This window comes from Cucurbita pepo, chromosome 10 (genome assembly GCF_057944985.1).
Source record: "Cucurbita pepo subsp. pepo isolate OVF chromosome 10, ASM5794498v1, whole genome shotgun sequence".
In the NCBI taxonomy this organism is placed as follows: domain Eukaryota; kingdom Viridiplantae; phylum Streptophyta; class Magnoliopsida; order Cucurbitales; family Cucurbitaceae; genus Cucurbita; species Cucurbita pepo.
In genome coordinates, this window is record NC_141807.1 from 18,132,454 (window position 1) to 18,186,122 (window position 53,669).

The window sequence follows — 53,669 nt, forward strand, 5'->3', positions numbered from 1 at the left end:
GAGTTAGAGTAAGTTAGTCAATTAAAATATGCTCAAGATATTTTTTCTCAGGTTCAGTTGCTCTATAGAAAACCAGTCCACACCCGATGGTTGTTTCTCAACACCTGATTGTTGATGGTTCTCATTTCTCTCCTCCTACTCTCTATCAATCTCTTGTTGGTGCCCTTCAGTGTTTGACCATTATGCATATCGATATTGCTCATTCTGTCAATTTTTGCATGCCCCTACTGCACATCACTTTGTTGCTGTCAAGTGTATGTTTAGCTATGTCAAGGGAATACTCCACTTTGGACTTAACTTTCGTTTATCCATTTTTTCTAGTGCGCGAGTGACTTATTCGGATGCTGACTGAGTTATCTGTCTCGATACTCGTGAACATACTCAAATTTAGTGAAGATCCAATAGTTGAAATTGAAGATACGAAGGATTTTCATAAGAATTTTCATAAGAATTTTCATAAGAATTTTCATATTTGTCTTACTTACATTCTTTTCTTTCATTCACATTGGGATGTTTCATTTACATTTGAAAAGAAATGAATCATTCACATTTGAAAAGAAGGGTAAAGATTTCCAAATCATTCAATATTTGAAATAAAATTTGACCCAAATATCGCGTTCACAAATATAAAATTAAGAATATAATTCGATATGAAAAGAAATATTAACTCAGATTAAAAAAAAAAAAAAAAAAAAGACAAAAAAATGTAACATTTTATAAAACAAACGGTAACTGATAAAAGCAAAGAACACTAAAAAGAAAATAGAAAATAATGATTTGATTTTGAGGTTTAAAAGGGCATCTCCACTAAAGCAATACTCAATCTTTTCCTCTCTCTTTCTCACTTGGTTTCTCTGTGTTCTTCACCCAATCCCAAACCACTAAAACAATATGCCTAACTTCACTTCCCTTTGCTTTCTATTCTTTTCCTCGTGTCTTTTCTCCAACTTCTTGTTTGATTCAGTTTTTATATATTCAAATGCATCGACATTGTTCCCACTTCAACAAGAAGCCGATGCTCTTCTCAAAACTGGTTGGTGGGTCAATCAAAATATCTCACTTCGTTGTACATGGAACGACATAATTTGTAATGGTTTTGGAAGTATTATACAAATTCATGTAAGTATGTCATTGCCTAAAGGGTCTACTCTACAAAACTTTAATTTCTCATCTTTACCTAACTTAAGCTTTCTTGATCTCTCTCATTCTGGTCTCCAAGGGCGCATTCCTCTTGAAATATCTCATCTCTCCAAACTCACCTCTTTATATTTATCTTTTAATAATCTTACGGGTAGGCTTCCTTTGGAATTAGGAAATTTGACAAATTTATTTTACCTTGATCTTAGTAACAATATGTTCACAGGTACAATCCCTTCAACCATAGGTCATTTGACTACTTTAAACATTCTAGATCTTTCCTACAATCAAATAGGTGGATTTATTCCACCTGAAGTAGAGAATATGAAGAGCTTGACGAAGTTGTATTTATACAATAACATGATCATTGGAACAATTTCACCCACGATTGGAAATTTAAGTAATCTATCTCATCTCTCGATGAGTTGTAACAAGCTTAATGGCCCAATTCCTTCCACCTTTTCGTATTTAACTCTGTTGACTTGGTTAGATCTTTCGTACAACTACTTTAATGATTCAATTTTTCCACAAATCCAAAATTTAAAAGGTTTGAAAATTCTTGAACTACAAAACAATGCATTCACTGGCCAAATCTTTTTCTTTGTTGCCCATCTTAAAAGTTTAACCAGCATAGATCTATCATCAAATAGATTCAATGGGTCCATCCCCACACAACTAGGACATTTAGAGAATTTGGTTCGTTTTAACGTTAGTTACAACATGCTTAGTGGCCCAATTCCTCGGACTTTTGTGGATCTACTCCATATTAATCATTATAGCACCGAGAATTTCATCGTACAAAATTATGGAATTACATTGGATATTGACTTTAGTCATAACTTCCTTGATGGTGAATTTACCCATTTGTCACTTGATCATATTAGACCTACAAGCATCAACTTTAGCTACAATAGTCTCATAGGCAAAATTCCAGATTTCTTAGTTTTATTTAAGAATATCAATTTATCGTACAACAAGCTTGAAGGCAAGGTTTCTGACCAAATTCTGCATCGTTTTGATGTAAGTGCTGTTTTGGGTAATCAAAACCTTTGTGGTAGTATTCTCCCGCTTCACCCTTGTGATTCACAAAATCATGGAATATTCAAAACGCTAATCATTCTGCTTCCCTCAATTTTCTTGTTCCTTCTCTGTTTTTCTTGCTTCACTCTTGTTCGTTCTCGAACAAAGAACAAGGTCACCCATGAGACAAAGTCAAATAAGCATGGAAATGTGTTCTGCATATGGGATTATGATGGCAAGATTGCGTATGACGATATTATAGAGGCAACAGAAGACTTCGATATTAAATATTGCATTGGCACTGGTGGGTATGGAAGTGTTTATAGAGCAAGGCTTCCAAACGGTAAGGTCATAGCTCTAAAGAAACTTCATACCCGTGAAGCCCAAGAGACAACTCTTTTCAAAAGTTTCCAAAATGAAGTTGATATGCTCAAAGAGATAAGGCACAAGAACGTCATTAGACTCCATGGATATTGCCTCCATAAACGTTGCATGTTTCTCATTTATGAATACATGGAGAGGGGAAGCCTATTTTGGGTGTTGAGTAACGACAAAGAAGCAGAGGAATTGGATTGGAAGAAAAGACTGAACGTCATTCGAGGAGTTTCACATGCTTTGTCATACATACATCATGATTGCATTACTCCAATCATTCATCGGGACGTCACAACCAGTAATATACTTTTGGACTCAAATTTAAATGCTTTTTTATCTGATTTTGGTATCTCGAGATTACTTGATCTTGAGTCATCTTATCATACCACTATTGGCGGCACTTGTGGATATATAGCTCCAGGTGAGCACATATTATAGTAATGATCAATGAATTCTTAATTTATTATCTTAAAATATTATTTTTAATTCTTTTTCTTTTCTAATTCAGAATTAGCATACACCATGGTTATAACAGAAAAATGTGACGTCTACAGTTTTGGAGTGGTGGCATTGGAAGTAATAATGGGAAAGCATCCTGGAGAATTATTGACTTATTTGTGGTCTAAATCTACTCCGCATATTTTCATCAATCATTTGTTAGACCCACGACTCAAATCTCCTTTACACCAAATTGGAGTGGCACAAAGTATACTTCTCACATTAACATTGGTCTTTGCATGTCTCCACCCAGATCCAAAAGCCCGGCCTACAATGCAACATTTGACTCGAGAATTCAATATTCAGAGGCCCTATCAGGTTGAACTCATATTTAACAAGATTACAATTGACCAACTTGTAAGGCAAGAGATATTCTATGTACATAAGATTTAGAAATTATTAATTTAGACTATGCAATTTCTCTTCATTTATGTGTATGTGTTGTTGTAACTTTGAAACTATTCGTTGAGATATAATATTTAGAGAATATATTATTTATGGAATATATTTTAGATATTATATTTTAATATTCTTTCCTTTGTGATTTGATTTATAGTATATTTTATGTGAGAATACACCCCTTCCATTCCAATTCTATTTTTATTTCTATTTCTATTTCTATTTCTATTTCTATTTCTATTTCTATTTCTTAACATGGTATCAGAGCACTGATGTTGGTATTCTTAAATATCAAAATTTTCTCTTGAGTTAGGGTTTGGTATCCGAGCCAAAGCCAAACCCTAACTCAATCAGTGAAACCTTTACAGCCGCTGATTATCCAATATCAAGAATACGTTATCAGCATCTTTGAATTTCTCACCAAGCTCAAAGGTGACATATTTAAGATGTTCGTATTTTCTTTTTGTTCGTATCTTCATATTCAAGATGTTCATATTTTCTTTCACAACCTCTTAAGTGATCTAGAGCACCGATGTTGGTGTTATTATCCAACTTCAAAACTTCGGATGTTTATTTAACAGATCCTTATTATACTCATCACTCTAATCAACAGGATATGGAACAAATTTCTAATCCTGTAGTAAATCATTTATGCATAAATTAAGAAAGCAACTCTTTAAGTTTTGAGATAAATCAAAGGCCATCTATTTCTGAGTTTTGCATCTTTTTAAGAAATTCAATAATTTATTGAGAAGCCTAAAAATGCAAACCAATCAAAGGCCGTCTATTTATGAGTTTTGCATCTTTTTAGGAAATGCAATAATTTCTTGAGAAGTCTAAAAATGCAAAGGGGTCTATTTTCTGGTTTTGCATCTTTGTTCGAAATTCAATAATTTCTTGAAAGTCTAAAAAGCAAACCAATGTGTCCAGATCATAGTAAATACTTGTTTAGAGTTAACTTGACGAATATTTTCACTACTGGGAAGACAAAAAGTGTTATGGACCTACACTCTCTTCTCAAAGACAAGTTGAGTGTTATTGACCTGCACTTTATATTTTCACTACTGAGAAGAAAAAAGTGTTATTGACCTACACTCTCTTCTCAAAGACAACTTGGGTGTTATTGACCTACACTCGTAAAGACAAGTTGGATGTGAATAACATACACTCTCCAACTTGAGGGGCAGTGTTGAGATATAGTATTTGGAGAATATATTTTTTATGGAATATATCTTAGATATTTTATTTTAATATTCTTTCTTTATGATTTGATTTATAGTATATTTTATTTTGAGAACACACACCTTCTATTCCAATTCTATTTTTATTTCTCATTCTTAACACTATTGTAAAGTAACTTGCTGGATTAAATTTTCACAACATTTCAAATACTAAACCTTGACAGACTATATCGTTTCGGGTAGAATTTGTGGGAAAGTGTCGAAATCATATCTATGGTCCATTTTCCTTCAAATTGAGAATTCGTTTAGCTTTAGAGGAACATGTTGAGTAACTTTGATGAAAGAATCGAGAGCTAAAACATGGGTTATCTTAAAGCTTCGCAAAAAATTATATTTTAAATTATATTTGTTTTACTTCGCAAAAAAAATTTCCGTCTTTGTCATGAAATAGCAACCTGATTGCTTAAAAATCAAGTACTAACTTTTGAGTGAGGTAGCCTTCTAATTACTTAAAAACCGGTTATCTTAAACCTCATCCTGAGGTAGCATCTTGATTGCTTAAAAATCAAGGATGAACCCCAAGAATAACATAAACTAATAACACACCTCTTTCATGGTACTTAATAACCTTTACGGTCTTAAAAGGATTCAATCGAGTGCATAATTCTTGATGTTATTTGATAGGAGCATTCTAGTCCATTTGTGTATATCATGATCATTTCATAATAATATGCATAGTATCATAAAGTTTTAACGTATCTCTTAAAGATTTTAGAAGGATCTTGAATTTTGATTAAGGGTCATTTGGGGTAACGTAGTCTTTTCCCATAATTCTTTAACTTGTACCCTTAACATGTTCTATAACCTTTGTGAGATCTGGTATAGTCCTTCACTAGGTCATCGTAGTTAAGTCTCTTATAACCTTAAGAAATCCTTAGAGTCTTGAAAACTTTTGAAGGTCCTTATTAGAGGCATTTTAGTCTTTTACCACATTTCTTGGTTTAGGTTCTTAAACTCTTCCAAACACAATGAAACTTGGTGTAAACCTTTATGTTTTTATAAATAGGCCTTCTTTTGGAGGGGGTCCGAGTATTGAAATATCTTAAAAATATCTAGGAGAATTTAAGTCATTAAAAACTTTTAGTTCATGGTTTAGAGTATAAACATTCTCCAATGACTTTAAAACTTTACATAATCTTTAAAGACTAATTTAGAGATCATTTGGGTCATGAACCGGAGGTAGTTTACCATAGGGTCATCATGGTTATTTTGCTTCGTTACTTAGTTTGGCTATTTATCCTTATCCAATGACCACAAATTTCATATATCACCTTAACATATTATATTATGCCTAGTATTAAAATTTCATAGACAACGAAGTTCATTTTGTAGATTATTTTAATGCTACTTGATTCCTAAGCAAAACGTTTGGTTTAGGGCCTAACTCATGGTCCTTGGGTCATTTCTTCTCCATTCATATTGAATTTCAAGCAATTACTACATGTATTTCTAAAGAATAATCTAAGATGACTACTTACCTCATCGTTGACATTCGAGTCCTCGATTCTCAAGATTTCGACATAGCATTTTCATCAAAATATAAATTCATCAAAATTCATCAAAATATGGCATAGCAAAATATGCATATGAATCTAGTTTCTGTAAGTATCTCGATGCACATAAAACACATAAATTCATCAAAATATGCATATGAGTCGTGTATGCATAATACTAGCCATGACTTTCATCATATATCGTCATCAGTATAGTATATATCTATAACATGTCATAGAAAAATATACATAGCATTTCATAACATACATAGCATCGCATATTAGGACTCTACATAACATACATAACATAGCATCATAGGTAACACACAACGTACATAGCATAACATAACATTCCTAGTTATGACACATGCACGAGGCATGTGTCATCATACATCACACAATTCTTCCAACCAACCAACAATAGTCACTTACTTGTTTTGCTTTGGTCCGAGTCTCTAAATATTCTTAAAGTTGGTCGACCGTCTAAATATTCTTAAAGTTGGTCTGTGACTGTACTTCAACATCCAATTTAACCTATATGAACCCACGATGTATGATACATTTACAAACTTGGTTTAGCAAAAAGAATACTCCCAACTCTTAGCTAAAAGTATTGAATACCCTCTTCTTCAAAAGATCGTTTTTGGATCTTTGTTCTATGTGTTGAAGGGGTGAAGCGAAGGATTTAATAGGGGAGGTTGTGTTAGGAATCACGACTCTCCACAATGGTATGATATTGTCCACTTTGAGCATAAGCTCTCGTGACTTTGCTTTGGGCTTCCCTAGAAGGTCTCATACCAATGGAGATAGTATTCCTCACTTATAAACCCACGATCTTTCACTAAATTAACCAATATGGGACTCACTCTCAATCATCCTCAACAATCCTCCCCTCGAACAAAGTACACTATAAGCCTCCCATGAGGCTTATGGAGCTCTCTAATAGCCACCCCGTAATCGAGGCTCGGCTCCTTTCTCTGGAGCCCTCAAACAAAGTACATCATTTGTTCAACACTTTAGTCACCTCGACTCCTTTCTCTGGAGCCTTCGAACAAAGTACACCCTTTGTTCAACACTTTAGTCACTTTTAACTACAACTTCGAGGCTCACAATACTTTGTTCGATATTTGAGGATTCTGTTGACATGGTTAAGTTTAGGGCATGGCTCTGATACCAATTGTTGAACACAACTATCTGTGGGGAAACACTAGCACTCTTTATTAAGACCAATCAAGAAGAGAATACAATAGAATACTACTCCTTTTTATTGTTTTTGGATTTCTCTGATCATTAACCTACATAGGGTGGAGGGGTATTTATACCACAGCCTAATCAATTTAAACCTAACAAATCTAAATCTTTTTCCTAAAATATTTAGATCTCTCTATGATATCTAGATCTCTTTCCTAAAATCTCTACTAAAATAAATATACTGGGCTCGTACAATTATTGCGCTGGACTCTCTTGGGCTAGTGATGATATTTCATCAGGTTGGTGGTGGTTTTCCTTGGCGTGATCTCTGATGGATCGCGATTTGCCGCGATTTGAAAACTTTTTTTTTCTTCCTTAAATAACTCCGGATACAAAATGAATTATGTTTATTTAAATGAAAAAATTTACTTCCTATTTTACTTTGTCTTTTTTATTTTCAAGTCACTTGCAACTTGTAAAAATCAGGTCGTAACAATAGATGACGACAAAGATAAATAGATCAAAGTCTTAATCGAGATAGAGGTCATTTACCCATCTGAATGTGGACTTGTAGATCTTCAATATAGGGTTAAAAAGTTATAATATATAAATAAATTTATAAAAGGAAAAGTAGGTGTAGATAAGAAAAGAGAGACCTTTAAAATAAGACTCATAAAAGTAAAATGTGAGTTTTTGCCTAATATGAAATATGTGAAATTAATATTTTAAATTCTTTTCTAAAAAAACAAAATCTTAAACAAAGTGTCCCCATAAACTGTCAAAAGCAAAATAATTGTAAAAGAAGCAAAAGTTCATTTGTTAAATAAATGTATGAAAAATCACTTGATATTTCTTTTAAAGAGGTTTCCAGAAATCTTGGTCTTGTGTTCGAATCATGGTGAACAAAACTTTATGGAAAAGATAACTATGGGAAGAGTTGGAGTAAGTAAATTAAAGACTCACCAAAGCTTTTTCTATAGGTTTCGATGTAAGTTTGCTCGACTTTAATTTTGTTTAATGCTAAATAAAATCAAAATTGATTTCAATGTTTATGTTGTGTGGATCATATGTGCACTACCAACATGTTTTAATCCATATATTGACAAATAATGTTCATCCATGTATATGTTAGTCAATTAAAATATGCTCGAGATATTTTTACTCGTGTTCAGTTTCTCCATAGAAAACCAGTCCACACCCGATGGTTGTTTCTCAACACTTGATTGTTGATGGATCTCCTTTCTTTGATCTTACTCTCCGATATCTTGTTGGTGCCCTTCAATACTTGACAATTACACGAATTGATATTGTCCATTCTGTCAATTTTTGCATGCCCCTACTGTAGATCATTTTCTTGGTTTCAAGCGTATTCTTCGCTATGTCAAGGGAATACTCTACTTTGGCGAAATACTCTACTTTGGCATTACCTTTCGTTCATCCATTGTTCCTAGTGCGCGAGTGGCTTATTCGGATGCTAACTGGGCTATCTGTCTTGATACTCATGAACATACTCAAATTTAGTGAAGATCCAATAGTTGAAATTGAAGATACGAAGGATTTTCTCATCACGGTCACTACTTTAGATTAGATTTTTTGATCCATGGTATTTAATTATCCCGAAGTTCAAGGGTATTATACGATTTTTCAAATATTTTATTTTTATTTTTCTAAACTTTTTCTAAATTTTTTTTATCCTTTGCTAGGTAATTTTCCAGTTCTTGAACACCTTGAAATTCCTTCGAGATAAAAAATTAAAAATTCAGAAAATTTCTTAAAAATTGGAACTACAACATTTTGGTCCCATGTTTTTCCAAAGGCCTTCAAATCCCTAAAATTATTTTTGGGTTATAGAGATAGTTGTTTATTTATAGATTAATGAATATATATATATATATATATATATATATAAAATAAAACTGTATATGGTAAGTGGTAAATTGTCATATAAAGAATGTATAGAGTAGATGCGATATATGGTAAAATAATATAGGGTAGATAATTATATGGAATAGATTGTTTTATCGGGTAAAGCTGTATAATAAACTGAACCATATATATACAGTGCTCTAAACATATATTTTTTGCATTCTTTGTATTCTCTCTAGAAATGCTTGAAGTCATCAATATAAACGTTTAGCCAATATTTCTACTTGATTTTTCTCCCTCATATTCTTTGTGTTTATCTCGATCAAGTGTGTGTTCCTGTGCGATCCTAACAATATTAGTTAAGGCATTGAAATGACTTGTTTAAGATTTTTGTCCTTACTTCAATGCCTTAATTCTTTTCTTTACGTTCTTTGCGCCATACAACATGATTAGTGGCCCAATTCCTAGGACTTTTGAGATCTACTCCATGCTAATCATTCTTGGGACTATGCCTTCCTACAAAGATATGGAATTACGTTGGAGATTGACTTTAGTTATAAATACATCATGCTTTGTCATATATACATTGAATGAGCGAGCAAGAAGCATGAGGATTCATTCTGGACTACTAAAGACATTCTGGGCTGATGCTGTGAACACAACAGCATATTTGATTAATAGAGGGTCGTCCGTACCCTTGAAGTTCAAATTGCCAGAAGAAGTATGGACAGAAAAAGAACTCAAGTACTCTCAGTTGAGAACTTTTGGTTGTACTGCGTATGTTCACGTTGATCCAGAGAAGAGAGACAAGCTTGGTGCTAAGACTGTGAAATGCTACTTCATAGGCTATGGCTCTAACATGTTCGGGTACAGGTTTTGGGATGGCAAGAATAGGAAATTTCTAAGACATTGCGATGTGACCTTTGACGAAAATGTCTTGTACAAGAACAAAAAGAAGATAAACTCTAAGACTACGAAGCAAGTGGGTGTTGAGCTTGAGTTGCAGGAAAACTCACCCAGTGATATTACAGCAAAAGCTCAAGAAACTCCTGATTCTGTTGCTGAAGAACCAGACGTGGAGCAAGTGACACCTGAGCAGGTGTTGAGAAGATCATCCAGAACTATCAGAGCACCATATAGATACTAACCCTCATTACATTATCTATTGCTGATTGACGAAGGAGAACCAGAGTCCTTTGATGAGGCCCTACAAGTGGAAGATTCAACCAAGTGGGAGCAAGCCATGGATGATGAGATGAGCTCACTTGAAAAGAATAATACGTGGGTGCTGACTGAGTTATCTACAAGAAAGAGAGCTGTGTTGAACAAATGAGTGTTCAAAATCAAGGTTGAACTAGATGGCAGAAGGAGGTTAGGGCTCGGTTAGAAGTTAAAGAATATTCACAACGAAAAGGCATTAATTATGCTGAGATCTTTTCTCTTGTTGTGAAATTAACTACTATCTGAATTCTGCTGAGTATTGTTGCATCGAAGAATTTTCACCTTGAGAAAATGGATGTAACAACGACATTTTTACATGGAGATTTAGATGAGGAGATCTATATGCAACAACCAGAAGGATTTGCAGCTCTAGGGAAGGAGCACATGGTGTGTAAGCTCAATAAGAGCTTGTATATGTGGATGGTACAAGAAGTTTGACTCCTTCATGTGCAAGAGTGGTTTCCACAGGAGTGAAAATGATCTGTGTTGTTACCTCAAGAAATACGCTGATTCTTATGTGTTTCTACTCCTATATGTGGATGATATACTGATTGCTGGATCAAGTATGAGGGAGATAAACCACATGAAGGCAAGCTTGCCTTCAGTATTTGAGAGGAAGGATTTGGGTGCAGTGAAGCAGATTCTTGGGATGAGGATTTCTCAAGATAGATCTGCTGGCACATTAAATCTATCCCAAGAGCAGTACGTTGAGAAGGTGTTGTCAAAATTCAAGATGAATGATGTGAAACCCATGACTACCCCCTTGACAAATCGTATTAAATTGTCAAAGTGGCAATCTCCCAAGATAGTCGAGGAACGTGAGCACATTTAGTTCCTTACGCTTCTGCAGTTGGGAGTTTGATGTATGCTATGGTCTGCACTAGACTTGATATAACACATGTAGTGGGAGTTGTTAGCAAGTACATGACAAATTTAGGGAAAGAACATTGGGAAGCTGTGAAGTGGCTTCTGAGATATCTGAGAGGTACATCCAATACTTCACTTTGTTATGGTAATGGCAAAGTAGTTTTGCAAGCTCTTGTGGATGCTGATCGGAGTGGAGATGTAGACTCTAGAAAGAGCACATCTAGATATATATACACTATAGATGGAACATTAGTGAGTTGGATGTCCAAGCTTCAAAAATGCGTCGCTCTTTCATCTATTGAGGTTGAGTACGTGGCAATAGCTGAAACTGGAAAGAAGATGATATGGATGACAGACTATCCAGAAGAATTAGGTAGAAAGCACTGCAAGAAGATTCTTTATACAGATAGTTAGAGTGCCATACAGTTGGTGAAAAATTCAGTCTATCATTCAAGGACAAAACAACATTAGAAGGTGATACCATTTCACTCGCAGGTTAGTGAAAGAAGGTGATATGTGTTTGGAGAAGATAGAGGGTGCAAAGAATCCGGCAGACATGTTGACAAAATGTGTTGATGTTGGAAAATTGAGGTCATGCAAAGCCTTAATTGGTATAATGCAGTGAAGATGTTGATGATTGTTTAAGAATGAAATTCTTGGTTGACTAAGATCCGTCTCCAAGTGGGAGAATTGTTAGGTTATGGAGCCTGCTATTTATTTATAGCCTAGTCAACGATTATACATAATAAAACTATATCCGGTAAAGCAATATATGGTAAATAGCTATATATATATATATAATAGATGGTTAAATCTGGTAAAACTAAATATAATAAACTGAACCATATATATATCCTAGCTTTGAAAATGTACTCTTCTCTCTCTCGTACATACTCAAAAATTTAAATCCTTTAGCTAGAGTTCTCCTTGCATTCTCTCTCTCCTATTTCTTTGTGTTCATCTAGATCGAGTGTGTGCGTTGTTGTGTGATCCTAGCAATTTCCTCTTTTATTCTCTATTTAAATGGGATTTTATCTCGAACTTGTTAGCTATTAAGGTCTTTTCACTCTCTCCCATCTTTAGCTTATTCTTCCTCTCTCTCCCATCAAGGTATTTTCACACTTTTATTGTGTTGTTTGGAAGACGTCTCCACAAGTTAAATGTTGATTTTTAATAAACACGAGAGACATAGTCCAATCTATATTTCTTTCATAAAAAATTTACAATGGTCCCACTTGTTCTCACATTTTAGTGATCTAAATTTGAAAGGACCAAAAATAAAAATAAAAACCCCAAATTGACCCCTCGAGAAAATTAAATTAATTAAGGGCACTTCACATTTCTTCCCGACCCTCTATAGTAAAAATAATTTTCCCAAACTCTATTAATCCGAGGTCGAATATTATAGCAATTTGGATGATCTGCCAAAACCTTCAAATTGGACAATGGAATCAAACTATTATCCCAATTCATAACCTTCAGATTTCGAAAATAAGAAGCTTTTTGGAATCCTTCGCCTGCGAAATGCCCACTCCCCATTTCTGTCGCCGTGTGAAATCCCCACGCCCTCGAATTCACTACCTCTCCGGCAAACTGTATCGTCGTTGCGTGGCTTTGAAGGTGAGTGAACAAAAACGCCGGCCAGTACTCGACCATCACACTCGACCCGAATTCCAACCACCAATTCCCATTCTTCGGATCCTTTGAACAACCACAGACAACAACCCCCAATTAAAATTGGACTCACAATCTTCAAGAAAAGACATGAAATTGAAATGGGTTACCTTCCAAACGAGTAAACTGATATCGAATTGGGCACCATTGTAGGAGGAAGTTGGAGCAATTGCAGCTCCAATGGCGATTCTACGGTTGGTTTGAACGAAGCCTAGACAGAGTAAATTGTAGCAGCCTGTTGCTTGATATGCGTCGGACTGTTCATCCAAAAAGTTACCGTCATTTCATTTTCAATCTGATTTTGTTGCTAATTTTTATGTTCAAATATTCTTACTGTCCAATAAGTGAACAATCTTGGATTGTTGTCTCCATAAAGCTCTTGGTTAACCTGTAGAGAAAAGGTAGGCATATAATTGAAATTTGTATGGACTAGAAGATTGATTCGGTTTAGAAAGTTGCCTGCCACCCTGCTTCAATGGTGTTGAGATCATGTGGGAAAGAGTTTGGAAAGAGTTCGTGGAAGATTGTGAAGGGTGCCATGGTTGTTGCACGTGGCACAAAATCTAGAACCTTATACTGTAACGACTTGCACACGCCTTTTATTACCTCAGACAAAAATGATTACAACGGAAAAAAGAGAAAACATTATTGAAATAAAGAAAAAGTAACAAAACCCAAAATGAATGTTTTATTCTACCCTACGGTTTATTATGCAAATACATTTCATCCTATACTAACCTATACTAATGATGCAACCAAATTCAGCCTAGACTACGAAATGGAAAAAACAAACAACTACCCTATGCATGTGCCACGGTCCTGGGGTGTACGAACGCGTCATCGTTGTCACATGGGTGCCTTGCCCTTATCTGCATAAGTAAAGTAGCACGAGGCTTGAGTATTTCTAGAATACTCAGTAAGTGACCCCCTATCGGGGTTATGCGACAAACACATGCAATGAAATGATGAGACCTATCGTTTCGTTTTTCCTACAGTGTAATCCTAACAGATAATTGTGGTAGTGTACCATATACTCTACACGCAGCCCATACGTGCGAGTATGGGCTCACCAGCTAGTTCGCACACCGCTGGGCCACTGTCCCTAGCCGGTGGGCATGCTCTAGGAGCCCTTATATCGGGACTCATTAAAACTAGAACCGTCACGGCAGTGCTATGCAGGGCATAACGATCGTTGTCTTGCCATTGGATGTACGCGTCCGTACCCTCGTGATGGGATAGGTGTATCCCCCGAAATGCATGAACACACAATATGCATGAGGTCTAACTAGTCCTACAGTTATCATTAATGAACATAACCCTGTGTCACGTTGTCATGCTTACATGTCATTCTCATTCTCATTTCGTTACATATCATACATATTCCTAGGGGGTTATGTTTCATGCAATTTACCGTATTTCATGTCATACAATTCATACAGTTACATTCAAATACTCATACAAACAAGCCATAATCACACAAGGGCCACACACCGTCACATGCATAACATATCACATCAACTAAGCAGCATACATAACATACATTCACGTTCACATGATTTCGTACTTAAGCACATTAAGCTAACATACAATTTAATGACACGTGCATATCCACGGGCACGTGCCAACATACAGCAATTAACGTGTAACCTACGACGGGTGAGCCACTTACTTGGTAGGCCTTAGCCGAAGTACTCCCTAGAATATAACGTAAGCTCCTAGCTCATCGTGGACGTTCTACGCTTTCGTTGGTGGTTGGTTCCTATTGGTTCATTAGTCATTTTCGTTAGTATTTCACAAATAATAATAAATTACCAACTGGAATTTGTGAAATACGACCTTAAAATGTTCCATTTTACCTTAAACAGGGCCGAAACTAGATCTGGGAGGGTCAGAACGGTGTCAAACGGGCTGGAAACAGGTTTCCCGAGCTGAATAAGCCGCTGGAGTCGAGGAGCCACCGTCGAGCCGATTAAGCTGCCAGAGCCGAGAGGAGACGCGCTGCAGATGTGCCACGTGGCACAATCATAGAGCGACACGTGTGCAGGAGTCTCGGGTCAAGGCGTGGGTTAACGGATCGCTGGCAGGTCTCAGGCCGAACACGGGTGACGGGTCGTTCGCCGGTGACTGGCCGTGCGCGGTGATGGGCCGGTTCGCGGGTGAAGGGCCAGGGTGTTTGGGCCACGGGAAACATCGGTTCTGGGCCGACCAAAGGAATGGGGTTCGGTTTGGGTTGCCGGATCTGGCTCATGGGTCGGACTTCGTCCTCTTCGCCCGACAGCCTGAGTGATTTTCCGGCGACCTCTCTCTCTCCTCGACAACGTCGTTCCGACGTCCTTTTTCCCTCTTTTTTTCCTCCGTTCCCGAGTTTATTCTTCACCCTAACCCTATTTTTGGTAAAGATTTCGTTGGTAAGGACCTCACACTCCAGGATCTGGAGAAGCTCGGAAGTCCGCCGTTCCGTCTTCCTTGCCGACGGTGTTCAACGTACGGGATTCGTCTAAAACCTACTCCTGATGTGTGTAAAGAGTTCTGGGATTACTTTTGTGGTGTAAAATGGGGGTTTTGACGTCGATTCGTATGGTTTGGCTTCGCCGGAGTTCCGTCGGTTTTCTGTTCCTTCTCCTTTTTCTTCACTATTTTCGTTTCTTTGTAGGTTCTTTCAGGGTGGCTGAAGGTCGGGGACGCGATTTGTGGCATCCCAGCCCTCGGCCGCCCTTTGTGGGTCGTGTGCGAGCGAAAACTCCAGCGTTTGCTGGAGTTTTTTGCTCTACCGACGACCCTCATTTATTTATTTATTATTATTTTTTTATTTTTTTTTTGTTTGGTTTCGTTACATTACCCTACCCTTAAAAAGAATTTTCGTCCTCGAAAGTCTCGAACTCGTGGATCAACTCGGGATATTTCCTTTATTTCCTCCTCTCGTTCCCACGTAACTTCCTCGACTTGGTGGTTACACCACAATACCTTAACGAAACATATACTCCTATTATGTAAGGCTTTCACCTCTCGGACTAGAATTTTAATCGGTTTCTCCTGGTAACTTAAATTTTCCTCGATTTCGAGAGGTTTGTAGTCTATTACGTGCGTCGGGTCTGCAATATATTTCCTTAACATGGACACAAGAAATACATCGTGTACGCTTGAAAGTGAAGGTGGCAATGCTAGTTTGTAAGCTACCGGACCTACTCTTTATAAAATTTCAAATGGTCCAATGAATCGGGGGTTGAGCTTCCCCTTGCGTCCGAATCTTAGAATACCTTTCATGGGAGCTACTTTTAGGAACACTGGGTCCCCCTCTTCGAACTCTAAATTCCTACGCCTAACGTCGGCGTAGCTCTTTTGCCTACTCTGTGCGGTACGCATTCTTACTCTAATTTTTTGTATTGTCTCGTTGGTGACTCGGACCAGCTCGGGTCCTACCAGTTCTCATTCTCCTACTTCGTCCCAGCACAATGGGGATTCTACATCGTTTTCCATACAACGCTTCAAAGGGTGCCATCCCGATGGTTGCTTGGAAGCTGTTATTGTAAGAGAATTCCATTAAGTGCAGTTTGGTGTCCCAACTCCCTGTGAAATCCATAGCGCATGCCCGAAGCATGTCTTCCAGAATTTGGTTTAATCATTCTGTTTAGCCATCCGTTTGTGGGTGGAAGGCGGTGCTAAAGTCGAGGTGGGTACCCATCGCTTTTTGGAGTCCGCACCAAAAGGCCGACGTAAAACGCGGGTCCCGATCTGACACAATTGACACCGGTACTCCATGCAACCTCACAATTTCTTTAACATACAGTTGGGCCCAATTGTCTACTGTATATGTTGCCTTACCCGGTAGAAAGTGAGCCGACTTCGTCAGACGGTCCACAACCACCAAGATTACCGTATAGCCCTTTAATGTTTTGGGTAGGCCTACTATGAAATCCATGGCAATGTTTTCCAATTTCTATTCTGGTATACTTAGAGGTTGTAGTAGCCCGGCGGTTTTCTGCCTGGGGGCTTTTACTTGTTGGCACACCAAACACTTACTCACGTACTCCGCGATATCCTTTTTCATACTTCGCCACCAGAAGTGTTGTTTCAAGTCTTGATACATCTTTGTTCCACTTGGATGTATCGAGAAGGTTGAATTGTGTGCCTCAGTTAGGATTTCATTCTTTATTTCACTCATGGGTGGGACACATAAATGCCCTTGGCATAATAATCCGTCATCTGTTGACTTAGAGAATCTGTCCACTGGGCCTACTTCCAATTGGTCTGGGATTTTACTTAGGCTTGGATCCCCACGTTATGAGTCTATGATCCTTTGTCTGAGCGTGGGGCGCACTGTCAGTCGGGCTATTTGGGCTACAACTTCTTTGGTACTACCGCTATATCAGCTCGTTCGAAATCAGTTCGCACTCATGGCTCCCTGGTGATGAGGGCCGACGAGTGTACTGCTTTTCGACTTAGTGCATCAGTGACTACGTTTGCTTTTCCAGGGTGGTACTGGATGTCTATGTCGTGATCTTTTACTTGCTCTAATCATGTATGTTGCCTCATGTTCAATTCTTTTTATGTGAACAAATATTTTAGGCTTTTATGGTCCGTGTAGATTTGGGTCTTTTCGCCATACAGGTAGTGTCGCCAAATTTTTAACACGAACACTACTGCTGCCAGCTCCAAATCATGTGTAGGATAGTTTTTCTCGTAATCTTTTAGTTGGCGTGACGCATACGCAACCACCTTGCCATGTTGCATCAGTACACAATCTAATCCCTTTTTGGACGCATCACTGTAAATCACATATCCCACAGAACTTTGTGGAACTATGAGCACTGGGGCGGATACTAGTCTTTGTTTTAGTTCTTGAAAGCTGGCCTCACAAGTATCGTCCCAAACAAAAGGTACACCTTTTTTTTGTCAATTGGGTGAGAGGCATGGCTATTCTAGCGAAATCCTGGACAAACCTTCGATAGTAACCCACCAATCCCAAGAAACTTCATATCTCGGTGACCGTTGTTGGGCGTTTTTATTTTGTGACCGCTTCTATCTTATTGGGATCTATGAAGATTCTGTCTTTAGACACTACGTGCCCCAGAAACGAAACCTATCGTAGCCAAAATTCACACTTGGTGAATTTGGCATACAGCTTGTTCTCCCTTAGGATAGTTAAGGCTTTGCGAAGGTGCTCTTGGTGTTCTAGGTCCGTTTTCGAGTATATCAGGATATTGTCTATGAACACGATCACAAATGAGTTTAAGCACTCCTTAAATACTCGGTTCATTAGTTCCATAAATATCGCTGGGGCATTGGTGAGACCAAAAGACATCACCACAAACTCGTAGTGGCCATATCTGGTTCGAAAGGCTGTTTTCGGTATGTCTTCATTTTTAATCTTAATTTGATGGTATCCTGATCGAAGATCTATTTTAGAAAACACGATCACCCAACGTAGTTGGTCAAATAGGTCGTCGATACGGGGTAACGGGTATTTGTTCTTTACCGTCATCTTGTTTAATTCCCTATAATCAATGCATAAACGCATTGAGCCGTCTTTCTTTTTAACAAACAACACTGGCGCACCCCAAGGGGACACGCTAGGTCGAATGAAGCCCTTATCTAGCAGGTCTTGCAGTTGTGTTTTAAGCTCTTTTAGTTCTGCTGGTGCCATGCGGTACGGGGCCTTAGAGATGGGTCCTGTTCCTAGTTCCAGATCTATTCCAAAGTCTACCTCTCGCGATGGAGGAATTCCCGGGAGGTCCTCCGGGAAGACATCCATAAATTCGTTTACTACGGGTACTGTATATATGAGTTTTTCCTTTCCTTTTGTATTTACTGCATAGGCTAGAAATACCCACCCCCCTTGTTGTATCAGGCGTCTCGCTTTCATCATCGATATTATTTTTGGGGTGGTACCTGTGGAGGTTCCTTTAAACTTAAAGGTAAGTCCGTTGGGAGGTGTGAATATCACCTCCTTCTTATGCCAGTCTATGCTAGCAAAGTTTTCTGCTAACCAGTCCATTCCTAGTATGACGTCAAAATCCGTCATATCCACTACTTTAAGTCTAGGTGGATGGTTTGTCCAGCTATTACCACTTGTCCGTCCTTTACTCTATTTTTTGTAACTAAGTCTACCCCTGCTGGGGTACCTACCGACAATGCATGCCCTTAAGGGTTCTACTACGAACCCTACTTGTTTAACAAGTGGTAAAACAAGAAAGGAATGGGTAGAACCATAATCAAACAATGTCAACACAAAGTGTCCTAGTATAGAAAGCGTACTGTCACCACGGTGCCAGATATTCCCGCCTCTTTACTGGTCGTTACATATGCCCTAGTCTATGGACGGGTATGTAAGGTGGGCTCTCGGATCACCGGTCCTCTAAGGGGTTCCCTTGGATTTTCCGGGCTCTTTGTAGGGCAAGTTCTGGCCACATGACCTGCATGACCACAGATATAACACATATCTGAGCCCGCCAAACATCTCCCAACATGTTTTTTCCACAGTTACGGCACAAGGGCTTCTCCATTGCTAGGTTTCGGCCTATTAGGGGTGGAGCAGGTGGCCTACTCTGATATCGAGGTCTCTGGGACGGTGGTTGGAATTTTGTGGTATCGACCTCGACAGGGCGTTTCCTCCTTGTGACGACAGTTGGCTCCATTTTCTTTTCCTCTGGGGGTTCCTCAAGGGCCTTGACCGTCCTTAGGGCCTCTTAATAGGTTTTTGGGTTAAAGGCCTCTAACATGCGGCGGGTTTTCGGATTCAATCCTAACATGAATTTTTTCTGTCTGTTTCTCTTCAGTGTCAACTAAAGACAGTGCAAACCTTCTCAATCTCATGAAGTCCTGATTGTACTGATCTACCGTGCGATCACCTTGGGTTAAGTGGTTAAACTCTTGCTGTTTCTTTATACGGATTTCCTTTGGATAATAGTATTTTAGAAAGGCTTCCTTAAAGGTCTCCCAAGTTGTAATTCCCCCGCCCGGGTTGATGCTCTGTTTATTATCCGACCACCACACTTCTGCATCTTTTTGTAACACGTATGTCGCACATGCTACCTTATGTTCATCAGGGCATCTCATTGATTCAAAGGTCATTTCCATGTTTGCGATCCACATCTGAGCCCCTGTGGGATCTTTCTTTGAACCGACAAAAGAACGGGGGTTATACCGCCTGAAATCCTTTAACCAACTCGCGTCCCTATCCGGGTGCGGGTTGTTCACCGGTTGGATAGCTACCGCATCCCCCGATTGCGGGGCCGCTGCGTTGGCTGGTTGCGTGGCCATCGCGTTGGCCGGTTGCGTGGCCATTGCCGCGACTTGTTGCGTAGCCAACAACGTGGCCTGTTGTGTGTCTAGCATAGTTTGCATTATTTTTTGGAGGGATTCCAACACTAACCTTGTGGCGGGGTCTAACCCGGCCTGTGGTGCAACTTGAGGGGGCGGTGCGTATTTAGGAGGGGGTACAGCTTGTGGGGGAGGTGTATATTCAGGGGGTGGTACGGTTTGTGGGGGAGGTGAGTATTCAAGAGGTGGTACAAACGCATATAGGCCGGTAGTCGATCCGTTTTGGTAAGAACTTCTATCGGCGTCTCCTCTTCCTCCTCTCCTAATGGGAGGTCGTCCTCTCCCTCTCCTACCTCTTCTACGTCCTCTGTGCGGCATGGTTCTAGAAACCAAGAAAAAGATTCTAGCTAAGTTTATGATTTACAACATTCCCTATATCCTACCATATAATTCATATGTATGTATGTATATATATATATATATATATATATATATAAAACATAAATAACATAACGAAAGACATGCATTACATCAGATCACATCAACACTAGATAACATCAACACCTTTTCATACAGTATCATGTCATGCATCATTTAAAACCAACCACATTAAATATATCACACATGTCATACATTCCTCATTTTACATAAGGTGTACCTGGCAACGACGGGGCATCGGTAATTGGACCGTGGAACATGCCAAGCCTACTCTGTAGGCTAGTCTACAAGATCTATAACCTAAAGCTCTAATACCAACTGTAACGACCCTAATATTTTACATATTTAATCTAAGGTCATTATTAAACATTGAAATGCGGAATAACATTAAATGGGCCCTATTCATAAATGCGACTTGCACGCGCGTTTTATTACCTCAGACAAAAATGATTACAACGGAAAAAAGATAAAACATTATTGAAACAAAGGAAAAGTAACAAAACTCAAAATGAATGTTTTATTCACCTTATGGTTTATTATGCAAATACATTTCATCCTATACTAACATATACTAATGATGCAACCAAATTCAGCCTAGACTATGAAATGGAAAAAAACAAACAACTACCCTATGCATGGGACACGGTCCCGGGGTGTACGATGCCGCCATCGTTGTCACATGGGTGCCTTGCCCTTATCTGCAAAAGTAAAGTAGCACGAGGCTTGAGTATTTCTAGAATACTCAGTAAGTGACCCCCTATCGGGGTTATGCGACAAACACATGCAATGAAATGATGGAACCTATCGTTTCGTTTCGTTTCGTTTTCCCTACGGTGTAATCCTAACAGGTAATCGTGGACGTGTACCATATACTCTACACACAGCCCATACGTGCGAGTATGGGCTCACCAGCTAGTTCGCACACCGCTGGGCCACTGTCCCTAGCCGGTGGGCATGTTCTGGGAGACCTTATACCGAGACTCGTTAAAACTAGAACCGTCATGGCAGCACTATGCAGGGCATAACGATCATTGTCCTGCCATTGGATGTACGCGTCCGTACCCTCGTGATGGGATAGGGGTATCCCCCCAAATGCATGAACACACAATATGCATGAGGTCCAACTAGTCCTACAGTTATCATTAATGAACATAACCCCGTGTCACGTTTTCATGCTTACATATCATTCTCATTCTCATTTCGTTACATATCATACATATTCCTAGCGGGGTTATGTTTCATGCAATTTACCGTATTTCATGTCATACAATTCATACAGTTACATTCAAATACTCATACAAACAAGCCATAAACGTACAAGGGCCGCACACCGTCACATGCATAACATATCACATCAACTAAGCAGCATACATAACATACATTCACGTTCACATGATTTCGTACTTAAGCACATTAAGCTAACATACAATTTAATGACACGTATATATCCACGGGCACGTGCCAACATACAGCAATTAACGTGTAACCTACGACGGGTGAGCCACTTATTTGGTAGGCTTTAGCCGAAGTACTCCCTGGAATATAATGTAAGCTCCTAGCTCCTCGTGGACGTTCTACGCTACCGTTGGTGGTTGGTTCCTATTGGTTCATTAGTCACTTTCGTTAGTATTTCACAAATAATAATAAATTCCCAACTAGAATTTGTGAAATACAACCTTAAAATGTTCCATTTTACCTTAAACAGGACCGAAACCAGGTCTGGGAGGGTCGGAACGGTGTCAAACGGGCTGAAAACCCCAAATTGACCCCTCAAGAAAATTAAATTAATTAAGGGCACTTCACATTTCTTCCCGGCCCTCCGTAGTAAAAATAATTTCTCCTAACTCTATTAATACGAGGTTGAATATTATAGCAATTTGGATGATCTGCCAAAACCTTCAAATTGGACAATGGAATCAAACTATTATCCAAATTCATAACCTTCAGATTTCGAAAATAAGAAGCTTTTTGGAATCCTTCGCTTGCGAAATGCCCACTCCCCATTTCTGTCGCCGTGTGAAATCCCCACGCCCTCGAATTCACCACCTCTCCGCCAAACTGTATCGTCGTTGCGTGGCTTTGAAGGTGAGTGAACAAAAACACCGGCCAGTACCCGACCATCACACCCGACCCGAATTCTAACCACCAATTCCCATTCTTCGGATCCTTTGAACAACCACAGACAACAACCCCCAATTAAAATTGGACTCACAATCTTCAAGAAAAGGCATGAAATTGAAATGGGTTACCTTCCGAACCAGTAAACTGATATCGAATTGGGCACCATTGTAGGAGGAAGTTGGAGCAATTGCAGCTCCAATGGCGATTCTACGTTTGGTTTGAACGAAGCCTGGATAAAGTAAATTGTAGCAGCCTGTTGCTTGATATGCATCGGACTATTCATCCAAAAAGTTACCGTCATTTCATTTTCAATCTGATTTTCTTGCTAATTTTTATGTTCTAACATTCTTACTGTCCAATAAGTGAACAATCTTGGATTGTTGTCTCCATTCACCTCTGGGTTAACCTGTAGAGAAAAGTTAGGCATATAATTGAAATTTGTATGGACTAGAAGATTGATTCCGTTTAGAAAGTTGGGTTAACCTGTAGAGAAAAGTTAGGCATATAATTAAAATTTGTATGGACTAGAAGATTGATTCCGTTTAGAAAGTTGCCTGTCACCCAGCTTCAATGGTGTTGAGATCAAGTGTGAATGAACCGGAGACGAGCCACATTTGTGAGAGGCTGAACTCATAACGATAGCTGACCCGCGGCTTCAGTACGTTCATGCTTGCCTGGGCTCTGTAGTACTGTCCTCCACTTACCAACCCCACTGCATACTGGCACCAACAAAATTTACATTCATTTCCATCTTGGTTTCTCCAAAATCTTAAAATTTATAAGGGATGGCACAGATTTTGGAGAAAAAGACATGAGATCCCACATCTGCTAGGTAGGAGTACATCGGTTAGGGAGAAGAACGAAACACCTTTAGGGGTAGAACGAAACACCTCTAACAAGATTGTGGAAACCTCTTACAAGCTGAGACTTTTTTAAAATGTTGAGAGAAACCCGAAAGGTTAAAGCCCAAAGAGGATAATATCGGCTAGCAGTGGGCTTGGGCTGTTTGGTATCAAAGCCAGAAACCGGGCGATGTGCTAGCAAGAAGATTGGGAGCCAAAGTGGGTGGACAAAGGCGGTGTGTCAATAAGGACGCGGGGCCCCGGAGGGAGTAGATTGGGAGGTCCCACTTTGATTGGAGAAGGAAATTATTGCAAGAGTGTGGATTGTGAGATACCACATTCGTTGGGATGAAAACGAAACACTCTTTATCAAGGTGTGGAAGCCTCTCACTAATAGACTTGCACCCGAAAGGGAAAAGCCAAAAGAGAACAGGCCCGAGAGGGTGGATTGTGAGATCTCCACATTGGTTGAGAGAAGAACGAAACACCCTTTTTATAAGAGTGTTAAACTTCTTCCCAAAAGGAAAAGCCGAAAGACAACAATATCGACTAGCTAGCTGAGTTGAATTTGGTTAGAGACTAACCTCATGGCCTTTGCCGAGAGAGTCTCCACCTCAGCGGAATGGCTCTAGTTATACAGTCTCTCCGGTGGATCCTGAAACAACATTTCCACAATTAAAAACAAAACCCATTTCGAAAATTTAGCCTCAGATTCCTTGAACTTACTAATGGCTTCTTTCCTTTGAGCAATGGATGATCAAAAGCTAGCTGCCGATGAGTTTCAACACAATCTATAAAGTCACCATCCGGACTCTGCGCCCAAATAAAAGCATAACCATCAAGCTCCAAAACAGAGTAGATTAAACAAGAGTTACAGACCTGAATGGTTTTGGGTCAGCTTGAATAAGTTTCAGTTTCTTCAACGGATTCTCCGACCAGAACACTGCTGTATGGTTATTGGGATGGATGTTTTTGTCGGGACGACAAATGGATGAAACGACAAGAAGGGAAAAAAACAAGAACAGGAAGAAGAGGAGGGTGGAAAGTATTAGAATCCATATTTAATCAAAAAAAAAAAAAAAAAAATGGGTCGTTGTCTTTTGTGTTTGTCTTTCTTCTTTTACTTCATATAATATATATATATATATATATATATATATATATATATATATATATATGGGTTAAAGAACAGAACAATGGGAATTAACTCTTTCACTCTTTTTGTGGCTTAAAGTTGAGAGGCTTTTTGTGGCTTAAAGTTGGGGTCCTCTCATCTTGGAGCTGTTTCAACAAAAAAAAACAAAAACATCATTTTAGAAATTTTAAGTTTGTAGTTCAAAATTAAATTTAAAATTGGAATTGAATAGGTTATGGTTCATTCTTTTTGTAGTTTTTGTCGGCTGGGAATATATTTATGAAATTGTTTAGGGGAATTATTATTGAAGTCCTGAAATACTTTAATTACATTCAAAATTATTCTTGTTACCTATACAAATACAATGTCTTTAGTATGAATACAAACTTGAAATTGATCCCTAAATTTGTGAAAATAATTGTTTAGGACCAAACATGTATGGTACCAAAAAGCCAATTTTGAATAATTTTTTTATGTTTGTTTGAAAGGCTCGAAAGAAAGTCGTACTTGTTGTATTGTGGTCGCTCAATACACATGGCTCGAAATAAATCAAAGTTTGTGAATTTTTCAAGAAGGATGGTGGCTTAGTAACCGTTGGTGATAAAGGGTAAAATAATTGGTGAAAGTATTGTAGGTAATGACATTTGTACTCTTATTGAAAATGTACTTTTAGTCGATGGTTTAAAGCATGACTTACCGAGCATTATTCAATTTGATAAAGACTTTAGAGTTATATTTGATAAAAATAATTGCATAATTGAAAATGGAAGTTTTGTTTGTTGGAAATAGAGACAACAATGATAAATGTGACTTTGCATGATAACTCTTGACTATGACATAGAAGATTAGGACATACTAGTATGCACTTATTTCAAATATCTCAGAAAAACTCCTTAAGGTCTTCCTAAATTTAAATTTGAAAAACAAAAAATTTGTGAGGATTGTTAAATGCTTAACAAACCAATTCCTCATTCAAATCTAAAAATGTGATGGCTACGTCTTTTAACTATTACATATGAATTTATTCGACCTTCTAAAATAGTTAGTTAGAGAGGAATTACTATGTTTTTTCGAGATTTACTTGAGTTTTGATAATAAAACATAATAATGATGTCTTAAAAAGATTTGCTAGTTTTGTAAGAAGAGTTGAAAATGAAAAAGGTTTTTTTAAGTAGTAGGAGTGACTATGGAGGATAATTTGATAGGGTAGCATTTGAAAAAATTTGTGAACATAATGATTTTTCTCATGACTGCTCGACTCCTCAAAAAAATGGTGTGGCTGATAAGAAAAATCGTATTTTATACGAATTTGTTATATCAACGTTAAATGAGTATAATTTACCTAAATATTTTTCGGACGGAATCCATTTATACCGCTTTCAAATAGAGTTTTAATTAAACACTCCTTAGATCAAACTCCTTGTGAATTTGGCATAATCAAATCTCAAATATTGGATATTTAAAAGTTTTTTTTTTTTTCAAATGTTTTATTTTGAACAATGAAGAAAAATTGGAAAATTTTGATTCTAACACAGATATTGGTATTTTCTTGGTTATTCATGTAAAGTTTACAGAGTTTTGAATAAGAGAACTTTATCGAGGAATCTATGACGGTGTATTTGATGAATCTTGTAATAATATTTATAATGAGTCTATTTAGAGTGATGATTTAGAAAGAAACTTGTTAGTTTTACATGCAAGTGAGAAAGTGAAAGAAACTGTTTCAAGTAAGGAAGAAGTGAACTTAGATGAAAAGAACGAAAAGGTTGTTCTTCAATGCCAAAAGAACATAAGTATGTCTTATCTCATTTTAAGGACTAAATTATTGGTGGTCTCGAACCAACAAGGTGCGAAAACTCATTATTCTATGAATTTTTTTAATAATCTTACCTTTGTTTCTCAAATTGAAGAAAAAAAATCTTAAGGATGCCAAAAATGATGAGTACTGGATTGTAGCTATGCAACAACCCTAAATCAATTTGAAAGGAGCAAAATTTGGGAATTAGTCCATAGACCCTTAGTATTTTCATTATTGGAACCATTTTTAGAAATAAGGTTGATGAAAATGAGAATATCATTAGAAATAAAACTAGGGTTTGTAGCTCAAGGTTAATGTCACGAAGAAGTTATAGACTATGAAGGAACTTTTGCACCGGTTGCTAGATTAGAAGCTATTAGAATGTTACTTGCTTTTAATTCTTACGAAAATTTTATATTGTTTCAAATGGATGTGAGAAGTGCATTCTTAAATGGTTATATTACGGAGGAAGTTTACGTAGAACAACCTCCCGGATTTGGAAATTTTGATTTTCCACCTGATGTATGTAAGTTTTAAAAGACTCTTGATGGCTTAAAACAAGCTCCGACTTGGTATGATAGACTTACTAATATTCTAATTGGGAATGATTTAAAATTGGTAAACTGGACATAGTCTTTCTATTAAAATTAAAGAAAATGATATGCTATTCGTGCAAATATACGTAGATGATATTATATTTGGTTCTACTAATCAGTCTTTATATGGAGAAAGTTTGAGATGAGTACGACGGGGGAGCTTAGTTTCTTTCTTGGACTTCAAATCAAACAACTCAAAATGGTATCTTCATAAATCAAGAGAAATACATCAAGGAATTACTAAAAAGGTTCAAGTTCAATGAAGGTAAGATTCAAAAACTCCAATGAGAACATCCACTTAGCTTGACAAGGATGAAAAAGGTAAATGGGTGGATATTAAATCTTATAGAGGTATGATTGAATCTTTCCTTTACTTGACCGTTAGTAGACCGATATTATGTTTAGTGTATGTTTTTGTGCTGGGTTTCAATCTTATCCCAAGAAATCTCATTTACCTGCAATTAAAATAATATTTAAATATTTGCTTGAGACTATTAATTTAGGATTGTAGTATCCGAGTTGAATTTAAATTGGTAAGATATTCTGATACAGATTTCACCACAAGTTTACCTGATCGTAAAAGTACCCGTGGAAATTGCCAAGCGAAATATATTACAGTTGCTTGCTGTTGTTCTCAAATTCTTTGGATGAAACAAAATTTTTGTGATTTTGGATTATAATTTGATAGTGTGCCAATATTTTGTGATAACACTATGCTATTAATTTAGCCAAAAATCATATTCATCATCCTAGAACTAAACATATTGACTTAGAAATCATTGTATCAGAGAGCAGTTACGAAATGGAAATATTATTCTTGATTTTGTAAGCTCTAATAATCAATTAACCGATATTTTCATCAAGCCATTCAATAGGCTTGAGTTTGGTATTATTAGTTGGGATATATCTTGAATTTTATAATCTTGTTTATTATATTTAGCCATTATGTCATTCTTAATTTATTATTTTCGATTGTTTTCTTTTTTATGATTTCAAAGCGGGAGAAAATTAAGAAAGATATGTTTTAAGTTTGTTGTTTTATAATTTATGAATCACTTCATTGTTGTGATGTTTCATAATTTATTGAGGCTGAAGAATATGCTCTTGAGTAAATTTCAAGTATGAAATTTATGATGATATATTAAAATGCATTGATATTATTATTTGGACATATGTATTACTTTAGGTTTTATGAATTTCATACCATCTTTATTGAAATCATCATAAAGAAGAGGAGATTGTTGGCTTTTGGCCCATAATCTAATTAATTGATGTTTTGATGATAACAAACCTACTTTATTGGCCTATAATCTAATTAATTATGTTTTTGATGATAACAAACCTATACTTAATTAGTAACAAATTATCAATATTTTTAATGTTATATAGTGTAAGGTTGAGAATAACGATTTCAACCTCTTTTTCAACTACTCAAATCAAAGACAAAAAGAAGGAATTAGTAGTCGAAACAAGATATCTGGCGTGATGATTTGACGGTAAAATTGACATCATGAACCAATCAAAGTATGTTAGAAGAGTATCAAATGGCGGAGTTTCTAATTACTTTTAAGGAATAGAAATAAAATTACTTATACATCATATATCATTTGAATTATAAAAATATAAAGAATTCAAATTCAAATAGATTTTTATTATTTTTATATTACATTATACTATCATATTTAAAAAAAATAAAAAATAAAAAAATAATTTTGTAATATCTACCCATTCCTCTTCGACAATAAATATAAAAATATTTTAATAGTTCACCTTTCTTTTTCTTTTTTAATGGTATATATTAATTTATATTTTTGCTTTTTTTTTTTTTTTTGTAAACTCATCCTCTTCTCGGTCTTTTAACACATAACTTCCATAGTTTCTTTACTAAATTTTCCACGTGGCTCCCTCCAACCAATTTTATTTCTTTTCATCTTATTGTTGAGGGATCAAATTATAAATCTACTATTTTTTTTAGAGAGTTGTGTGTTATTACAAAATTCAAATACTTGTATTGGTTTAATCCAGAGCAGTGGAAATGATTGAGTTTGCTCGTACTATTTTGATCCTGAGCAGTGGAAATGATTGAGTTTGCTCTCGTAAAAAGATTTGTGTAGGGCTCTTATTCGAGGAAAGAGTAAGAAATGTGTATTCAAATTCTCAAGAGGCGCTTTGGAAGTGGAGTAGGTTGAGTTTGACTAACCCACTAAAAAACTAGGGTGTTATATTTTCTACTCTTTCCTATCTTATCTCGAAATTTATATGTTCTAACTCTTTTCTATTTTATCTCGAAATTGTTATGGTGACTTATTGCATGTTCTAAGTAATTATCATCTTACCCAGAATCGGAGAAAGAAAGAGGCTTTCCCAAATTTTTTTTATCCATTATATGTATAAAAGGTGGGGGGAGTGGTTATTGGGAAGGGATAGGAGATGAATATGAGAAATATAATTTATGTCTCGACCTCGTTTACCTATTAAAGATTTTTCATTCCTTCTTTTCTTCTTTGCTTAAATGAGATTTCATCTTGACCCTTTTCAACTATTAAGGTCTTTTCACTCTCTTCTCACTCTCATTCTGCCCCGTTCTAACTATCAAGATGTGATTTTATCTCGACATAATTTAGTTATTAGGTCTTTTCACATTCTCATTCCGCCTTGTTACACCTATAAAGTCTTTTCATTTCTGTTTGGTTATGGAGTCTCCTACTTATTCATAGCCTAGTCAACGGTTATACATATTAAAGCTATATCCGGTAAAGTTATATATATATATATATATATATGGTAAATAGCTATATATAAAAGATGTTAAATCAGGTAAAGTAGAGTAAACTGAAACATATATACATCCCCTTAGTTGTAGCTTTGAAAATGTACTTTCTATTCTATCTATTCTCTCTCATACATACTTCATCAATACAAATCCTTTAGCCAGAGTTCTCCTTGCATTCTCTCTCTCTTTTATTTCTTTGTGTTCATCTAGATCGAGCGTGTGCGTTGTTGTGCGATCCTAACAACTGTATTCAGGTGCATCGTTCCATCCGTTTCCAAGTAAGAAATTGTTTCGAAATTTCAAATCAGAAAATTTCGGGAAGGTGTAAACTTGCCGACAACAAAACCTTGGAGATCGAAGGGAAGGGAGATGTCCCATACAAACTCCAGCAGGAATCAGTGAATATTATAAGATGTCAGACACATTCCTAGTCTCAAGAAGAACCTGATCTTTATTGGTCAGTTAGATAGCATAGGCTATGCAGTAGAGTTTGGAAAGAGTTCGTGGAAGATTGTGAAGGGTGCCATGGTTGTTGCACGTGGAACAAAATCTAGAACCTTATACACTACTGCAGAGTGTATAAACATGGCTGCTGCTGTTGAGAGTGCTTCCAATTCAAGTCTATGGCAGAATAGACTTGGACACATGATCGTCAAATGAAGGAAGATGTTGACTGCGAAAGGAGCTTTAGAAGGCTTAGAATATTTTGATATGAGTCTTTGTGAGAGCTGTGTTATGGGCAAACAAAAACGAGTTAGTTTCACAAAGGCTGCCAAAAAAATCGAAGAAAGTGCGATTGGAAATGGTCCATACAGACGTTTGGGGATCATCTCCAGTTTTATCACTTGGTGGATCAAGGTTCTACGTCACCTTTATCAATGACTTCAGCAGGAAGGTATAAGTTTACTTTTTGAAACACAAGTCAGATGTGTTTGCAACCTTCAAGAAGTGGAAAGTTGAAGTTGAAAATCAGACCGGCTTGAAGATCAAATGCATGAGGTCTGCCAGTGGAAGAGAATACAAAAAATCAGAGTTTAAAACATTTTGTGTAGCTGAGGGAGTTAGATTAATAAGAATAATTCCCAGTAAGGCAAGACAAAATGGTATTGCAGAAAGGATGATCAGAACATTGAATGAGCGAGCAAGAAGCATGAGGATTCATTCTGGACTACTAAAGACATTCTGGGCTGATGCTGTGAACACAGCGTCATATTTGATTAATAGAGGGCCGTCCGTACCCTTGAAGTTCAAATTGTCAGAAGAAGTATGGACAGAAAAAGAACTCAAGTACTCTCACTTGAGAACTTTTGGTTGTACTGCGTATGTTCACGTTGATCCAGAGAAGAGAGACAAGCTTGGTGCTAAGACTGTGAAATGCTACTTCATACATAGGCTATGGCTCTGACATGTTCGGGTACAGGTTTTAGGATGGCAAGAATAGGAAATTTTTAAGACATTACGATGTGACCTTTGATGAAAATGTCATGTACAAGAACAAAGAGAAGATAAACTCCAAGACTACGAAGCAAGTAGGAGTTGAGCTTGAGTTGCAGGAAAACTCACCCAGTGATGTTACAGCAGAAGCTCAAGAAACTTCTGATTCTGTTGCTGAAGAACCAGGCGTGGAGCAAGTGACACCTGAGCAGGTGTTGAGGAGATCATCCAGAACTATCAGAGCACCATATAGATACTCACCCTCATTACATTATCTGTTGCTGACTGACGAAGGAGAACCAGAGTTCTTTGATGAGGCCCTACAAGTGAAAGATTCAACCAAGTGGGAGCAAGCCATGGATGATGAGATGAGCTCACTTGAAAAGAATAATACGTGGGTGCTGACTGAGTTATCTTCAGGAAAGAGAGCTCTGTTGAACAAATGGGTGTTCAAAATTAAGGCTGAACCAGATGACAGAAGGAGGTTAGGGCTCGGTTAGAAGTTAAAGGATATTCACAAAGAAAAGGCATTGATTATGCTGAGATCTTTTCTCCTGTTGTGAAATTAACTACTATCCGAATTCTGCTGAGTATTGTTGCATCGAAGAATTTTCACCTTGAGCAAATAGATGGAACAACGACGTTTTTACATGGAGATTTATATGAGGAGATCTATATGCAACCACCAGAAGGATTTGCAGCTCCAAGCAAGAAGCACATGGTGTGTAAGCTCAATAAGAACTTGTATGGACTGATACAAGCACCGAGACAATGGTACAAGAAGTTTGACTCCTTCATGTGCAAGAGTGGTTTCCACAGGAGTGAAAAGGATCTATGTTGTTACCTCAAGAAATACACTGATTCTTATGTATTTCTACTCCTGTATGTGGATGATATACTGATTGCTGGATCAAGTATGAGGGAGATTGTAACGACCAAAGATAATAATAAGAATAAGTAAATAATAATTATTAAAAAAAAAAAAAAAAAAAAAGTAAATTATCACTCTCTCTCCACCTTCCCCAAATATTTCTCCGACACCTCCTACAACTGCAAAATGATCTGGAAAAAAAATGAAACAGAAACAAAAAAATATGGCAGATTTTGAGAAAGGAAAAATCAGAAAAAGAAACAGGAAAAATCACAAATTTTGGGAGAGAATAATTGGAGATGACCTTCACTTCAAGCAGATTTAATAGGAATGGAAAGAGATGGAAAAGTAATCGGTAAGTTAGATCTTCTTTTCTTTTATCTTTTGCAAGAGATGGAGAAGTTATCGTAGATCTCATTTTCAATTATTTAGATTTTTGGATATCAGATGTAAAATCAAAATTGATTGAAAATGGCTTCGTGAATTGAGTCTAAATTGAATCATCATTTTTAGGAAAGAGAAGAAAATCATAATTGATGGATGCATAGCATTTTTACTGAGGAAAATTAAAATAGATTGAAAATGACTTCTCCAATTGTATAGTCATTTGAGAGAGAGGAGAAAACACAATAGATTAAAAATAGGTTCCGTTGATAGTAGTTTTTAAGGAAGAGAAGAAAACATTTTAGGAAAGAGAAAAAAACATAATAGATTGAAAAATGAAAGAGAAGAAAATAGAATAGAAAATGGTTTCGGTTAATGATAGTAGTTTTTAGGAAAGAGAAGAAAATAAAAAAATAAAAAATTGAAAATCGCTTCGGTTAATTGATAGTCATGCTAGGGAGGAAAAGAAAACAGAATTGATTAAATATTATTTTATAATTGCATAGTCATTCATATGAAATAAAAAAAAAGACAGAGAGAGGAGAAACAAAAGTGGTAAAAAGAGAGAAGGAAAATAGAAGATGTGAGAAATTATTATTATTTGTACCAAGAGAATATAATATTATAACAAACCATAGTTGGATTGAATGATTGAAGCACCATGAAATAATATTGACATATTTTCAATTTAAGTTTTACTACCTAACCAAAATTAGAAACAATGAAAACGTGGAATTCCATTTTTACTGAGACCGTTTTAGAGCTGTATTTCACATTGTTAGTTGGATTATTAATTAAAATGTGAAATGCTAACGAAAGGTGACGAACAGTTCGATATGAAGCGAACTCTAACAACCTTTGGAGCAGCTCTCGAGGAACGGGAGCTTACGTTAATTAAATTAGGGAATACTTCGGCTAAGGCCAACCAGGTAAGTGGCCTTACTATAGTATAGGCTAAAAATTGTATGAGTTACGATATTGTATGAACTATGTCGTACGATGCGGTATATGAGTTATGATGATGTATGACTTATGATGATGTGTGGGTTATGATTCCTGATGATGTGCTCAGTATATATATATTTTGATGAATGTCGTACTTGATATGTTTGATGCACTTTGTGGCAATATGATGAGTATGATGATTGCGTGACGTTTACCTTAATATGATGATGTTTTTCATATTGAGCATGCTATATGATGATGAGTGTCATATTGCATCATGTCGTTAGATCGACATAGGACACAACCCTAAGAGCGTGAAAATGATATTAATATAAATATCCACGAGTATGTGTTACCTAGAGTAACAAAGAGATGAGACTAGAGGGTTGTGTCAGAAGAGACATTATGATGGATTTAGAGGGACCTCATGCATATTGTATGTTCATAAGCATAGGGCTACTTCCCCTAGAGATGATGAGTGCGGATGCGCACCGTATGATGAGCGCGTATGCGCACAGGTGCGAAAGCACACAGATGAGGGTGTTCATGAGGTGCATGACACTATGGGGTTCCGCTGACCTCCGGACGTCGCTACAGATTAGCTTGACCAGAGGGTCCAGGGGGTGTGCGAGCGCCCTGGGGATTCACACTCGCACGTGTGAGTCATGTGTAGGGAAGTACTACACATCCAATTTGTCCGAGACTGGATGCCACCCCTAAGATGATTAGAGATAGGTCCCTAAATCATGATTGCATGTGTTTGCATTTGCATGGCCCCCTAGAGTGGGGCCACTTACTGAGTATTCTTTGAAATACTCAGGCTGTGTGCCACATCATTTTTCAGGTAAAGGCAAGGCGCACTTGTACGAAGGACGACAGCATCGCGAGCAGAGACTGTGGCACGTGCATAGGGTAGACTCATATTTAAATTTCTAGTCTTAAGTTAGAATAGGTTGTTTTGCATTTCATTGTTTTAAATTATTTTGTATTTGTTTTTGTTTTCTCTAAATTTCAGTATTTCATATTTAAACACGTAAGACCATGGCTGTGTTTTCCAGAGAAGAAGTTGTTTGAAACGTTTTTTTAGAAGTGTACGTTATCAATTATGTTCATGTAAGAGTTATATTTTCGCATTATAGATGAGCATGAGACGTTAGTAGCGACTCTGAGTATGTGGAAATATAGGATCGTTACAGAGATAAACCACTTGAAGGCAAGCTTGCCTTCAGTATTTGAGAGGAAGGATTTGAGTGCAGCAAAGCAGATTCTTGGGATGAGGATTTCTCAAGATAGATCTGCTGGCACATTAAATCTATCCCAAGAGCAGTACGTTGAGAAGGTGTTGTCCAAATTCAAGATGAATGATGCTAAACCCAGGACTACCCCCTTGGCAAATCGTATTAAATTGTCAAAGTGGCAATCTCCCAAGACAGTTGAGGACCGTGAGCACATGGCATCAGTTCCTTGCGCTTATGCAGTTGGGAGTTTCATGTATGCTATGGTCTGCACTAGACTTGGTATAACACATGTAGTGGGAGTTGTTAGCAAGTACATGACAAATCTAGGGAAAGAACATTGGGAAGCTGTGATGTGGCTTCTGAGATATCTGAGAGGTACATCCAATACTTCACTTTGTTATGGTAATAGCTATATATATATATATAATAGATGGTTAAATGTGGTAAAAGACATATAATAAACTGAAGCATGTATATATCCTAGCTTTGAAAATGTACTCTTCTCCGTCTTTGAAAATGTACTCTTCTCTATTGTACATACTAAAAAAATTTAAATCCATTAGCCAGAGTTCTCCTTGCATTCTCTCTCTCCTATTTCATGGGTGTGTGCGTTGTTTGTGATCCTAACAATTTCCTCTTTTATTCTGTATTTAAATGGGATTTTATCTCGAACTTGTTAGCTATTAAGGTCTTCACACTCTCTCCCATCTTGAGCTTATTTTCACTCTCTCCCCCATCAACCTATTTTCACACTTTTATTGTGCTCATTTGGAAGACGTCTCCACAAGTTAAATGTTGAGTTTTAATAAATACGAGAGCCATAGTCCAATCTGTATTTCTTTCATAAAAAATTTACAATACAATGGTCTCACTTCTTCTCACATTTTAGTGATCTAAACTTGAAAGGACCAAAAATAAAAATAAAAATAAAAATAAAAATAAAAACCCCAAATTGACCCCTCAAGAAAATTAAATTAATTAAGGGCACTTCACATTTCTTCCCGGCCCTCCGTAGTAAAAATAATTTCCCCAAACTCTATTAATCCGAGGTTGAATATTATAGCAATTTGGATGATCTGCCACAACCTTCAAATTGGACAATGGAATCAAACTATTATCCCAATTCATAACCTTCAGATTTCGAAAATAAGAAGCTTTTTGGAATCCTTCGCCTGCGAAATGCCCACTCCCCATTTCTGTCGACGTGTGAAATCCCCACGCCCTCGAATTCACCACCTCTCCGCCAAACTGTATCGTCGTTGCGTGGCTTTGAAGGTGAGTGAACAAAAACGCCGGCCAGTACCCGACCATCTCACCCGACCCGAATTCCAACCACCAATTCCCATTCTTCGGATCCTTTGAACAACCACAGACAACAACCCCCAATTAAAATTGGACTCACAATCTTCAAGAAAAGGCATGAAATTGAAATGGGTTACCTTCCGAACCAGTAAACTGATATCGAATTGGGCGCCATTGTAGGAGGAAGTTGGAGCAATTGCAGCTCCAATGGCGATTCTACGGTTGGTTTGAACGAAGCCTGGACAGAGTAAATTGTAGCAGCCTGTTGCTTGATATGCGTCGGCCTGTTCATCCAAAAAGTTACGGTCATTTCATTTTCAATCTGATTTTGTTGCTAATTTTTATGTTTTAATATTCTTACTGTCCAATAAGTGAACAATCTTGGATTGTTGTCTCCATACAGCTCTGGGTCAACCTGTAGAGAAAAGTTAGGCATATAATTGAAATTTGTATGGACTAGAAGATTGATTCGGTTTAAAAAGTTGCCTGCCACCCAGCTTCAATGGTGTTGAGATCACGTGGGAATGAACCGGAGACGAGCCACATTTGTGAGAGGCTGAACTCATTCCGATAGCTGACCCGCGGCTTCCATACGTTCATGCTTGCCTGGGCTCCGTAGTACTGTCCTCCACTTACCAACCCCACTGCATACTGGCACCAACAAAATTTACATTCATTTCAATCTTGGTTTCTCCAAAATCTTAACATTCATAAGGGATGACACAGATTTTGGAGAAAAAGACGTGAGATCCCACATCTGCTAGGAAGGAGAACATCGGTTAGGGAGAAGAACGAAACACCTTTACGGGTAGAACGAAACACCTTTTACAAGATTGTGGAAACCTCTTACAAGCTTAGACTTTTTAAAAATCTTGAGAGAAGCCCGGAAGGTTAAAGCCCAAAGAGGATAATATCGGCTAGCAGTGGGCTTGGGCTGTTTGGTATCAGAGCCAGACACCGGGCGATGTGCCAGTAAGGAGATTGAGAGCCAAAGTGGGTGGACAAAGGCGGTAGGACGCGGGGCCCCGAAGGGAGTAGATTGGGAGGTCCCACTTTGATTGGAGAAGGAAATGATTGCAAGAGTGTGGATTGTGAGATCCCACATTGGTTGGGATGAAAACGAAACACTCATTATCAAGGTGTTTAAGCCTCTCACTAATAGACTTGCACCCGAAAGAGAAAAGCCAAAAGAGAACAGGCCCCGAGAGGGTGGATTGTGAGATCCCCACATTGGTTGAGAGAAGAACGAAACACCTTTTTTATAAGAGTGTTAAACTTCTTCCCCGAAAAGGAAAAGCCGAAAGACAACAATATCGACTAGCTAGCTGAGTTGAATTTGGTTAAAGACTAACCTCATGGCCTTTGCCGAGAGAGTCTCTTCTTACTTTTCTTCCAAATCTCTGAACTGAACTCGCTCTCAACATATCCTTTTCCGTCGTTCTTCTAATCGGAATTGTCCCCTCTGGGCAGAATTCTCCAGACATGCTCCATAATTGGAACATTTCTGTCTCCACCTTACCGGAATGGCTCTGGTTAGACGGTCTCTCCGGCGGATCCTGAAACAACATTTCCACAATTAAAAACAAAACCCATTTCGAAAATTTAGCCACAGATTCCTTGAACTTACCAATGGCTTCTTTCCTTTGAGCAATGGATGATCAAAAGCTAGCTGTAGATGAGTTTCAACACAATCTATAAAGTCACCATCCGGACTCTGCACCCAAATAAAAGCATAATCATCAAGCTCCAAAACAGAGGAGATTAAACAAGAGTTATAGACCTGAATGGTTTTGACAGGGAACTTGTTCATTCGGTTAAGATTAGCTTGAATAAGCTTCAGTTTCTTCAACTGATTCTCCGACCAGAACACCGCTGTATGGTTATTGGGATGGATGTTTTTGTCGGGACGACAAATGGATGAAACGACAAGAAGGGAAAAAACAAGAACAGGAAGAAGAGGAGGGTGGAAAGTTTTAGAATCCATATTTAATCAAAGGAAAAAAAATAAAAAATAAAAAACATGAGTTGTTGTCTTTTGTGTTTGTATTTCTTCTTTCTTCATATAATATATATATATATATATATATATATATTGGATAAAGAACAGAACAATGGGAATTAACTCTTTCATTCTTTTTGTGGCTTAAAGTCTGGTCCTCTCATCTTGGAGCCCTTTCAACAAAAAAAAAAAAAAAAAAAAAACAAAAAAAAACAAAACAAAAACATCATTTTAGCAATTTTAAGTTTGTAATTCAAAATTAAATTTAAAATTGGAATTGAATAGGTTATGGTTTATTCTTTTTGTAGTTTTTGTCCGCTGCCAATATATTTATGAAATTGTTTAGTTGAATTATTATTGAAGTCCGGAAATAATTTAATTACATTAAAAATTATTCTTGTTACCTAAACAAAGACAATGTCTTTAGTATGAATGCAAACATGAAATGGATCCCTAAATTTGTGAAAATAATAGTTTAGGACAAAAATATGTATGGTATCAAAAAGCTAATTTTGAATATTTTTTTTAGGTTTGTTTGAAAGCCTCTAGTGGGGTTTTAAGTTTGTTGTTTTATAATTTATGAATGACTTCGGTGTTGTTATGTTTCATAATTTATTGAGGCGGTAGTATATGCTCTTGAGTAAATTTCAAGTATGAAATTTATGATGATATATTAAAATGCATTGATATTATTATTTGGACATATGTATTACTTTAGTTTTTATGAATTTCGTACCATCTTTATTGAAATCATCATAAAAAATGGGTGTTTTTTGGCCTTTGGCCCCTAATCTAATTAATTGATGTTTTGATGATAACAAACCTACTTAATTATTAACAACTTATCAATATTTTGAATGGTATATAGTGTAAGGTTAAAAATAACGATTTCAACCCCTTTTTCAATTACTCAAATCAAAGACAAAACGAAGGAGTTGCAGTCGAAACAAGATATCTGGCGTGATGATGTAACGATAAAATTAACATCATGGACCAATCAAAGTATGTTAGAAGAGTATCAAATGACGGAGTTTCTAATTACTTTTAAGAAATAAAAATAAAATTACTTATACATCCTATATCATTTGAATTATAAAAATAAAGAGAATTAAAATTCAAATTGATTTTTATTATTTTTATATTACATTATATTATTATATTTTAAAAAAATAAAAAATAAAAAAAATAATTTTGTAATATCTACTCCATTCCTCTTCCAACAATAAATATAAAAATATTTTAATAGTTCACCTTTCTTTTTCTTTTTTAATGGTATATATTAATTCATATTTTTGCCTCTTTTTTTTTTTGTAAACTCATCCTCTTCTCGGTCTTTTAACACAGAACTTCCATAGTTTCTTTACTAAAGTCTTCACGTGGCTCTCTCCAACCAATTTTATTTCTTTTGATCTTATTGTTGAGTGATCAAATTATAAATCTATTATTGTTTTTAGAGAGTTGTGGTGTGTTATTACAAAATTCAAATACTTGTACTGGTTTGATCCTGAGCAGTGGAAATGATTGAGTTTACTCGTACTATTTTGATCCTGAACAGTGGAAATTGTTGAGTTTGCTCTCTTAAAAAGTGTTGTGTAGCGCTCTTATTCGAGGAAAGAGTCAAGAAAGGTGTATTCAAATTCTCAAGAGGCGCTTAGGGAGTGGAGTAGGTCGAGTTTGACTAACCCACTAAAAAACTAGGGTGTTATATTTTCTACTCTTTCCTATCTTATCTTGAAATTTATATGTTCTAAGTAATTATCATCTTCTATTTTTTTTTTTTTTTATCCCAATTGAATTTTTTTTTATCCATTATTTGTATAAAAGGTGGGGCGAGTGGTTATTTGGAAGGGACAGGAGATGAATATAAGAAGTATAATTTGTCTCGACCTCGTTTACCTATTAAAGATTTTTCATTCCTTCTTTTATTCTTTGTTTAAATGAGATTTCATCTCGACCCTTTTCAACTATTAAGGTCTTTTCACTCTCTTCTCACTCTCATTCTGCCCCGTTCTAACTATCAAGATGTGATTTTATCTCGACATAATTTAGTTATTAGGTCTTTTCACATTCTCATTCCGCCTTGTTACACCTATAGAGTCTTTTCATTTCTGTTAGGTTATGGAGTCTCCTACTTATTTATAGCCTAGTCAACGGTTATACATATTAAAGCTATATCCGGTAAAGCTATATATATAGATGGTAAATAGCTATATATAGTAGATGTTAAATCAGGTAAAGTAGAATAAACTGAAACATATATACATCCCCTTAGTTGTAGCTTTGAAAATGTACTTTCTATTCTGTCTATTCTCTCTCATACATACTTCATCAATACAAATCCTTTAGCCAGAGTTCTCTTTGCATTCTCTCTCTCCTATTTCTTTGTGTTCATCTAGATCGAGTGTGTGAGTTGTTGTGGGATCCTAACAACTGGATTCAGGTGCATCGTTCCATTCGTGTCCAAGTAAGGAATTGTTTCGAAATTTCAAATCAGGAAATTTCGGGAAGGTGTAAACTTGCCGACAACAAAACCTTGGAGATTGAAGGGAAGGGAGTTGTCCCATACAAACTCCAGCAGGAATCAGTAGACATTATAAGATGTCAGACACATTCCAGGTCTCAAGAAGAACCTGATCTCTATTGGTCAGTTGGATAGCACAGGTTATGCAGCAGAGTTTGGAAAGAGTTCGTGGAAGATTGTGAAGGGTGCCAAGGTTGTTGCACGTGACACAAAATATGGAACCTTATACACTACTGCAGAGTGCATAAACATGGTTGCTGCTGCTGAGAGTACTTCCAATTGAAGTTTATGGCACAATAGACTGGGACACATGATCGTCAAATGAAGGAAGACGCTGACTGCGAAAGGAGCTTAAGATGGCTTAGAATATGTTGATATGAGTCTTTGTGAGAGCTGTGTTATGGGCAAACAGAAACGAGTTAGTTTCACAAAGGCTGCTAGAGAACCGAAGAAAGTGCGATTGAAAATGGTCCATACAGACGTTTGGGGACCATCTCTAGTTTTATCACTTGGTGGATCAAGGTTCAATGTCACCTTTATCAATGACTTCAGCAAGAAGGTATGAGTTTACTTTCTGAAACACAAGTCAGATGTGTTTGCCACCTTCAAGAAGTGGAAAGCTGAAGTTGAAAATCAGACTGGCTTGAAGATCAAATGCCTGAGGTCTGACAGTGGAGGAGAATACAACAAATCAGAGTTTAAAACATTCTTTGCAGCTGAAGGAGTTAGATTAATAAGAACAATTCCTAGTAAGGCAAAACAAAATGGTATTCCAGAAAGGATGAACAGAACATTGAATGAGCGAGCAAGAAGCATGAGGATTCATTCTGGACTACTAAAGACATTCTGGGCTGATGCTGTGAACACAACAGCATATTTGATTAATAGAGGGCCGTTCGTACCCTTGAAGTTCAAATTGCCAGAAGAACTATGGACAGGAAAAGAACTCAAGTACTCTCACTTGAGAACTTTTGGTTGTACTGCGTATGTTCACGTTGATCCAAAGAAGAGAGACAAGCTTGATGCTAAGGCTGTGAAATGCTACTTCATAGGCTATGGCTCTGACATGTTAAGGTACAGGTTTTGGGATGGCAAGAATAGGAAATTTCTAAGACATTGCGATGTGACCTTTGATGAAAATGTCTTGTACAAGGACAAAGAGAAGATAAACTCTAAGACTACGAAGCAAGTGGGAGTTGAGCTTGAGTTGCACGAAAACTCACCCAGTGATGTTATAGCAGAAGCTCAAGAAACTCTTGATTCTGTTGCTAAAGAGCAAGTGACACCTGAGCAGGTGTTGAGGAGATCATCCAGAACTATTAGAGCACCATATAGATACTCACCCTCATTACATTATTTGTTGCTGATTGACGAAGGAGAACCAGAGTCCTTTGATGAGGCCCTACAAGTGGAAGATTCAACCAAGTGGGAGCAAGCCATGAATGATGAGATGAGCTCACTTGAAAAGAATAATACGTGGGTGCTGACTGAGTTATCTGCTGTTGAACAAATGGGTGTTCAAAATCAAGGCTGAACCAGATGGCAAAAGGAGGTTAGGGCTCGGTTAGAAGTTAAAGGATATTCACAAAGAAAAGGCATTGATTATGCTGAGATCTTTTCTCCTGTTGTGAAATTAACTACTATCTGAATTCTGCTGGGTATTGTTGCATCGGAGAATTTTCACCTTGAGCAAATGGATGTAACAACGACGTTTTTACATGGAGATTTAGATGAGAAAATCTATATGCAACAACCAGAAGGATTTGCAGCTCCAGGCAAGGAGCACATGGTGTGTAAGCTCAATAAGAGCTTGTATGGACTGATACAAGCACCGAGACAATTGTACAAGAAGTTTGACTCCTTCATGTGCAAGAGTGGTTTCCAAAGGAGTAAAAATGATCTGTATTGTTACCTCAAGAAATACACTGATTCTTATGTGTTTCTACTCCTGTATGTGGATGATATACTGATTGTTGGATCAAGTATGAGGGAGATAAACCACTTGAAGGCAAGCTTGCCTTCATTATTTGAGAGGAAAGATTTGGGTGCAGTGAAGCAGATTCTTGGGATGAGGATTTCTCAAGATAGATCTGCTGGCACATTAAATCTATCCCAAGAGCAGTACGTTGAGAAGGTGTTGTCCAAATTCAAGATGAATGATGCTAAACCCAGGACTACCCCCTTGGCAAATCGTATTAAATTGTCAAAGTGGCAATCTCCCAAGACAGTTGAGGAACGTGAGCACATGGCATCAGTTCCTTACGCTTCTGCAGTTGGGAGTTTGATGTATGCAATGGTATAAATGAAATGCCATGATACGTAACAATAAGTTATATTTTGTTATGACATGCTATAATATGCTATAATATGCTATGATATGCCATGATATGTTTTGAAATAAGAAAATTTATGATGCACAACCTCCCTATATTATGTCATATGTTATGTATGAAATAATTTATATGAATTATGTATGCATAATTACTGGATTTAACATGTCGTGAAAGAATTAAGGTTTGTTTTGGATCATTTATATGTCATATGGGAACTGTAACAACCCTAAAAATATATAATAATTAAAAAAATACTAACAAATCCCTCCCTCCCCACCAATCTCTCACATCTCTCCCTAAATATGTCTCCTTAATACCTCTTCCACCAATCTCTCAGATCCCTTCCTCAAGGCTTTAAAACGCGTCTGCTAGTGGAAGGTTTCCACAACCTTATAAATGGTGATTTATTCTCCTCCCCAACCAATGTGGGACATTGGTTGGGGAGGAGAACAAATGTGATGTCCCACATTGGTTGGGGAGGACAACAAATCACCATCTATAAGGGTGTGGAAACCTTCCACTAGCAGATGCGTTTTAAAGCCTTGAGGGGAAGCTCGAAAGGGAAAGCCCAAAGAGGACAATATCTGCTAGTGGTGGATCTGGATCGTTACAGTTCGTATAAGAGCTCTAGGTTACTGATGCTTCGTCGTTATTAGGTACACCTTGCGTAGGATGAGGGAAGGACGGATATTTTTGTGATATATTTAATGTGGTTGGCTTTAAATGTTGCATGTCATGATACTGTGTGATTTTGTGTTGTGATGTGATCTTGTGTCAATGCATATCTCTACGTTACGACATTTATGTAAGGAATGTTATAAGTAAATCATAAACTTAGATAGAATTATTTTCTTGGTTTCTAGAACCATGCCGCACAGAGGGCGTAGAAGAGGTAGGAGAGGAAGAGGACAACCTCCCATTAGGAGAGGGAGAAGAAGAGAAGCCGAAAGAAACTCTTCCCAAGAAGGGTCGACTACTGGGCCCTATGCGTTCGAACCACCTCTTGAATATGCACCTCCCCCCCAAGCTGTACCACCTCCTGAACACCCACCTCCCCCACCAGCTGTACCACCTCCTGAACACGCACCTCCCCCACAAGCTGTACCCCCTCCCTGAATACGCACCGCCCCCTCAAGCTGCACCACAGACCGGGTTAGATCCTGCCACAAGATTAATGTTGGAGTCACTTCAAACAACAGTGCAAACAATGCTGGCCACACAATAGGCCACATTGTTAGCTACGCAACAAGTTGTGGCAATGGCCACGCAACCAGCCAACGCGACGGCCACGCAACCGGTGGATGTGGTAGCTATACAACTGGCCAACAACCGGCAATCGGAAAGGGGTGCGAGTTGGTTAAAAGACTTCAGACGGTATAACCCCCGTCCATTTGTCGGTTCAAAGGAAGATCCCACAGCAGCTCAGATGTGGATCGCAAACATGGAAACGACCTTCGAATTAATGAGATGCCCTGATGAACATAAGGTGGCGTGTGCGACGTATGTATTACAAAAAGACGTAGAAGTGTGGTGGGCAGATAATAAACAGAGTATCAACCCAGGAGAGGGGATTACAACGTGGGAAACCTTTAAGGAAGCCTTCCTGAAGTATTACTATCTAAAGGAAACCCGTATAAAGAAACAACAAGAGTTTAACCACTTGACCCAAGGTGATCGCACGGTGGATTAGTATGATTAGGAATTCAAGAGATTAAGAAGGTTTGCACCGTCATTAGCAGGCACTAAAGAGAAACAGACGGAGAAATTTGTGTTGGGGTTGAACCTGAAGACTCGCATGTTGGAGGCTTTTAACCCAAAAACTTATGAAGAGGCCCTGAGGACGGTCAAGGCCCTAGAGGAACCTCCGGAGGAAAAAAAAACCCGGAGCCAACAGTTGTCACAGCAAAGAAACGCCCTGTTGAGGTCGGACCCACAGAATTCCAACCACCTCTTTAGAGACCTCAACATCAGAACAGGCCACCTGCTCCACCCCCAATAGCCTGATACCTAATACTAGAGAAACCCCTGTGCCGCGACTGTGGAAAAGAACATGGTGGCAGATGTTTGGCAGGCTCAGGTATGTGTTATGTCTGTGGTCATGCAGGTCACCTGCCTAGAGCTTGCCCTACAACAGGCACGGGAAATTCAAGGGAACCCCTTAGAGGACTGATCATTTGAGAACCCACCATACAAACCCGCCCACAGACTAGGGCATATGCAACAACCAGTAAAGAGGCGGGAACGTCTGGCACCGTGGTGACATGTACACTTTCTATACTAGGACACTTTGCATTGACATTGTTTGATTCTGGTTCTACCCATTCGTTTGTTTCTTTACCATTTGTTAAACAAGCAGAGTTCGTTAGTAGAACCCTTAATGCACATATTGTTGGTCTGTACCCCAGCAGGGGTAGACCTAGTCACGAAAAATAGAGTAAAAGACGGACAAGTGGTAATAACTGGACAAACCATCCACGTAGACTTAAAAGTAGTGGAGATGACGAATTTTGATGTCATGCCAAAAACTTTGCTAGCATAGACTGCCATAAGAAAGAGGTGGTGTTCACACCTCCAAACGGACTTACCTTTAAGTTTAAAGGAACCTTCACAGGTACCACCCCAAAATAATATCGATGATGAAAGCGAGACGCCTGGTACAACAAGGGAGTGGGCGTTTCTGGCATGTGCAGTAAACACAAAAGGAAAGGAAAAACTAATAGATACGGTACCCATAGTAAACGAATTTATAGATGTCTTCCCGGAGGACCTCCCGGGAATCCCTCCATCGCGAGAGGTAGACTTTGGAATAGAACTGGAACCAGGAACGGGACCCATCTCTAAAGCCCCATACCGCATGGCACCAACAGAACTAAAAGAACTTAAATCACAACTACAAGACCTATTAGATAAAGACGAAATTTTAGTAGATCCCACCAAGATAGAAGCTGTCACGAAATGGAAACGCCCAACTACGGTCACTGAGATACGAAGTTTCTTGGGATTGGCGGGTTACTATCGAAGGTTTGTCCAAGACTTGGTTAGAATAGCCTCACCCCTCACCCAATTGACAAAAAAAGGCGTACCTTTCGTTTGGAACGATACTTGTGAGGCCAGCTTTCAAGAACTAAACCAAAGACTAGTGTCCGCCTCAGTGCTCACGGTTCCAGAAAGCTCTGCGGGATATGTGATTTACAGTGATGCATCCAAAAAGGGGTTGGGTTGTGTAATAATGCAACATGGCAAGGTTGTTGCGTATGCGTCACGCCAATTAAAGGATTATGAGAAAAACTATCCTACACATTATTTGGAGTTGGCGGCGGTGGTGTTCGCGTTAAAAATTTGGCGACACTACCTGTATAGCGAAAAGACCAAAATTTATACGGACCATAAAAGCCTAAAATACTTGTTCACACAAAAAGAATTGCACATGAGACAACGTAGATGGCTAGAGCTGGTAAAAAATTATGACATAGATATCCAGTACCACCCTGGAAAAGCAAACGTAGTCGCTGACGCACTAAGTCGAAAAGCAGTACACTCATCGGCCCTCATCACAAGGGAGCCACAAGTGCGAACTGATTTCGAACGAGATAACATAGTGGTAGTAACCAAGGAGATTGTAGCCCAAATAGCCCGACTAACAGTGCGTCCCACGCTCAGATAGAGGATCATAGACTCACAACGTTGTTAGGATCGATACCAGTTGTTAGGATCGCACAACAACGCACACGCTCGATCTAGATGAACACAAAGAGAAGGATAGAGAGAAGTTGCAAGGAGAACTCTGGCTAAAAGGATTTTTTATTGATGACTTCAGGCATGTACAACAAGAGAGTACAGAGAATAGAAAAGTACATTTAAGAGCTTTACTGGACGGGATATATATATGGTTCAGTCTACTAAATATAGCTTTACCAGATTTAACCATCTACTATATATAGCTATGTACCATATATAGCTTTACCGGATATAGCCATTGACCAAGCTATAAATACAGGGAGCAGACTCCATAACTCAACAATTCTCCCACTTGGAGACTGATCCTACACCATACCAATTAGGGCTTTGCATAGCTTTAATTTTCCAACATCAACACATTTTGTCAACATGTCTGCTGGATTCTTTGCACCCTCTATCTTCTCCAAACACATATCGCCTTCTTCCACTAACCTGCGAGTGAAATGGTACCGTCTTCTAATGTGTTTTGTTCTTGAATGATAGACTGGGTTTTTCACCAACTGTATGGCACTCTGACTATCTGTATAAAGGATCTTCTTGCACTGCTTCCGGCCTAATTCTTCTAGATAGTCTGTCATCCATATCATCTCCTTTCCAGCTTCAGCTATGGCCACGTACTCAGCTTCAGTAGATGAAAGAGCAACGCATTTCTGAAGCTTAGACATCCAACTCACTGCTGTTCCATCTATAGTGTAGATATACCCAGATGTGCTCTTGCTGGAGTCTACATCTCCACTCAGATCAGCATCCACAAAACCTTGCAGAACTACTTTGCCATTTCCATAACAAAGTGTAGTATTGGATGTACCTCTCAGATATCTTAGAAGCCACTTCACAGCTTCCCAATGTTCCTTCCCTGGATTTGCCATGTACTTGCTAACAACTCCCACTGCATGTGTTATGTCAGGTCTAGTGCAGACCATAGCATACATCAAACTCCCAACTGCAGAAGCGTACGGAACTGATGCCATGTGCTCACGTTCCTCAACTGTCTTGGGAGATTGCCCCTTTGACAATTTAATATGATTTGCCAAGGGGGTAGTCCTGGGTTTAGCGTTATTCATCTTGAATTTGGACAACACCTTCTCAATGTACTGCTCTTGGGATAGATTTAATGTGCCAGCAGATCTATCTCGAGAAATCCTCATCCCAAGGATCTGCTTCGCTGCACCTAAATCTTTCATCTCAAATACTGAAGACAAGCTTGCCTTCAGGTGGTTTATCTCCCTCATACTTGATCCAGCAATTAGTATATCATCCACATACAGGAGTAGAAACACATAAGAATCAGTGTATTTCTTGAGGTAGCAACACTGATCCTTTTCACTTCTGTGGAAACCACTCTTGCTCATGAAGGAGTCAAACTTCTTGTACCATTGTCTCGGTGCTTGTTTCAGTCCATACAAGCTCTTATTGAGCTTACACACCATGTGCTCCTTGCTTGGAGCTGCAAATCCTTCGGGTTGTTGCATATAGATCTCCTCGTCTAGATCTCCATGTAAAAATGCCGTTTTTACATCCATTTGCTCAAGGTGCAAATTCTCCGATGCAACAATACTCAGTAGAATTCGGATAGTAGTTAATTTCACAACTGGAGAAAAGATCTCAGCATAATCAATGCCTTTTCTTTGTGAATATCCTTTAACTACTAACCGAGCCTTAAACCTCCTTCTGCCATCTGGTTCAACCTTGATTTTGAACACCCATTTGTTCAACAGAGCTCTCTTTCCTGTAGGCAACTCAGTCAGCACCCACGTATTATTCCTTTCAAGTGAGCTCATCTCATCATCCATGGCTTGCTCCCACTTAGTTGAATCTTCCACTTGTAGGGCCTCATCAAAGGACTCTGGTTCTCCTTCGTCAGTCAGCAACAGATAGTGTAATGAGGTTGAATATCTGTCTGGTGCTCTGGTAGTTCTGGATGATCTTCTCAACACCTGTTCAGGTGCAACTTGCTCCACGTCTGGTTCTTCAGCAATAGGATCAGCCACGTCTGGTTCTTCAGCAATAGGATCAGGAGTTTCTTGAGCTTCTGTTGTACCATCACTGTGTGAATTTTCTTGCCACTCAAATTCAACTCCCACTTGCTTCGTAGTCTCAGAGTTTATCTTCTCTCTGTCCTTGTACATGACATTTTCATCAAAGGTCACATCACAGTGTCTTAGGATCTTCATATTTTTCTCATCCCAAAACCTATACCCGAACATGTCAGAGCCATAGCCTATGAAGTAGCATTTCACAGCCTTAGCATCAAGCTTATCTCTCTTCTCTGGATCAACATGAACATATGCAGTACAGCCAAAGGTTCTCAAGTGAGAGTACTTGAGTTCTTTTCCTGTCCATACTTCTTCGGGCAATTTGAACTTCAAGGGTACTGACGGCCCTCTATTAATCAAATATGCTGCTGTGTTCACAGCATCAGCCCAGAATGCCTTTGGCAATCCAGAATGAATCCTCATGCTTCTTGCTCGCTCATTCAAGGTTCTGTTCATCCTTTCTGCAATACCATTTTGTCTTGCCTTACCGGGAATTGTTCTTATTAATCTAATTCCCTCAGCTGCACAAAATGTTATAAACTCTGATTTGTTGTACTCTCCTCCATTGTCAGACCTCAGGCATTTGATCTTCAAGCCGGTCTGATTTTCAACTTCAGCTTTCCACTTCTTGAAGGTGGTAAACACATCTGACTTATGTTTCAGAAAGTAAACCCATACCTTCCTGCTGAAGTCATCGATGAAGGTGACGTAGTACCTTGATCCACCAAGTGATGAAACTGGAGATGGTCCCCAGACGTCTGTATGGACCATTTCCAACCGCACTTTCTTCGGTTCTCTGGCAGCCTTTGTGAAACTAACTCGTTTCTGTTTGCCCATAACGCAGCTCTCACAAAGACCCATATCAACAGATTTTAAGCCTTCTAAAGCTCCTTTCGCAGTGAGCATCTTCATTCCTTTGACGCTCATATGTCCAAGTCTATTGTGCCATAGACTTGAATTGGAAGCACTCTCAGCAGCAGCAGTCATGTTTATACACTCTGCAGTAGTGTATAAGGTTCCAGATTTTGTGCCACGCGCAACAACCATGGCCCCCTTCACAATCTTCCAGGAACTCTTTCCAAACTCTGCTGCATAGCCTGTGCTATCCAACTGACCAATAGAGATCAGGTTCTTCTTGAGACCAGGAATGTATCTGACATCTTGTAATGTCCATTGATTTCCTGCTGGAGTTTGTATGGAGACATCTCCCTTTCCTTCAATCTCCAAGGTTTTATTGTCGGCAAGATACACCTTCCCGAAATTTCCTGATTTGAAATTTCGAAACAATTCCTTACTTGGAGACGAATGGAACGATGCACCTGAATCCAAAATCCAGGATTCAGCTGGGCTATCCACACTAAGGATTAAAACGTCCTCAGCATCTTCTGTTGTGTATATAGAATCATCATCATCTTCAGATTTATGATTCTGCTTCTTCTTTAGCTTTGTACAATCTGTCCGAAAGTGTCCTTTTCCCCCACAGCTCCAACACGTTACGTTGGGTTTGTTTGGAGATTTTCCCCGGTTCTTTGATTTTGAACGCCCATGTTTGTTTGAGCTCTTTGATTTGCTTCTTCCCCTTCGATCAACACTGAGAGCATTGCCTGATGAATCTCCAGTTTCCCGTTTGCGAATACTTTCGCTGAGAACTACATCTCGAATTTCATCAAACTTCAGTTTATCAGATCCTCGGGAACTGCTGATTGCGGCAACAACAGTATCCCATGACTCGGGTAAGGATGACATCAAAATCAACGCTTTAATTTCATCTTCGAAATTAATTTCCACCGAACCCAGTTGACTTATGATCATATTGAATTCATTTATATGATCCGCAACACGTCCACCTTCAGACATCTGTAGATTGAACAATCTACGCATCAAATACACCTTGTTCATAGCCGACGGTTTTTCATACATATTTGACAGCGCCTTCATCAGATCTGACGTTGTCTTCTCCTTGATGATGTTAAACGCCACGTTTCTGGATAGCGTCAACCGGATCATCCCTAAGGCTTGTCGATCCTTGAGCTTCCACTGTTCCGTGGTCATGGTATCCGGCTTCACCCCCAACAGAGGTTCGTGAAGATCTTTCTGGTACAGATAATCTTCAATCTGCATCTTCCAGAAACCGAAATCGGATCCATCGAACTTCTCAATTCCAATCTTTGAACTTTCCATCTTCACAGATCGTGGTGAATTTTGCCTTGCTCTGATACCAGTTGTTAGGATCGATACCAGTTGTTAGGATCGCACAACAACGCACACGCTCGATCTAGATGAACACAAAGAGAAGGATAGAGAGAAGTTGCAAGGAGAACTCTGGCTAAAAGGATTTTTTATTGATGACTTCAGGCATGTACAACAAGAGAGTACAGAGAATAGAAAAGTACATTTAAGAGCTTTACTGGACGGGATATATATATGGTTCAGTCTACTAAATATAGCTTTACCAGATTTAACCATCTACTATATATAGCTATGTACCATATATAGCTTTACCGGATATAGCCATTGACCAAGCTATAAATACAGGGAGCAGACTCCATAACTCAACAAACGTGAGGATCCAAGCCTAAACAAAATCCTAGACCAGTTGAAAGTAGGCCAGTAGACGATTTTTCTAAGTCAACAGATGACGGACTATTATGTCAAGGACGTTTATGTGTCCCACTGGTGAGCGAAATAAAGAACAAAATCCTAACTAAAGCACACAACTCACCATTCTCGATACATCCAAGTGGAACGAAGATGTATCAAGACTTGAAACAACACTTCTGGTGACAAAGTATGAGAAAGGATGTCGCGGAATACGTGAGTAAATGTCTGGTGTGCCAACAAGTAAAAGCCCCTAGCCAGAAAACCGCCGGGCTACTACAACCTCTAAGTATACCGGAATGGAAATGGGAAAACGTTGCTATGAATTTCATAATAGGCCTACCCAAGACCCTAAAGGGCTACACGGTAATTTGGGTAGTGGTCGATCGTCTGACAAAGTCGGCACACTTCCTACCGAGTAAGGCAACATATACTAGACAACTGGGCTTAACGATATGTTAAGGAAATTGTGAGGTTGCATGGAGTCCCGGTGTCTATAGTTTCGGATCAGGACCCGCGTTTTACGTCGGCCTTTTGGCGCAGACTCCAAAAAGTGTTGGGCACCCGCCTCGACTTTAACACTGCCTTCCACCCACAAACTGATGGTCAAACGGAACGATTAAACCAAATCCTGGAAGACTTGCTTCGGGCATGTGTTATGGATTTCACAGGGAGTTGGGACACTAAACTACACTTAATGAAATTCTCGTACAACAACAGTTTCCAAGCAACCATCGGGATGGCACTGTTTGAAGCGTTGTATGGAAAACGGTGTAGATCCCCATTGTGCTGGGACGAAGTAGGAGAATGAGAACTAGTAGGACCTGAGCTGGTCCGCATCACCAACGAGGCGGTACAGAAAATTAGAGCAAGGATGCGCACCGCATAGAGTAGGCAAAATAGCTACGCCGACATTAGGCGTAGGAACTTAGAGTTCGAAGAGGGGGACCTAGTGTTCCTAAAAGTAGCTCCTATGAAAGGCATTCTAAGATTCGGACGTAAGGGAAAGCTAAGCCCCCGATTTATCGGACCGTTTGAAATTCTAGAAAGAATAGGTTCAGTAGCATACAAACTAGCTTTACCACCCTCACTCTCGAGCGTACACGATGTATTTCATGTGTCCATGTTAAGGAAATATATTACAGACCCTACGCACGTAATAGACTACAAGCCCCTTGAGATCGAGGAAAATTTCAGTTATCAGGAGAAACCGATTAAAATCCTAGCCTAAGAAGTGAAAGCCTTACGTAATAGAAACATAGGTTTCGTCAAGGTATTGTGGCATAACCACCAAATCGAGAAAGTGACGAGGAAATGAGAGAAGGAAATAAAGGAAAAGTATCTCGACCTTCAGCCACCCCGAAGATACCTGAAGAGAAGAAAAAAAAGTGAAAAATGAGAAAGACAGAGAAAATCCGACGAAGCTCCGGCAAAGCCAAACCCTATGAAATCGACGTCAAAACCTCAGTTTTATGCAACAAAAGTAATCCCAGAGACTTTTACATACACCAGGGGTAGATTTAGACGAGTCCTACACGTTGTACACCATCGGGCAAGGGAAACAGAGCGTCGGATTTCCAAACCCTCTCAGATCCGGGAGTGTTAGGCTTTTGCGAACCAAACAAATAACAAAAACAGAATTAGGGGGAGAAGGAGACTCAGAAATGGAGAAAAAAGGAGGAAAAAAGGACGGCGAAACGACGTTGCCGAGGTGAGAGATAGGTCACCGGAAAATCGGTGAGCTACCGGGCGAAGAAGACGAAGTTCGACCTGAAGGCCGGACTCCCGCGACTCGAACAGAGCCCAACCAACTTCTATCCAAACCGTGGCCGACGACACTCCTGCGGCCAAGTCGCCTCAGCCCAAACCAGAAAGCCCAATTATGGCCTAACCCACCAGCCACGACCCGAGAGAAAAAAATCCAACCGACCCGAGACCCGCAAGCCAGTCTGACACTCGACACTCACAGCCCAGCCCACCTACACATTTTCCTTCAGCCTAGGCTGACCCATCACTCCCGATCAACCTTAACCTGTGCGCTCGACCCGACAACCTAATGTCTGTTGACTCTGGCAATTCAGAGGAAAACGTCGACGAAAAACTGGCCGAAGAAGGTTTCTTCGAAAGAAAAAATAGCGAAAGCAAAAGGAGAGAGGGAGAGATTTGCTGAAGACTCGATGTTTTATTTCTCTTCAGTTGAATTCTTTAAATAACAAACCTAATTACAAAAATAGAAAAACTAATTATAAAAATAGAAAAGTGGGTGAAGACTTCGCCCAAAGTTGGCAAAAAAGGGCAGCTAGAATTACGCTTTTCCATTGGTGA

The 53,669-nt window shown here is 38.5% G+C and overlaps 2 protein-coding genes and 1 pseudogene across 2 annotated transcripts; 1 reads left to right on the forward strand and 2 right to left on the reverse strand.

Moving 5' to 3' along the window:
- Positions 1-1,125: 1,125 nt before the first annotated feature.
- Positions 1,126-3,423, forward strand: LOC111778734 (putative leucine-rich repeat receptor-like protein kinase At5g63930). The gene is made up of 2 exons (XM_023658707.2): positions 1,126-2,953; positions 3,041-3,423. The coding sequence occupies exons 1-2, from the start codon at positions 1,126-1,128 to the stop codon at positions 3,421-3,423; spliced, it is 2,211 nt and encodes a 736-aa protein (XP_023514475.2).
- A 19,045-nt stretch (positions 3,424-22,468) lies between these two features.
- LOC111778731 (protein neprosin-like) lies at positions 22,469-24,335 on the reverse strand (annotated as a pseudogene).
- Positions 24,336-35,795: 11,460 nt separating this feature from the next.
- Positions 35,796-38,103, reverse strand: LOC111778730 (protein neprosin-like). Its single transcript, XM_087127877.1, has 7 exons — positions 37,900-38,103; positions 37,747-37,833; positions 37,472-37,675; positions 36,606-36,770; positions 36,481-36,534; positions 36,257-36,403; positions 35,796-36,173 (listed from the first exon to the last, which is right to left on the reverse strand). Exons 1-7 carry the CDS (start codon positions 38,101-38,103, stop codon positions 35,796-35,798), a joined length of 1,239 nt encoding a protein of 412 aa, XP_086984003.1.
- Between the last annotated feature and the right edge of the window lie 15,566 nt (positions 38,104-53,669).

What these genes read in the sequence shown, in the direction of transcription:
- LOC111778730 (XM_087127877.1), bottom strand. Translation starts at nt 38,103, where the DNA reads ATGGATTCTAAAACTTTCCACCCTCCTCTTCTTCCTGTTCTTGTTTTT. An exon ending in GATTGTTCACTTATTGGACA is followed by an intron (nt 36,404 to 36,480) that starts GTAAGAATATTA and finishes TTGGATGAACAG; the next exon opens with GCCGACGCATATCAAGCAAC. An exon ending in TCAGTTTACTGGTTCGGAAG is followed by an intron (nt 36,174 to 36,256) that starts GTAACCCATTTC and finishes GGTTGTTCAAAG; the next exon opens with GATCCGAAGAATGGGAATTG.
- LOC111778734 (XM_023658707.2), top strand. Translation starts at nt 1,126, where the DNA reads ATGTCATTGCCTAAAGGGTCTACTCTACAAAACTTTAATTTCTCATCT. An exon ending in TTGTGGATATATAGCTCCAG is followed by an intron (nt 2,954 to 3,040) that starts GTGAGCACATAT and finishes TTTCTAATTCAG; the next exon opens with AATTAGCATACACCATGGTT.